This window comes from Sphaerodactylus townsendi, linkage group LG06 (assembly GCF_021028975.2).
Source record: "Sphaerodactylus townsendi isolate TG3544 linkage group LG06, MPM_Stown_v2.3, whole genome shotgun sequence".
In the NCBI taxonomy this organism is placed as follows: domain Eukaryota; kingdom Metazoa; phylum Chordata; class Lepidosauria; order Squamata; family Sphaerodactylidae; genus Sphaerodactylus; species Sphaerodactylus townsendi.
In genome coordinates, this window is record NC_059430.1 from 78541481 (window position 1) to 78612361 (window position 70881).

At 42.1% G+C, this 70881-nt stretch overlaps 1 protein-coding gene across 2 annotated transcripts; it reads right to left on the minus strand.

Annotated features, from left to right (window-relative positions):
- Nucleotides 1-204: 204 nt before the first annotated feature.
- On the minus strand, nucleotides 205-49247 carry TRABD (TraB domain containing). 2 transcript variants are annotated; one of them, XM_048499712.1, is made up of 10 exons: nucleotides 49073-49247; nucleotides 30962-31018; nucleotides 28368-28446; nucleotides 22405-22571; nucleotides 21545-21685; nucleotides 16582-16692; nucleotides 15792-15931; nucleotides 6980-7152; nucleotides 4900-5011; nucleotides 205-3525 (listed from the first exon to the last, which is right to left on the minus strand). In XM_048499712.1, the coding sequence occupies exons 2-10, from the start codon at nucleotides 30983-30985 to the stop codon at nucleotides 3348-3350; spliced, it is 1125 nt and encodes a 374-aa protein (XP_048355669.1). In that variant the 5' UTR covers nucleotides 30986-31018; nucleotides 49073-49247; the 3' UTR covers nucleotides 205-3347. The 2 variants fall into 2 exon arrangements, with proteins under 2 accessions (XP_048355669.1, XP_048355670.1); XM_048499713.1 differs by having other exon boundaries at nucleotides 3387-3525; nucleotides 4885-5011.
- Nucleotides 49248-70881: the final 21634 nt, after the last annotated feature.

Consider the following 70881-nt stretch of genomic DNA (forward strand, 5'->3'; position numbering starts at 1 on the left):
ACCCAATTGATAAATATTTTCTTAAATGAACATAGCTATCAAGAAAATTCAATATCCACACAGCACAGACAGCCTGCTTTTCTAGAGCCACATGCCTCTGTGTATTCTTTGTGATAGCCAAAAGTTATTTCAGTACATCTTTACACCAGACACTCTTGAAGAAAACACATGCACACCCCATATGGGTAAAGATGAGATGCCAACTTCCAGATAGTAATTTTATTCTTGCCTCTCTTTTTTTTTGGCATGTTGAAATACATAAAAAGCACAGAGTGCCTCAAGTGTCTCATTTAACAGGAATCCATTCAAGCTTAAGGCTCACTTGTCTGCAATTTACACTTTTTTCACAGCCTGCAAAATTTTACCTGAGAATGAATACTTAATCTATAAAATGTGGGTGGGAAGCCTGTGAAAGATTTATATTTTTTTTAAAAGATGCTATTTTATCATGAACTTTTTAATCAAAATCTTTAAAAGGTAAAGGAGAATCCATTAGAAGTCAAACTGTCTTAACTGCTAATACATTGCTTTAACATAGTACTGTCCAATTCAACGACTCCACTTTTCCCTCAAAATAATTGCCAGATCTTCTCTTGATTTGTAAATGTACAGTTCACCCTTTTGTCACAGTTTCTTTATGAGGCTCTGTTCAGTTTAGCTTCTGTACTTAACCAAAGGGTAAGGGGTATAAATAATTACTCCCAATGGGTGATAAAGGTACTGCAGTTGTCAGTTACAAGCCACTTAGCTCTAGACAGTTCCATGTGATTTGAGTGATACAATTCCAAAGAAAACAAGTTTTACAAATCAGGTCTAGTGACTGTTCCCAAACTGGTAATCCCAGCATTTTAAAAAAAAGATATAGCTGTGCTACATGATGCAAAGAAAGAAAAACATTAAATGTATGTGTAGTAATTGCAATGATGCAGCAAGTACAGCCCTTTGGGGACTGTAAGTGTTCCCATCTCCCTTAATTTTAAAAAAAGTGATCAGAATCCATTATATGCCCCATTCAAATGATTAAAGACTGCAGAGAACTCCCTAAAGCATTGTGGCTGTAGCATGATCAGTAAGTAATTAAATCTACACTTTAAGACCCACACAAAAACCTCAATACAATGTATCATAAATTTAGCTTATGTGGGTTTGATGTCAATGGGACTTATCTATGCCGGATTGCACCCAAATAACACATATCTTTAGATGGCAATAGCATTAATTCATCACAAAACAACTTGGGAAATGGGGGCTTATAACTGGGTTTTCTAAATGTATATTCAAGTTGTCAATCTCACAAATACCAGCTTTCTGTTTCCCCTCCCCATGATCTAGCATTGCCTTCCTAAAAGAGAGAAAAGGGGATTCTGCTCCAAAGTGGTCTCAGTATCCAAGGAGCAGTTCACTGAAAACCCCTTCATAGCAGCCTTTCATAGGACAGATTAGTAATCATGACAATTATACCATTATTATCTTGACATGGCAACATGTAACATACACTCAAAGGCAACATAAAGGCATATAAAATCAACAAAACATGTTAAGAGAAAGGGGCTTTTAAAAAATCTGTAGAGGAAAAAGTTGAAGGAACCCATAAACTCCCCAGGAACGAAACCCAGGAACAAAACTTTTCAAAGACACGGATTCTGGATTATTTGTTAAACAGTTAAAGTAACATTCCACTGATGTTTTAAACCAGTCTTATTACATTCTACTGGAACTTACATAGTATCCAGAAAAATGAGGGGTAAATACTACACAGATCAGTTCCAGGTTTGTTTGTTTGTTTCAAAGAAGGGATGTAAGAAAGCAACAGTATGAGACATCTACTCTCAAAATTTTTGCAGAACTGAAATACATGCCAATAGGACTTGGTGTAACCTAATTCAGAGGAACTGTATTCCTATAAACGCAAGAAATTACCCAACTGCAACTAAAATAAAGTCTGCAGAGAACATCCTTCTTGAAAAACAAAACAAAAATATTGGTCAGGAGGCCTAAAACCAAAATGCACCATCCAGCCAAAGTTAAGCACCTTAAAATCTGCTGGACAGCAGTTTTGAGCTACTTCTCCATGGCAGCTTCAAAGTTTAGCCCTGCACTTGCTTCGTCTCATACTCCACACCCCCACCCATTTTAGCATTATAGTTTTTGCATTACAGTGATCTCTCTTCGAGTCCCCCTGAATACATAGACCTCATTAGAGAAAAAGGTCTGTAGTCCTTTTTGTTGAGAGATCTGTGGGGAATGGCATATTGCAAAAAAAGGTCTAGATACTTAGTTTTGTTTTTAAAATTTAGATCAAAGATGGGAATTCAGAAGAACTAGCAGATAGTTACTGCATTATAATAGTTTAGCAAAATGCAATCTTCCCATCCACTTGGCATACCATTTGGCTTTGATGGCAATGTTTCCAAAAAAAATTGTCCAAAAGCAGGTTTGGGAAAGAGTAATACAAAAATGGAAAGTAGTTAATTATGGGATGATATTGCTTGGGGGCTCCAAATACCCCCCCGCCAAAAACCCACTCCATGTTGAATGCCAAACTGGGAACAAAATCTCTGTGGGGAAGCAGCCAAACACATGTATAATCCCCCATCTGAAATAGATGGGATTTTTAAAGGTCGGATGATACCAACTGTGTACAATTGTATTTTGTAAGGCTCCTAAAGGTATTAGAGGTTTATCAACAATGAGTTTTTGATATTTTCAAAAGCTTCTGTATTGTTTGTTGTTTTTGTTTTTTTTAAAAAACTCTACGAAGTATAAAAGTCTTCCCGTAAGAAGAGGTCTTTCCAAATAACTATATAGGTGCTTAGCACCAAGAAGGATAAATTGATATATAGGCCCCTGTAATTTCCAACAGGAACAAAACTACCATGTTCTTTCCCTCATGGTTGTGGGCCAGGAGAGATCAAAGGTCACAATCCACTAGCAAACTCACTGAAATGGACTGCTGCATTCTTGCATAGGTCTGTTTCATTTCAGTGACACTTGCATATGGGAAGTTCCCCCAGCAGATTGTGTCTAACAATATTAAAGTTGATATTATCTGCATACTGTAATCATATTTATAAATATATCATTTACACATACTGATATGTGTCTGTGTAAATATATCAGGTACCTTACAATGGCCTCTATTTCTTTTATGCTGCACATTTCATTATGGTGGTGAATGACTGCTTCTTCATTTAAGTCACAGTTTGTATCGCATTTAACCTCAGTCCATTTGGTTACACTGTAACTCGGTATCAGGTGGTACATTGGGACAGAAACCCTTCACTGTTTTTTTCCAGCCTATGTTTACGTATGCTGTTCTTTGTCCCAACTTCTTGTAGTCTTCTGATTCAATGCTGAGGGTTTATGTCCATCAGTTTGTGAAGATAGCTCTGTGCAACAGGCATGGAGAGAATAAATTGCACTGTCCTTTGTCCTATCCTGTAGCAGCCATAGCCCATCAGTCCAAAAACTGTGGTCTTTATGACAAACTTGAGGATCTTACTTGCAGTTGATGGAGGAGGCACGCTGGAAAAATGAAGGGGGAAAATAGTTGACCTACTGGCCAGCTAGAGTGGAATAATATTCCTCACTTGCATTAAAAAGCACAGAAATGGCAGAACTTATCTTTATAATTTGGTGTTAAATCCATTATGTACAATACAGCACTTCTCACCTATTGATCAATATATTGTTCCATTAATACTGGTGCTAATGAAAAGGTTCATGAAATAACACCAAAGCTATGATCATTCTGTACTATTCTGCCCAGTTACCTGCTGGACAACACTGTACAGTAGTTAACTCAAACCAATTTACTGGTAATTACCAATTTCTGAAATTACCAATTTCTGGTAATCATTTTTAACTATCATCATGTATGGATCAGAAGACCTGAACAGGTATAATATTCAGCAGTATCTAACATCATTAATTTATGCTATAATCTGAATTCCAGATTTGAAATCCTACTTGTATTACAAGCAGGTCTTGTGGTGCACAAAAGTCTCCACAGAACATGAAACATGGTTAGGATAATGGCCAGAGGGGTGGCAGGACTGCAGAATCAACTGGAGCAGTTCCTGTGCACTTTTTCAAATGGAGCTCCCTTGCAAGGCACAGAGGGGAAGCACTTGAGAATGCAGAAGCTGCAAGGGACCTGGAGGGGGAGTGGAGTAGTCTCCCAGATACCTATTCCAGACTGTGCAAGAAGAAAGCCACTGAGGAGGAAGAAAAGGCTATCCATGATGCAAGGCCGCTGAAGACACGGGATGATGGTGATGGTCAAGCCAGATGAAAGGATGTCCCCCTCCACACACAAATGTCCAGGTGAACTTCATGGTGAATTAACCATGGCTCCTCATATAAATTAGTTCTGAACTGTATTTACTCGTGACACTGTCTATATTTACATATATTATTCTATAGTACAATTACCTCTACATGACCTTTTCCACAAACTTCACTGAAATCACTGTCCAGGGATTCTTTGTTACCCATCCCACAACTCTTTTTTCTCCAATACTTTTCAGAGTGCAAATCCCTAACATCTATTTGTATCAGGTGAAAGGAAACAGTCATTTTGAACTTTAAGCAACATTGGCCAAATAAAACAATAGCCAAAAGTGCACTATTCCTTAATCTTTACTTGCAGTGATTTGTTATGCCTAGGAAATCAACATGACTTTCTTTCTCAAAGTCTTATTAAAGAAACCTTGTTCAATTAAGGTCATTTTTTTTTGCATCAGCCAAATCATTTTGGAAATTTACCCCAATAGTTACAGTAATTACAGTAATATAAACCTATTCATTGGAATTTTATTCTACTGCCCCCTCCCCATACTAAGTGCAGAAACATGAACTTACAAAGAAAATGACACAACCTACCCGAGAGAGAATTACCTCATTATTTCCTGGATGTTCAAGTGGGTATTCCAGTTCTTTTCAATCCCAGGCACGTGACCCATGCCAACTACTCCAACTACAACTGAAGGGACACTTCTTCTAGGTTCAGCTAAAACCAAGGGAGAAACAAAAAAGGATCCCATTCATTTAACTCGTTAGCATGTAAATGCTCATGGCTTGCATCCAGCCAAGGATGAATGGAACAGAGTTTGTAGAAGGAATATTTTTGCCTTGCGCTACAGCTTCCCCAAACCTTTCCTTCCCACCAAAGGCTGCTGAAGGTTGGGGGACCCGTGGAATAACATGTGATGCAGTGTGTGTGTAGGGGGGAAGTGCCAGTAGGAATCTGCAGAATTGACACTCAGTTTTGTGAATTTGTGCTCCATTTGTCCAGGACACTGTGAGGTAGTAGTAATGGGGGGATTTCTATTCATTCCTCACTGCCATTGAAGTTCCCTGTGCTACTTCTTCCCACCTCCTGGGGTTACTCAACCCATAAGGTCATCAGGTAGGTGACAAAGATGTGTTCCATAAATATGCTTGTTCATGGCAGGTTGAAACCTGTTCACCAAAGTATTCATCTCTGTCAACTTATTACTATATCCTACTTTAAATCCAGTTCATGGATATACGGGCAGCAATGGAGGACAGTGAAAGTTTTTCTTTGTAGCTCCAGATGATCATTGTTATTGATTCCTTACTCCAACCTCCTAGTCATTATTTATGTTTTAATACTTTTTACATAAAGTATCACAGTATCTATCCAGGACTGAGAGTACCAATTAGTGATACACAGAAATGGTTCCAAAAGGGCAGAAGTGTAGTGCCAACGGGGCTGAATGGGGCGCAACACCCTGGGCAAAGCCTCGGCGGAGGCACGGCCAGGCTGCAGAGGAGACGGGGGGTACCACGGCAGGGGTGCAAGGTGCACGTGTGCCCTGGGCGGAGTTTCCCCTCACTCCGTCTCTGCCAAAGGGTCGGAGAAATCAAGATGCCCAAGCAAACAGGATTTCGTGTGAAAATCACCTGATCAGAACAGAGGCTTTTCAACAATAGCCTTTTCATTATGAATCTCTGCCTCCCCAGAAAGTCATGTTTTAGGAGATGAACAAAGCCATTTTTGGAAAAAAATAATGCAGTGAGTCTTTAGGAAGCAAGGATAGCTTTAATCAAAAACTGTTTTATGTACTTTGGCTACTGCTTTTAACAAGTGCCCTTAACTGATTTATCTATTAATGCTGACAGGGGATGGATGAACATACATGCCGTTTTACATTCATGGGCAGAGTCCCCACTCCAACAACAGAACTACAAACAAGTAATGCTGGAGGTCTGAAAAATAAAATAAACGTGGCGTGATGGCAGTCCAAATGATGCCTGGTGCTGCGCCAGTGCTCAACATCATTATCAGAAAGAAGACAAGTTGATAGTGATGATGGGGCCCCATCATCAGAACTGGAGAAGTGGGATAAGATTTCCCTTTCCCGATGAATCCTCATACATCCACCTCATGCCTACATCTACCTCATGCCTACACCTATTGACCATCTACGCATTCATTCTGATATTCACAATCTATACCCTTATTATGCATTTCAAGGTGCCATGGATTCAGCCCCATGTTGGGTGAATTCTGCCAGGAGGAAAATAACTAAAATTTGTGTCCTCCCTTTAAAGCAGTACTTCTAATGTGTATTGTTTTGTACAACGCTCATCTAATTTATCTTTAAATATTTTTAATCTTTAAATTTAACTGAGAAACAGACATCTTGTTTGAGAGGTGTGGAACTGAAGCTGACTCTCCAGTGGAGCTGAATTCAGATGCAGCGCTTCATAAAGTCCTCACTGACTTCTGGACCAAATCCAAATTGCTAGCTAAAGGATTACCTTCTGTATCACTCAAATTAATCTGCTGAGGCTGTCTCCTGGAAAAAGCAGCTGAGGTCAGATTTCAGTAGAAAGTGCTGTCAAACTAGTTTCAGTACTTGCACAGGCTAGTTTGGGTTTCCTTCAAGGTAGCACAGTTTATAGGATCATCACTGGAAAATGCATCTCTCATTTGTACATGTCCACATACCTTCAGAAACACGAGGTAGTTCTGTTCGCCTAGCTGCTTGCTTCAGCATGTAAGTCAAGTAAATGTCTCTTTCTGAGACAATCGTTCGATGCAGATCAGGAAACTCCCCAATCATTTCTGCCATCATTTGCTCCAGTAAATCCTTTTGCTTACATTTTTCCACATCATCTTTACTGAAACAAAGAGTCTCAATGTCCACAGCATGTTCTCAAAGATGAAAATAAATGTAAAAACACTGGCTTGTTTCCATGGATAATAGGATTTCCACCTGCAGAGCTCAACTTTCTCGCTTCTCTTTTCCAGCTGCAGCTGAAAAATTGGCCCCTTCAATGTTATTTCTTGGCTGCTGCAGGGGAAGAAATCCTTTCAGCCATGGAAACAGGTTGGATACAACCTGATGATTCCAAAAGAGCTCCAAACTCTGAAATATCCCAACAGTCTCTGTGCTAAGAAATAGAAATATCACCTAAGTTGGATTTTGTATAAACATAGGCCTGTTACGCATGAACACCTGCTGCGCAATGGGGGAAAATGTCTGTCGCAGCAAGATTTCTTGTACGGACGTTTTCCCTCCAGCCCCACTTTCACTTTCTAGTCTCCCAGCAGCAAATGAGACCACTTCTAGCACAAATTTAATTTTGCTTCGCTGCCAGAGTGGGCAGATTTTCCAGTGAGCACAACTTTGCACCAGACCCCTTCCCTCCATCCACAGCCAGCCTGTCTAGCTCCACCCTCCCCATTCCTCACACTGCCATCCATTCCTTCACCCTTGTCCCATTCCACATTGCCTGCTCCTTCCTGATTGTCTAATGTTCATTTCGATATATAGATATAACAATGTATTTTTTGCAAAGAACAGCACAAGCAGGGTCTGTTTCTGGTTCCAGCCCACCTCCCCCACTTTGCTTCTGCCCTGATGATTGGGAGGGCTTTTTAAAACATTTTTTTCCAGACAAGCCTCTTTGGGACTACTTGGGACTACTGAGTATTATGAGATCTGTGCCTTTAAGAGGGGCAGAGTTAGGAGAAACAGAGGCTTGCTGGGATTAGCTGTGGGGTGGGGGAGAAGGGAGGACTGGGCTGCCTCCTTACATGTAAACAGAGAAATGTGAAGAGACCACACTTCAGTCCCTCCGCGCTGCTAAAAGGTAAGTGTTCCATGAGTAATAAGCCATAGTTAAGATCAATGTTCCAACACCCGGCTATAAAAGAGATCTTTATTTTCATACTTCTTTACTCCCATGGTGTGGCATTGTGTGGAAATACATTGTTACAAAAATCCAACCCAGTTAGTGCATATTCAAAATAATACAGATTAGTTATTTGTTTATATATTTAACACAGTTGTACATTTTAAAACACAATTATTATTTAGTCTGTTTCCTAAGGCAGACAGTTAAGTCTTGCTATTATGACAATGTCTCACTTTGTATAATTAATTCCTTGATCCTATGATATGGTGATGTGGAGAGATTATTTCAATTTGTAACATCTCTCTATAGAGGTTACAAAACTTCCAACTCCAGACTATATGTGAACAGATAATAAGTTATTCAGGTGAAGCAGAAAGGTACAGTCTAATATATCAGCTAAGATTCTAGAAACTTACTGACCAGTGTGTATTTGCTTCATGCACAATTCTTCCAATAGAATTTGATCAAAGGAAATGGGGAAGGGTAGGAAAAGTTAATAATTTAACTACCACCAAACAAAAATTAAAGTTAGTTTGTACTCTCAAACCCTCTCCCCCCTTTCTCTCCCTCTCTCCCTCCCTCCCTCTCTCTCTATATATGATATCTGTCAGTTGTAAGGAGAGAAAGTGTTCCTTAACCATGGAAAGGTAATTTATAAGATAATAATTTTTTTACATTTGTCAAATGCCTTTCTACATCAATTTATAATATACAAACATTAGAATAAAAAAACTCAAAAAATCTGGTTTGGAAGCACTGTGATGTGCTATGTCTGTTCCTTGTACATAGTGGTGCTGAAGTCTAGCACAGAATTTGCCCTCCAAGGAAATCAGTTTTCATTTTTTTAAAAGTCAGAAAGATAGCTAAGAGACCTATTTGGCAGTCAGTTCTGCTGAACATGCAAGATTTAAAAAAAAAAGAGTTCTCAGCCTACTAGTGGGCAGGATGTGAAGATGAGTAAAAGCACAGAAAACATGTTCCAGTTATATCACGCCAATTCTGTGGAGGGAGGTTTAGACTTGCTGCCGGTTACAGCTGTGGTGCAGCCAACATAATTCAAGTCAAGAAACAAAGAAGAAGATGCAGACTACTTTGACTAGGCGATAAAAGTTTTGTTTAACCACTGTTCTACTAAATTGGCTTATAGTGTTCTGACTCTGTTCAGTGCCAAGGCATATTGTCAAAATGTACCTTACTTGCTTATCTTCTGTACAGAACGTAAGGTGCACAGTCATTATTGAAGAATAAACTTTTTATTACTATTAAAAGAGGACACAGTCTACCTTTAGAAGAAATCTGCTAAAGCCAAAATCTTTAGCCAGAAATGAACCACACACACCAGGGGGAGAGGTGTGTGTGGTGTTAAGGCTGACCCTTAAGGCATTCATGCCATCATTTGTATGCAAACAGGCATAATCACGAGATATATCCAGCTAAATCATCAAGATGACATTCAACCCCAAGATTACTGTCTTCATAGTTAGTGCAGATTAACAGAAAAGTTGTAATATTTAGACAAACTAAGAAAAATTAGTTTAACCCCATAAGTGTAACTCTCTAGTAGATCCATGCTGATTATGGAACAGTTAGGCGGAGAAGCATGGAGAGATTGTCTGAGAGGCAATTTAGGAAAAAAATCTGATGGTGAGAGAACCATACAGAGACAACTGCAAGCAGAGACAGTGAGGGAAGGCAGCAATTAAGAAGAAGAAGAGTTGGATTTATATCCCCCCTTTCTCTCCTGTAAGGAGACTCAAAGAGGCTTACAAACTCCTTTTCCTTCCCTCCTCACAACAAACACCCTGTGAGGTAGGTGGGGCTGAGAGAGCTCTGAAGAACTATAACTAGCCCAGGGGTAGGGAACCTTTAACACTCAAAGAGCCATTTGGACCCGGGAAAAGAAAACACTTGGAGCCGCAAATAATTTTTGACATTTAAAATAAAGATAACACTGTATATATTGGGGTTTTTTACCTTTTACTTCGTTCATTCTGAGAAGCACATGGATGCGTCCGCAAGGATGGGGCCAGCGGCTCGGCCTTGCTGGCCGCCGGGAAAGCGCCCACCCTGCTTGAACGGGGCGGGCGAGAGGGGAAGCCCGCGGCGCGGTCCAGCCGACCACGGGCAGTTGGTGTGCCTGCCCTGCTGCCTGCAGGGCGGGCAAGGATGAAGCCGGTGGCTTGGCCTTGCCAGCCGCTGGGAAAGTGCCCACCCCGCTCCAACTGGGCAAGCGAGAGGGGAAGCCCGCGGTGCGGCTCAGCCGACTACGGGCAGTTGGTGCGCCTGCCCTGCTACCTGCAGGGCGGGCAAGGATGGGGTCGGGGGCTCTGCTCGTGGAGCCGCAGTGCAAGGGCAGAAGAGCCGCATGCGGCTCTCGAGCCGCAGGTTCCCTACCCCTGAACTAGCCCAAGGTCAACCAGCTGGCATGCTTTGGAATGCACAAGCTAATCTAGTTCACCAGATAAGCTTCCGCAGCTCAAGTGCCCAAGCGGGGAATCAAACCCGGTACTCCAGATTAGAGTGCACCTGGTCTTAACCACTATACAACGCTGGTGTACCTTCTGATTCATCTGCAGCCCATATGGGTTCCAAAGGTGGACCCAGAATTACACTTGGAGGTCTTACTGTCAAACTACAATATTTTGAGGGAGAAGACTCTGCATACTGTTCTTCATGTTATCTGTGGGATATGTGTATTATGCATGTGATACAGACCATGGGAGAGGGGCAGAATCAATTTTTTATTTTGAACCTTCAGGATTTTGTCTCCTTTTGTTTTATTTGTTAGAGACAAAAGTAAATTTGTATCCTCTAGATTTTTTTACACTCCTTGAGAAATAACTTTTCCTCTATTTTTGTATGGATAAATCACACCACAAACTCTGATCTGTATTTAGTGATCCAAGGTAGGACAATATTTTCAACAGTTTCCTGCCATTTTAGATTGTATGTAGCAGTGACAAGACTATTAGGCGATCCAAATTTACACTGCATAGCCACAGGATCTTGAACTGAAATGTCCATCTGAAGCTATTTGTGAAATTCTAGATTCTTTCCATGCTGTAAGATTCAGTAACTAACAAGATTTTTATAGGAATTTCTTATTTCATAGGTAAGCTGGCATCTGCATCTATACGTTACTGAAAGTACTAGAGAAGATCTCCCTAAATTATGCATTGTATTTAACATAATAAAACAAACTACAGTCACGTTAAATTTATTTCTATCTGCAGTCAGTGTTCATCGTTTAAACAACAGTGCCCATCTTGACTAACCATAACACCATATATCCCCATATCAACTGTGCAGTTCCACGCTAGATTTCCCTGCCTGGAATGAACTGCACTGACTTTTACACTTAAAACTGAGACTGTCATTGTCTCATCAACTGTTCAGAAGGCTAAAGATATCAACTTTTAGACAATGTTATTGTAGTGGTTGTTGGACTAAGATCTGGAAGATCCAGGTTTGAAGCCTTACTGTTCCAAGCAAATTTGTCAGACAACCGTGCATTCTCAGTCTAATCTACCTTTCAGTGTCTCCTCCATAAATGGGAGAAGAGAATGATGTAAGCCCTTTGGAGAGACAGGATAGAAATAAAATAATCTGTCTCTCTTTTTTATCATTCCTTTTTTTTTACATCTAATCTCAAAAAAGTTCTGAAGAACTTGAAAAGTTATATACTACTGTATGTCATTTTGGTCTTAATAAAAAGGTTTGATATGGCTTTTGTTTTGAGAGTTTTCTTTGGACTAATGTAGCTACATTATTCCCTTATATAAAGCAGTGGTGCAGCCGCACTTGGAGTACTGTGTTCAGTTCTTGTTGCCACATCTCAAAAAGGATATCAAAGAGATAGAAAAAGTGCAGAGAAGGGCAACGAGGATGATTGAAGGACTGGAGCACCTTCCTTATGAGGAGAGGCTGCAGCGTTTGGGACTCTTTAGTTTGGAGAGGAGACGTCTGAAGGGGGATATGATTGAAGTCTATAAAATTATGCATGGGATAGAAAATGTTGACAGAGAGAAAATTTTCTCTCTTTCTCACAATACTAGAACCAGGGGGCATCCATTGAAAATGCTGGGGGGGAAGAATTAGGACTAATAAAAGGAAACACTTCTCCATGCAATGTGTGATTGGTGTTTGGAATATGCTGCCACAGGAGGTGGTGATGGCCACTAACCTGGATAGCTGTAAAAGGGGCTTGGATAAATTTATGGAGGAGAAGTCGATTTATGGCTACCAATCTTGATCCTCTTTGATCTGAGATTGCAAATGCCTTAGCAGACCAGGTGCTCGGGAGCAAAAGCCGCAGAAGGCCATTGCTCTCACATCCTGCATGTGAGCTCCCAAAGGCACCTGGTGGGCCACTGCGAGTAGCAGAGAGCTGGACTAGATGGACTCTTGCCTGATCCAGCTGGCTTGTTCTTATGTTCTTATGTACACCGCCCAGAGCCCTTTGGGGGTTGGGCGGTCTATCAAGACTAATAAATAATAATAATAATAATTCTTGGAACTTTAGTTATAGCCTTCCCTTGAGAATTAAGGCAGATTACATGATCTAAAGCAAAACCTAGTCTGCTGCAATCATGTTCTCTAAAGGAAATATTTCCTTCATATATTCGTACACATTAATGCTATTAACATTGACAAATATTAGTGAGGAAAACTGTGGAAGAGGATACTTCCTTGTTAAGGTAGTTTCAGAGAGTAGCCATGTTGGTCTGTGGTAGATTAGAGGCCAGTAGCACTTTACAGACAAACAAGATGTTGTTGGTCTCTTAAGATGCTACTGCACTTGAATCTAGTTTTTTCAAGTTAAGAGATGCTCTAGAAACCTACGACCAATCTATTGTGACCACACACTATGAAACGATCATTTTCTCACACCTGAAAAGTTCTGTTGGAATGCCATTTCAGTCAAGGAATGTGTACCTCATTTGATGTGGGCCACCTGGACTGGCACTCAGCAGGCCAACTGGTGATGTTATTCTACTCTATTGTGGCCCATTCAATTGTCTAAATCTTATGTAGGGGCTTGTTGGCTCCCAGGTAAGCATATGGGTTGTGTGAAAAGAATGTGAGTTAGTCTGGGGAGATAACTGAAAACCTGCTGAAGAGATGCAATGGAGACATTTTCCATGGGGGTGGTATAAGTCAGGATGCTATCCCTTAATCCAGAAACAGCTGAGAAGGGGTGCTCATTCCAGAACAGGGCCACTGTCCTTTAGCTACACTCAACACATTTTTGCACTGCTGCAGTCTACATCTTGTTCCTTATTTCAGGTCAACAAACGTAAATTTGTTCCACAATCATTCCTGCATTAGTCTCTCCTCTGTAAGGAACTTCATTTCTTTTATACAGCTCTTCCTGTTTCATTGGCATCATGCGCATGGCTTATAAAAAATAGTTCTGCTTTCCAGATGTTCCCTCAGCCTGTTGTACAAAGTTTCTAAGGGTTACATACTATTTCCTTTTTCCTGTCAACCTGCTTCGGAAATGTTCTCCAGCCTCCCACCCCCATTTTTATTTCCTTCCCCACAATTCCATGACTCGCTTTGAGATGTTAACGCCTGCTATCTCAACTTGAATTCAAATATTTCTCCCTATTATTTCCTTCATTTACATTCTGCTCAGCCTCTTCCTCGCTCTTCACCCTCCAACTGACATTTATTACAGCCAAATATGAATGCAGAGCTTTTTAAAAAAACAAAAAGGATTGATTTTGCTGTATAATCATGTACCACATATTTCTCTCCTCTAGTTCCTAGCCTAACCATGAACAGGGAACCAATTGAACCAATGGAGGAATGATAATATCATTATTTTTGTTAAATAAATTATATTCATTTAACCCATTAGTCATGTAAGATAATTAAGAGGGGAGGGCAGCCACGGCCTGCCCAGTGCCGCCCCCTAGCGCACTGCAGGAGGCAGCGCGCCGGGCAGGGAAAACCCCTCTGCCCGATGGAGCAGACAGCCGCCTGCTCCATAGGGCAGAGGGGGGATGGTGGCTGCGGCCTGACCGGTGCCGCCACATCTTGCACTGCGGGAGGCAGCGGCGCCAGGCAGGGAAATCCCCTCTGCCCGATGGAGCAGAGATCAAGGATCCATTTTGGGACCAGTGCTCTTTAACCTATTCATAAATGACCTGGAAGCAGGGGTGGGTAGCACTGTGGCCATGGTTGCAGATGATACCAAATTATGTAGGGTGGTGAGAACTGCAAAGGATTGCGAAGAGCTCCAAGCGGACCTTGATAAATTAGGTGAGTGGGCTAAGAAATGGCAAATGCAGTTCAATACCCTCTGCCCGATGGAGTGGGGAAGAGGGGGGATGGTGGCTGCAGCCTGCCTGGTGCCGCTGCCTCTCGCGCTGCAGGAGGCAACAGTACCGGGCAGGGAAACACCCTCTGCCCGATGGAGTGGGGCAGAGGGGAGATAGCAGCTGTGGGGATGGCAGAGGGGAGATGGCAGCTGCTCTGGAGGGACATGCCCACACTGCCCTCCGACCTCCAGGGGTTGAAGGGTAGATTGGGGTTGTCCCTCCAGAGCAATGCTGGAAGAAGTGAGTGGAGGGGACGTGAAAAGCGGCACCCTCACGCACAGAGCCACCTCCAGTTCAGCCCCTCCACTCACCTTTCCTTCCAGCGCTGCTCTGGAGGGCTGGAGGGACACGCCCACGCTGCCCTCCGACCTCTAGGCCACACGGAGCCACAATATAAGGCTGAAACAGCCGCAGGTTGCAGACCCCTGTTCTAGCAGAACAAGAAATACACAGGTTGCAAGCAATTCTGTGCAGACCAAGAGTTTCCACTAAAGATCAGGGGTCTCCCTTTATGAAAAATAAGGAGCACATTTCTGGCCTTCATAGTTCCAAAGATGTTTAAAATGGGATGACAGAGAAAAAAAGAGACAGAACACGAGAAAAAAGAAAGCTGTAACTATATGACAATAAAACAGAGAGAGAGACACACAGAACTATATGATGATAAAACAAAAAGAGAGAGTGAAAGGTTAAATAGTATTGGGGGAAGTGCTTACATTCATTGGCACAAATCTGGATCTGCTGATCCTGAAGGCAGCATTTGGGGAAAGGGTCAGTAGGAGAAATGGTCAGCATTTGGGGAAAGGATCAGCAGGAGAGCTTTCTTCCTCCTACTGATTTTTACTCTTGACACTTTGGATGCAAGCTATTGTATTAATTGCAAAGACCTTAAAAATAACAATGATTTTTAAACAGTAAACACATTTTGAAACAAGACTGTCAAAAAGAAATTACAAAGCTGCATTATTCTGACCTATGTTTTTAAGAATACTGTGCAAATAATGCTAAATATGTGTGCTTTAAATAGGAAATTTTGGTCATAGTTCTCTCTCTCTGCCCTTAGCACCAGACATGCTACCATTCTGGGATGTCTGAGAGAAAGGCAGGTGTATAAATATTTCAAACCAACGTTTAAATAAAGACAGGAATCCTAGTGTGAACCAAACACCATAAGTGGCACCAAATGCAAAAGCCCTCACTCTCAGAGGAAAGAATTCATGGATGCTACAAATCTAAGCATCCAACCTTTCCAAAAAGTTGGCCATTTAGGCTGGAGAGATCTGATCTTCCTACCTGATTGGGTCTGAGAGGAAACACAGGCCCCAGGCAAGCTTGACTTTTTGCCAGAAAGAAAGCGCAGCAATGGCTCTCTTGAATGTGACTGGGATTGGTCTATCTCCAAGATGAAACTTGCAGAAAGGTACTTTGCTAGCCTGAAAGAAGCATATTACCAATTACATTAGCATTCTATATGGATGGTCACACACATGCTGTTACATAACGCGATCATATTCTAACTATATGGTAAAACAATTTAGAATTGGATCTCTTGAGCAATTTCTCTTCAAACTTACGACCTGTACAACAGTGTAAATCAGATTTTTTTCTGTTTTATGATTTCAATCTATTGAAATCTCTAATGCATCATTATATTTCTATAAGAACCCAAATTAATATCTGAAGGCTCTGATTCCCTAAAACCTCATCACCTTCTGGAATGCTCCAATGGAAGAAGAGGCATTCAGCTGAATGAAGTGTGTAGATTTAATAGTTGGGAATGGTCTACAATGAGATAGAAGCTGACCCAATTTATTTAACATTCCCTTCAGCTACAAAACCCACCACATAAAATTTAGCTCCTTTACTGTGGTCATTAACTGTTCTTGCTGAAAAAATGCAGAAAATACACATAGAAACTAGAATATTGGATTTCTGACAGCTGTTTTGATTAGATTTCAGATGTTGTTTCAGGTTTGAAGGTGTCATACCGCTTTCTTGAGTGACAGCCACTTGCCATTCAGTTAGCATTTTTATCTCATAATAAGACATAGCAACTGCCTTTTTTTTCTTTTTGAACACTCACCTCTTTGAAAGCCTCCCTGAACTCTCCTCCAGGAGCCATTCCCAGCTGCTCTGTGATGTGTGCTGACACCTTCAGCAGAAGCATTTGCATTAATCCAGACATGAGGCCATTCTAATGAAGGAGGAGGGGGAAAGAGAGAAAGCATTTCAGAAAAGAGCAGCAGTGGTGTAGTGGTTAAGAGCAGATGCATTCTAATCTCGAGGAACCGGACTTGATTTCCTGCTCTGCCGCCTGAGCTGTGGAGGCTTATCTGGGGAATTCAGATTAGCCTGTGCACTCCAACACACGCCAGTTGGTGACCTTGGTCTAATCACAGTTCTTCTGAGCTCTCTCAGCCCCACCTACCTCACAGAGTGTTTGTTGTGAGGGGGGAGGGAAAAAGAAGTTTGTAAGCCCCTTTGAGTCTCCTTACAGGAGAGAAAGGGGGGATATAAATCCAACTCTTCTTCTTCTTAATCTGTGTAGCTCACCAGAAAACAGGAGACATACACATGGTGTTATCACCAGTAGTGACGAAACAGGAAAGAGAGGGGGGGAAGTCAACAACTTGGCCCTTACAAGCCAATCTGTTGCTCAACACATTTTGCATCATTTCAACCACAACTACACAAGATGATTACTTAAGAGGTTTTTCAACAGCCTGTTGAATAAAAGTGATATAAAATGAAACTACTAAGTTAGCCCACTCAATTAAAATACTCATTTTCCCACCTTGCCCAGAGATGAAAGCATGAATAGCAAGTCCTAATTCAGTAAATATGCTTTTGGAATCAAAGTGCATTAAAACATACAAATGTTTGCCACAGAGAGAAAGACAAAGTTCATGTATTCTATTTAGAAACATATTATCTACCTGTGGCACAAGAAACTGTCCTTCTAAAAAAAATTATTTAAACTCTTAGGAAAGTTCTAAACGTGGAAATAACTAAAAGTGTGGATAGATGAGGGTCTTCACAAAGTTATATAGACAACCACTGGGAGTTTCAGATATATAAGGCTTTTGATAGAGAGGGATTCAACATGGTGCTGGATACTATGCTGGATTTCTTGGCAGGAAAATCCAGGAGATGAATAGTTTCAATGGCATAGTATTCAATGTTGTGTTGAATTGTTCCATGGGTTCTAGTAAAACAAATAGTACTGAATGTCCTTTGGTAATATCTCAGTATTCAAACTGTATCAAAAAGGTTTTCTTTTCTTCACAGCAAATAAAAAGACTGTTGGTCAGTGTATTTATTTTCCCTCCACACACAAGATTACAGGTTCAACCCCCGCATGCAAGCATGAAGGGGGAAGAAAGGATTCACTGTGAAGTGGGGTGGGAAAAGATTTGATTAACAAGTTGGCAACAATAATATGGCCTGCCCCCATTAAGGGAGATCTTACCCTGCCCCCACAACTGTTTTGTACAGTCTGACTAATTCCAGGTATCCTAAATGAACAGTGAGGAGCAGCCCTTCCTGATGCCACTTGTGGTCAACTCCTTCAAACCAACTGCCCCCTTGGACCAAACTGAGGCACACCTTCTCCTTGTAAATATGCCTTACCTTAGTTGTACTAGGAAGATGCATTCAGCAACAAGGGATACTTGCATTTTAAAGCTAAAGCCGCGACACTGATAAGACACTTTCCTTATGCAATCCACCAATCAGAAAAAGAGGACACATTTTCCAGCATAGTCAGTTTCCATATTACCAAACTATACCGGATACTTCTGTAAGTAAGGGTCAAGCTATACAGAATTTAGAAAGTAGGAGGGAACATACCCAAGTACCTCACATGTAAAAGGAAGAAAACTTTTTTACATTCTTTTGATGTGCAGAGGTAAAGCTGGAATATTAAATTAATGGAGCAAAAGCCATTGGTAATAACAACTGAACACAACTTTGATGTTTAGAGGCAGTAATTCTCTTAGGAACAATGCTAGGGAGTTAATGATATGAAAAGGCTTTGGCCTTTGAGCCTTTCTGGCATGCCTTCCAGGGGCATTTGGATTGGTTTCTATGTGGAATAGGAAGCAGGATAGATGCACCACTGGTCTATTTCAACATGACTATTCTTGTGTACTAAACTATGTTGAAAACAACAGCATATGGAGAGGCATTATTTGGGGCATTATTTGGTTCCCCTCACTAATGCATTCCATTGCAGGGGAAACAAGATTCCCCTGCTTCATTCATTAACATGTACAGAGTGGATCATTGTTAGTTTGGCCCAGAGGGAACACAGAATTCAACAGAGGACTTTTTCATGGTGAGTGATAGATGGACCTTTATCCATCCTAATATTGCTTTGCCCAGTTTTTTTTTAAACCAAACCTTTCTTCCAGGTTGTGTGTGGCTTGGCAAGCCCTTGTGGGCTAACGTCAAACAGAACTTCCAGTTCAGTCCATTAAAAAGATTAACTGAAAAATGGAGGCAACTTCAGACTCAGTCACTGGGCTGGATGTTGGTGGCCAATAAATGTGTTCCCCTAATGTGCGGGAGGCGAATTATGAAAATCATTATTTCTTTCAGCTTTGGTTCCAACTTTCATGGGTATACTGTACAAACTCTAAACAGTGCCGCTAGGATGATCATGGGCAAATCCCCTATTATGCTTCCATACACAACCATGGCACTGAAACATCATTATATTGACTAATTTTCAACCACACTTCAAAATTTGGGAATGTCTCAATATTCAGAAGGCAAATGTTCTTACAGTTCTTATCTTGAATACAGAATGTATCTTATTAATGGCAAACACAGTAAATTAGGACTCAGGTTATTTAAGTAAGAGTCTTGAAGTTTTCAGTGTTACATTATGACTATCCATCCATTGCATTCTCCACTCCTTCATCCCAAGAGCACTGGGGTAGGGCAGACACACTGCATCTGATCTTCATAACAACCCTGTGTGTGGCTGGTCCAAATATGTGTGAATGACTGGTCCAAAATAACCCAGAATGTCATAATGGAGTTCAGATTTGAGCCCAGGTTTCCCAGATCTCAGCCTGATATGGCAACAATTACATCACACTACTACACACTACTTCTATTCTTTATGGTTGGCTATGGTATAAAAAACATCTTAACTTGCCTCATCTGTTTCCCCATCTTAGCCTTTCAAAGATCCCATCTGTGTAAGAGTATTATGTCTCCCAGGACTGCCCTGTTACAAGAAAGTAACAGGGAAGTCAGGTTTGTTGAGAAATCAAGTAGAAAAGGTGAACACAGGACACAGCCACTGAATGGCAGCACTATACGAGTCAGTGTCACTCCTCTGGTGAACTGCAAAGTTGCTACCGCACTAGCAAGAGGAGGTGGTTGAAAATACTCTGCTTTATTCATTTTCAGTACAAAAAAGAGGAAGAATAAAATAAAGATACTTTGTTTCTCTAAAGATAGTCCAAAGGAGATGGCTGCTATTCAGAAACCCACAAATTCCACAGGCTTTTGATGCCCCCTGTTTTGTTCAGAAGCCTGATAAAAATGAAGCTGGGGGAGGGGGAAGAAGCAACAGCTGCCAGAATTTTAAAAAGGCACATTACAACACACAAACTACCCCATGATCCAGTAAAGCCCTGAACTAGCACAGCTGAAGGGTGTGTAGAACAGGGTGACCACTAAGATTTCAAATGGTTGAGGTAAGGACTTAGTGATTTACGTAGCTTATGAGTCCCAATAATACTAAAATACAAATAATGCAACATAATAAAACTTGTAGAATGTGTTGCACAAATGGGAAAAATGATACACATAGAATCAAGCTGCATAATTTAGTCAGGTTCTTTATAGAACAAACTCTAGATTAATGATGTACATATTTATATCCCACACTTCCATCCTATATAATTACACAGACACTGGGAAAGTCTGACATTTGCCGTTCTGAGCAGAGCTGCACCCCTTCTATAACAAATTTGACCAATTCAGAAGGATGTACTTCTGAATGGAACTGCTCCGTTTGAATGGAACTGCACAGTAGAGTGACAAACCACATGTTTTGTGAGTACTCAAGGTTCAAAATCCATGGCAATTCTAATTTAACAACCCTAGGCAGCAGGGCTTGGAAAAATCTGAGATAGATGGAATGGCTTAATTCAGCTTATGTCAGCTTCATATGGTCTCACACTGAAGTATCTTCCCATTTATTTTAATAGAACATACAGGGCTTTTTAAAGAAAAACCTAAGGTCCTTTAAAATACCTGAGGGCCAAGAGGGAGTAGGAAATCTAGATAGATTCAACACTAACATCATCACCAGCTTTCATTACACATCTTTGGAAGCTACGTACGCTCAAGGAAGGAAGTGGGCATCTGGAATATCAGGCATGCAAGTGGACTGGATAACACCATCAGGTATTTTAAAGGACCTTAGGTTTGTTTTGAATCAGACTTTGAAACAGACTTTTGTGTGTAACAGACTTCCCTCTGTGATACACCTCTGAAGATGCCAGCCACAGATACAGGTGAAACGTTAGGAACAAGATCCACCAGACCACAGCCACACAGCCCGGAAAACCCACCACAACCAAACACTAGGAAACGATTTCCCACTCATTCTGAGTGTAACAGTGTCTTATATTATTGTTCTGAAGTGTGACATGAGGCTGGTCCTGCAAATTCTCCTCCATGCCATGGTCCAGACCAGGATCAACTCCTGAAATGTTAGTAAAGTGAGGGAATTCCAGGAGTAAAATGGCAGCGGCGTCCCTAGGGACCTTCTATTGTCTAGTCTGGACCTTGGACAGCACAATACATCTCTATCCAAGCCAGTGGTGAGATTCAAATAATTAAACAACTGGTTGTTTACAAGTACCATTTCAATAACTGGTTCTGCTGAAGTGGTGCGAACCTGCTGAATCCCACCACTGATTCAAGCTCGATCAATCTGTGATCACTGACACCTTAGCTAAGTAAGGATTCTGCACTCCATTTTATCATTAGAACAAATAATTTTGCCACAAGGGATCTTGTACCTGCTTTATAGCTTGCTGAAGTTTCTCCAGATTGATTTCTTTGGCTTCCTTTAGTAGTGTCCTCTCATCCATTTTTAACATAGAAACTCTATACTGACATAGCTCGACCACGACCACATCGGGCTGGACCTCCTGTATAGTCTGAAAAGAGATCACCTTTGTCACATGCTGGCATTTATTATTAAAATGCATTTCACGCAGTACCAAATGTTTAAACAATTGGAGTAAATTTGTAAGCATATAGAAGCCAATGTCACAAATCACAAGGTATTACTTCTTCCTTCCACCACTTTAGTGCTGGCTATGACTCCTCCCTGCCTCTATTCACTATCACAACAGAGTTCAAGGACCATTTTGGACTGCTGTGGAAGCCACAATGGATGCCAAAACATCTGCCTCAATGTAGGCCAGAGGTCTCTAACCTACAGCCCTCCAGATGTTTTGGACTACAATTCCCATTAGCTCTGCCAATTGGCCATATTGGCAGGGGCTGATGGGAATCATAGTCTATGAACAACTGGAGGTTTATAGGTTGGAGCCCCCAATGGAGGCCATGGGGCTCTTGCTCTGGTATTATTACTGCCTTTAAAATGTATCTGCCACTTCTCCAGGGAGCTTGAGATTGGCTTTGGAGGGGGGGGGGGCGAGGGAGGGAGGAAAGGGTATTTTAGTCTCAATACACTCAGTGGCAATGGTGTCTATGTAGATCTGGACAACCCCAAGGCAACCATGCTCTTGGGAATTAGACACAGTGATGTATGCTTTCAACCATGGTTACTCAATTCTTTTGAATAAAAAAAAATTAAAGCACTTATGCACCTTAAATAGAAAGGGTGATAATGTTTTGTGTAACTAGTTACCTTCACTACATCTCTTTTGCTGCTGTCACTGAAGTGGGCTGTGCCAACCACATACACTTTAGAACCTTCCTCCGTGGCCAGTTCTGTCACAGTACTGGGAAGGCTGGGCTTTTTCTGTCTCTTCTTCATCTTCATATCCAAAAGTATTTTTACGGCATCTGCATCAGCTACATGTATGTTAACAAAAAGACATATGGAGCTGTGAACTAGAAGGGAATGTCATAAATATCAAAATTGGAGTGGGGGTGGGAGAGATTGGGGATAAAGTAAAAAGTTTTAGAAAACTGCTTGTGCTTACAATTTTGTGTCCTGTAAAATAGCTACTTCCTTGCCTAACTTGCAGCTTCAGTGCTGTTTAAAACTGAAATCTGGAAAGGGCATGGGGAACTGTCTCCCAAGATAATCCCAACCAATCAGAGATCATATAGATACCGTATTGGATGCAGCAGCATCATGCATCTAGATTTGGCTACATAATGATGATACAAAGCACAAAGTAAGTGCAACTTTTCCTACTCTTGCTCTAAGTAGGTAGCCATTTCTGTTCTGTTTCACAGCTTTGCACTTCACTCTTTTCCTGGGGGCAATGTTTTCCACAAGACCCAAACTCCCCCAAAAAACCATTCTGCCTTAATTTAAGAAATCACAGGAATGATGCTCTGCACAGTACTTATATCATGTTACCACATTCATATATTTCTCAAGATTTCTATACAGTAGAAATATGAACTAACATCGATATATGTTATATACCTTAGATATATGAACTAACATAGTAGTTCAATGCCATGAGTCCTAGCATGGATATAACTCAATAGGGTAGATGCAATGGTATTAAAAATAACAGAAGGACTTATAGCCTTCTAAGGAGCAGCAGTGGCGTAGGAGGTTAAGAGCTCGTGTATGTAATCTGGAGGAACTGGGTTTGATTCCCAGCTCTGCCGCCTGAGCTGTGGAGGCTTATCTGGGGAATTCAGATTAGCCTGTACACTCCCACACACGCCAGCTGGGTGACCTTGGGCTAGTCACAGCTTCTCGGAGTTCTCTCAGCCCCACCCACCTCACAGGGTGTTTGTTGTGAGGGGGGAAGGGCAAGGAGATTGTAAACCCCTTTGAGTCTCCTGCAGAAGAAAAAGGGGGGATATAAATCCAAACTCTTCTTCCTCTTCTTCTAAGTCCATTGAAGTCAATAGGCCTAAGCCTAGAAAGGTGTGGCTTGGTCTAGCATAGCACAGTTATTCAAACCCAACACATTGTGTAAAGACAGAACTCCTAGATTGTATAAAAGCCTTTCTTCTTGCACTACGGTTGTTAACACATTCGTGCGCTACTTAGTCCTGTTTTAAACAAGGCTTAAGAAAGAAAAAACCCATTGCCAGGTTAAGAGTGAACACATACTTATTTCCTGAAATGCACTGGATTTTTTAAACTATCAGAAATGCCCTACTTAATCTAATATGAACAACAAAAGTTTCACTGTTAAAAACTGAACTCTTCCTACACAAGGTATTAAAATCCAATGGATGTTGTGATAAAATGTCTAGCAAATTCAAGAAAGTACCCCAAGTCATACCTTGATTAATTTAATTGATTAAGTACTTTACTTGATTAAGTACCCCAAGTCATATCTTGATTAAACTGAACCCTCTGAATGACACTGTTTCAAAAGCACAAAGTCAGAAAGATGCAGTCCTTAGTCTGTTGATATCCTGACATGGCTGTGAACTTCACCAAGTGGTCTAAGCTTCTACAGCCTTCTGTCAACCTATCTCACAAGGTTGTTGCACGGAGAAAGATGAAGTTATTTATTTATTTCATTTATTTATACCCTGCATCCCCACTCCAAAAAAGATCTAAAGTGGTTTATATTGTTCTCCTCTCCATTTTATCTTTACAACTACCTTGTGAGACAGGCCAGGCCAAAAGTGCGTACCTGGCCCAAAGTCACCCAGCAAGCCTCAAATTGGCTCTCCCAGATCCTAGCCCACACTCTAACCACTACATCACACTGGTCAAAACATATGGAACATGGGCCATATGTAGAGTAACTCTCCCCTCTCTTTCTGTATAAGGGCTAATTTATTTAGGGAATGGAAGCTAAAAGCTGCCTCACATCCTTTGTTTTAGAATGAATGCTCATTAGCCTCAGACCTGGTCTGTGTATGGAACAAAATGAAATAGACTGGGCTAGATTACATCAAGCTTTAAGACTGGGCTATACCACAGTAAACATAATCACAGAGTTAGAAGGAACCTCTAAAATCATCTTGTCCAATTCCGGAACAATGTAGGAAATTCAGAAATATCCCCCTTCCCCCCCAGTGACCCCTACCTCATATCCAGAAGATGACAAAACACACACACACAACACAAAAACACTCTAGGCTCCCTGGCCAATCTGGCCTAGAAGAAAATTGCTTCCTGACCCCACAGTGGCAATCAGAATATCCCTGGGCATATAAGAAAGGGCCATGAGAACCAAGCACTGATGCCACCCATCCCGTCCTCTCTTCATGATTTGCCTGAGTTCAAAAAATCAGCATTGTCATCACATGGCCATCTAGTTCAGGGATAGAGCCAGAAGTGGGATGCAGCCTATTTGCACTTATTCGGTAGAACCGGTTACTAAAATTTTCTCAGTTCGGAGAACCGGTTATTAATGATTAACTCCACTAGGGACAAGGGGGTAATCTCTGTCCCTGGGTACAGCAAATCTCATCAAGTGGGGGATGCAAAATCGCCCCCCAGGGCCCCCTGCAGCCCCCCTGGCCCCATGGCACCCCCATGTGCGTATGAACTGTATGAAATAATACAATATATAGTAATTCTATTTTTTTTTTTGTTCATTGGTATAAAGGTTGGGAAAGTATTATAGGTAAAGATTTTTAATTTTCTCTTTTACCCTTGAAATTTATATTGGAAAGAGAGGAGTTTAAACTACTCTTTTAGATTAAGGATTTTGGATCTCTCCCTCTGTTAGTTTTCTTTCAAGTGGAATAGATAAAGTACTGATAGGAATCTGAAGGGGAAGTAGAAAGTAGGGAGGGAGGGAAATATGGGAAGGAGGGAGGCAATATAGGATGTTTTAGTTGGGGGGGTGAGAGAGATAGACAATTAGATATGTTTGTAATATGTTAACAATTGTAAACAGTTTGGTTTCTCTCCTTACTTATGCTATTATTTAAAATCAATCAATGTAATTATATAAAAAAGAAATAATACACTACCTTTCAGTATATTGCTTTTTTAATACTTTAAACAGTCATTATTTTAATCTAGAGGCGGGGTGAAGGGGAACTGCATTTGGGGGGCGCGCGCCCTGCGTCCTTGCCACGGCCCCGCCTAGGAATGCCCCACCCCCGTATGCCTGGCCACACCCCCGTCATGCCCCGCCCAGCCCCATTGGCGCCACGCCACTGTTTGAATCCCACCACCATGAGAACTTGTTACTAAAATTTTTGAATCCCACCACTGGATAGAGCCCTTCGGGGATAGGGCGGTATATCAAATTAAATACTAAATAAATAAATAAATAATAGTCTCTACTTAAAATTCTCCAAAGAACAAGAGCTCACCACCTCCTGAGGAACACTATTCCAATGAGAAACTGCTCCAATTGTCAGAAGGTTCTTCTTAATGTTTAGCTGAAAACTCTTTTGATTTAATTTCAACCCGCTGGTTCTGGTTTGACCTTCTGGAGCAACAGAAAACAACTCTGCACCATCCTCTATATGACAGCCCTTCGTTGCTTCATATCATCTCTCAGTCATGTCCTCTCCAGTTGAATGTCCTCCCACAGTGTGGTATAGTGATTATGTTGGACTGGGATCTGGGAGATCCAGGTTTAAAAAGCAAGACCTGCTGAGGAAGAGTCAGCATGGCTTTTGCAGAGGCAAGTCCTGCCTTACAAACTTACTAGAGTTCTTTGAGGGTGTAAACAGGCATGTGGATAAGGGGGAACCAGTGGACATTGTCTACTTGGATTTCCAAAAGGCTTCTGACAAAGTTCCGCACCAGAGACTGTTGAAAAAACTCAGCAATCAAGGAATAAGAGGGGAAGTCCTCCTATGGATTCAAAACTGGTTGAGAAACAGGAAGCAAAGGGTGGGTATAAATGGGAAGTTCTCACAATGGAGAGATGTAGGGAGTGGTGTCCCCCAAGGATCCATTTTGGGAGCAGTGCTCTTTAACTTATTCATTAAATGACCTGGAAGTAGGGGTGGGTAGCGTGGTGGCCAAGTTTGCAGATGATACCAAATTATGTAGGGTGGTGAGAACCACAAAGGATTGTGAAGAGCTCCAAGCGGACCTTGATAAATTAGGTGATTGGGCTAAGAAATGGCAAATGCAGTTCAATGTAGCTAAATGCAAAGTGATGCACATAGGGGCAAAAAATCCAAACTTCACATACACGCTACAAAGGTCAGTGCGATCAGTCACAGACCAGGAAAGGGATTTGGGTGTCTTAGTTGATAGTTCCATGGGAATGTCAACTCAATGCATGGCAGCTGTGAAAAAGGCAAACTCTATGCTGGGGATAATTAGAAAAGGAATTGATAATAAAACTGCAAGGATTGTCATGCCCTTATATAAAGCAGTGGTGCAACCGCACTTGGGAGTACTGTGTTCAGTTCTGGTTGCCACATCTCAAAAAGGATATCGAAGAGATAGAAAAAGTGCAGAGAAGGGCAACGAGGATGATTGAAGGATTGGAGCACCTTCCTTATGAGGAGAGGCTGCAGCGTATGAGGAGAGGCTGCAGCGTTTGGGACTCTTTAGTTTGGAGAGGAGGCATCTGAGGGGGGATATGATTGAAGTCTATAAAATTATGCATGGGGTAGAAAATATTGACAGAGAGAAATTTTTCTCTCTTTCTCACAATACTAGAACCAGGGGGCATACATTGTAAATGCTGGGGGTGGGGGGGGGATTAGGACTAATAAAAGGAAACACTTCTTCACACAACGTGTGATTGGTGTTTGGAATATGCTGCCACAGGAGGTGGTGATGGCTACTAACCTGGATAGCTTTAAAAAGGGCTTGGACAGATTTATGGAGGAGAAGTCGATTTATGGCTACCAATCTTGATCCTTTTTGATCTGAGATTGCAAAAGCCTTAGCAGACCAGGTGCTCAGGAGCAGCAGCAGCAGCAGGCCATTGCTTTCACATCCTGCATGTGAGCTCCCAAAGGTAGGGCACTGCGAGTAGCAGAGTGCTGGACTAGATGGACTCTGGTCTGATCCAGCAGGCTCTTTCTTATGTTCTTATGTTCTTAAATCCCCACTCTGCCATAGAAACTTGCTGGGTCTGGGAAAGTCACATGATCTTAGTTGTCAGGAAAAAATGGAAGGGTAGAGAACAATACAAGCTGCTTTGACTCTCCATTAAGGAGAAAGGCAGAACAAAAATGAACAAATGAAGCAAAAAAAGTACAGCACAGTGGGGAGAAAAGTTTTAGTCCAGCCCATGCGCCGCTCCTCAAGTTTTCTAGTAGCCAGGAGACTGGTTTTAATGCTGGGGAGCATTCAAAACATTCTCCTCACACACAGCCTTGATTTACACAAGATAAATAATGAGGCAGCATTAATGGGTAGCATTATTTCCAACTGCAGGCAGAAAATTGCATGTTGGATCCCCCCCCCCCCCCTATTTATATACCATTACAAACAGAAAACCAGCACACCAGCAAAGATGAGAGACAAAACTCTTTCCCATACTCCGTTACTCTTCTATTGTAGTGAGTTATTTATGCAAAGGAGCACTCAAAACTGGAATCCACCATTTCTAATGGTGCAGTTCATTCTTACTCCTCAGTATTCTACCACCTCATTTCTCAGTCTGTGCAGGTCAGGCCACATGCATTAGAAGCATGACCTTTTATTAAAACTAGAACTTTCAATCAAGGGACTATTATTACACTGTGTAAAAATGTAACTTTCGAACATCCAGCTTAGGGACATACAAATATTTTGTGCTATGTCTGCAGCATCTCTTGGTCCATCTCCTTGGGCATCAGCTGAAGATGCTGGTTCTACAGCAGCCTGTGTTTAAGAATAAAAATAAGAGGGGGAGGGAGAGAATTTTAATCAATTTCTTCACATAGATCAATTTCTACACAAACCAAGAGTTGGTCAATTTAATACAGACTATAAAGATGAGGAGAGCCACTGAGGCGTAGTTGTTAAGAGTTATGGACTCTAATCTGGAGAGCCAGGTTTGATTCACCATTCCTCCATATGAAGCCTGCTGGGTGACCATGGCCCATCATAGATCCCTCAGAACTCTCTCAGCCCACATGGAGACATGCAATGGCAAACCACCTCTGAACGTCTCTTGCCTTGCAAATCCTACGGGGTGGCCTAAGTCAGCTGTGACTTGACAGTACTTTCCACTGCCAAAAATATGAGCTGTATGTAGCTTTTACAGCTTTTCACTCTCTGGAAATCTATCCTACAGGAGTAAATCTACAGTCCTGTGCAGACAACTCTCCTGCATGCCCATTCACTGAGTAAGGAAGGATTTATCATAGAAGTTAACAGGCAAAAGCATGATTTAGATGCATCAATGGTATTTATCAAATTGTGTTTTTAAAAACAGTAACATTTAATCCAAATGCGGAACACACAATTTTACTGTATAAATTCACATAACTATCAAAGAGGAAGGAGGACCTTTTAACACTGGCAGAGCCCTGAGCTTTTCATTTGCAGATTCTCCTGCTGTGGATAGCTCAGTTCTCTTGTTGAATTCATGTTACTTTCCTGCACCTCTGTCTGCTGCATCATATAGTGTGGATTGCACTGCACTCACAAACATGTAGATTTGGTGAAAGGATATTGTAGAACTTGGGTTGCTTCTAGACAAGTACTTTCAACCAACAGGCATGTAAAGCTGAGCAAGAGTACCATACTTGTAGACACAGATACATTCTTTCCCTCAAATCTCATCCAACAAAGGTGTCATGGTTTTCTTGAGAGCAAGACACAACCTTAAAGGATTGTCCACCACACTTTCCAACTTATCACACTATATTGAGGTTTTCAGTGGAATTTCAAAAGGTTTAAGGGGGTGGAATCTGGGCTTGGGTAGAAACCCAAACTGAGGTATAATGAAATAAACTGGACAAGATGGAACTCCGCTTCCAACTTAGTTTTACACCAGTCCCAGCAAAACCCACTGAAATACTGTTATGTGTTTTTACATTCAGTTATCCAGAGAAGGGAACTTTAAAGATCTGATATCTCCCCAGACCTTTAATTCACCCTTCTGTTAAACTAACCCTTCTCTTTCACATCCAGCTTCCAACTGTCCCAACTTCAGAGGGGGCAATCCTCAGCTAGTCTTCTCAGAAGTAAGCCATTTTGTTCAGATGGGATTACTGCCAAGAAAGTTCTTTTAGGATTGCAATCTAAAGTGCCACCTGTCTGATCTTAACCTCTTCCTCATACCCAGCTCCTACCTGATGTTTCAGAGAGCCACTCTCACTGGCTCCTGTATCACTGGGATAAATTTTGGTCCTTTACCTGTTACTGCAGAATTCCCAAAATTAAGGCAGATGACAGGAAAGAAAATGCTTAATTGGAAAATTCTACCTTCATATTTCATGGATGAAAAGATGCCAATACATAGGAGGAGGAGTGAGTAAACTTTGCCTGAAGGCTCAGAGCCACTTCTAAACCCAGGCATAAGTAATGGCCTAGATCAGGGGTCTGCAACCCATGGCTCCAGAGTCACATGTGGCTCTTTCAGCCTTATACTGCGGCTCTGCGTGGCCTGGATGTCAGAGGGTAGCGTGGGCATGTCCCTCCAGCCCTCCAGAGCAGCGCTGGAAGGAACAATTAGTGGAAGGGCCGAACCGGAGGTGGCTCCGTGCGTGAGGGCACCACTTTTCACATCCCCTCCACTCACCTCTCCTTCCAGCGCTGCTCAGGAGGGCTGGAGGTACATGCCTACGCTGCCCTCTGACCCCTGGAGGTTGGAGGGTAGCATGGGCATGTCCACCCAGAGCAGTCGCGATCCCCCTTCTGCCATCCCGGGCTGCCTGCTCCATCAGGCAGAGGGGGTTTCTCTGCCTGGCATCACTGCCTCCCGCAGCACGAGAGGCGGCGGCACCGGGCAGGCTGTGGCTGCTGCCACCCCTCTGCCCCACGGAGCAGGCAGCTGCCTGTTCTATTTGGGCAGAGGGAGTTTCCCTGCCCGGCACCTCCACCTCCCAGCGCTGGAAGAAAAGGTGAGTGGAGGGGCTGAACCGGAGGCGGCTCCGCACCGCCTTGGTAGATCTTCGGGGCCATGGAAAACAGGTCCAAATGGCTCTTTGGGTGGTTAAGGTTGCCAACCCCTGGCCTAGATAAAGCAGGATGCCACAATCCCAGACAAATCTAACAAATCTGGTTTTCCCCATAAGAAGTGCATGTGGCAATAAACCAATTTCCCCTCTGATATGTTACAGTATGGTTTGGTTTTCAGTTTCCACAACCCTTTAGAAATGCTGCTGAATTAACATTAGGGGATTCTTCCTACCAGTTACTTTGGATGCTGCTGCTCTCAAAACCTTACCTCTTGAGGCCAATCGCCTTGCATTGCTGGAGTGTCTTTACAACAGTCCAAGATGACCTGTGAAAAAGTACAGAAGAGAAAATATGGAATATGCAACTGACAAAACTTAAAGCATTAACTTTAATATGACCAGAGAAATACTGGCTGTTCTTCTAAAGCCGTGGTGGTGAACCTATGGCACTCCAGATGTTCATGAACTACAATTCCCATCAGCCCCTGCCAGCATAGCCAATTGGCTTAAAACATACAACTTCACAAGCACTACCTCTGAAGATATTCAGTGACAGGACTGTAGCTTGTCTCATGAAAGGTTTGGATTCTCATGAAGGTTACCCATTTGTCCAAAAGAAAAAAAAGAGTCCAATAAAGTCTGAGGTTGAATGTTTTGACCAGATGCCACTTACAGGTACATTAAGGTTGGTCACACATATGAAAGCCAGGTTTTAATCATTCCCTGTCTTTCTACCTTTTGAAAGAGAATATTCCCTTGAGAAACACAGAATGCAAACAAAGCCTCTCTTTGCCCAATTATTCAGCTGCAAAGCCTATTTTCTACCAACAGGCAGCCACACTGTAACCCCGCCCTGTACACCCTGCCTTATGAAATATTGGATTTCATATTGTTTCTCATGCTATGTGCTACAAAATGCCAGTTTCCTTGTTTGTATAGGTGGATAGCAGAGTGTCCAAGCTGAAGGCAAGCCTAAGGCAAAACAATCTGTATGCAAATCTATGAATTACTCCAGGCAATATTATCTGGACTTTACGGAGTACCTCTGCATAAAGCCTTTCAGAGCTACTGATGTAATCTAGGACCAATTGGCCCCATTGTCCCGTGAAGTAGATCAATAGATAGAGCTGCTAATTAGCTCAGCCCTGCAACCAGCATAGAGGCAAGAAACGAAACCTAATGCAAAGGGTCTCTTTTCCTGCCAAACTAGTGATCCACCCTATAAAAGTCCTGCACACCTCAAGCTCATTGCTCATTTGCTAACACAGAGCTCTCCCTTGTGGGTCTTGTTGGTGTGGAGATTACCTAATTAGATCCCTTCGCCTGGATTCAGATGCTGGTCATTTGAATCCTTGCCTTCTTCAAGGATTCAAATGACCATAACAAGGACATGCATCTTTGATTATCTCACCCTGTCAGAGTACTCCGTTAGCATAATGGAGTCTGTAGAACTCCTGAGCACCACACATCGCTAAGCTGTTTCTTTGGAAGTCCCTGATACTGTACCTTTGAGAAAACATTTCTCAAACAATTGCTGCTTCCTTGCATTTCCCCCACCTTTCAGATACAATCTCCCTAACAACAAGATCCCATCCTAAATCACTCAAGCCTCAGCTAAATTTAAATACTTAAGGCAGAGACTTTAGGGAGTACCTCTGCATAAAGCCTTTCAGAGCTACTGATGTAATCTAGACCACCAATTGGCCGCATTGTCTCCAGGAAGTACATCAATAGATGAGAGCTGCTAATTAGCTCAGCCCTGCAAACCAGGCATAGAGGCAAGAAAGCGAGAAACCTAATGCAAAGGGTCTCTTTTCCTGCCAAACTAGCGATCCACCCTATAAAAAAAAAGTCCTGCACACCTCAAGCTCATTGCTCATTAAGCTAACCCTGAACCTCCCTTGGTATTGTTGGTGTGGAGACACGAATTAGATCTCTTCAGCCTGGATTCAGATGCTTGGTCATTTGAATCCTTGCCAGCTTCTCCAAGATCTTCTTCAGCTGGTTTAGGTAGCATTATGACCCCCCCTGCTTCCCCAAATCCCAATCTATCATCCCACCTATCTTTTCCTCCCTATCTATATACTTAGGAACTGTGTGTATGTGCCTTAACATCTCACTGTGTGATTGTTTGCAACCAAAACTTATATAAAAATATTTAAACTGCAATTTGATCTTTTGTGAATTCTCTGCAGATACGTTTCAAGCTGTTTCTGGTATACATAGCCTAAAAAGATCCCTACCCAGCCTGCCTCTAGCATTGCCAAGTTGAGTTATTTTCCCCATTGCTACTTTAAGATATTTGTGTGCTGTTACACTCTTAGCAGCTGGTGGAGATTCCTTAGAAATAAGTTCACAACCTGTGAAAGCTGGGTAACAATACAGTGTATATACATTTATGCCAAACATGAAACGTTCAAAGAATGAAATCAAGTAACTTAATGACCAACTATGGATGGGGTCAGCCTGTGGCATGGGCAGCAGAAGTCTGTGTCATTGCTGGATTGGACTAGAAAGGTCCCCAGGCCTGCCTCTCCCAGGCTAGTGACAAAAGAATACCAGAGGCAAAAGTACACCAAAATTATGGGGTACATGAATAGTACACTGTGTACTATGATAGCTTTTACTTATACTTTGTTCCAAAAGAATGGCCACCATCAGTCTAATCACATAGTAGCAAACACAGATTAGTGCACCATCTGGAAATAAAAAGCAAGTCAACATCATTTAAAAAATGTGAAATACTTTTTAATAGGACATTGGTATCAGGAAGACTGAAACTCGTTACCAGATTTGCTTCTAGCTAATCATATGTGGTGACATATTAAACACCACACACACGATTAAGAATATAAACTGAAAGACAAGCAAACTCCAGTGGCCACCTAAGGAACTTGTAGAAATATGATGTTTCATATGGTGGGAACAAGCCATTATAAAACAAGTGGAAACTGCTCACTTTCTTGTACTAGCCCATTTATGAGAATTTTCTTTGACTGTAGGTTTCCACCTCCACACCCTCCCCTGCCACAAGCTTAACCTACAGACTAAATCAAAATCTTTATGGTAAGCATGTTTGTGACGATCAGTGGGCAAGCACAGCAAGATCATCCAGCTACTACGGAAATGCTCTGTCTATTGCTGGTTTACACAGTTAGCAGAACAACAGAAGTGATTACACTGGGTAGACCATGTGAACTGGCCTGATCACTGCCTAAATTTGGGGACAGCGGTTGCTTCATTTAGCTGTTCAATTTTTGCAGTCAAATCTCAATGTCAGTCATCTTTTCTTTTTAAAACAAAAATGTTTCTTAAGGGGGGCTTCTCTCCCTCCAAGAGGTCAAAACCTGTTTGTACGATAACTCCAAGCCCAAGCTGGAGATAAAACATTACAAATTTATCCTGTGAAAAGGTAACAATAATCTTTCTCCAAAATGAACCACTGTACCACTCATAAATTTCTATTTTCAGAGTCACAAATTTTCAGCACTGATAATGTTTTATGACTCACATGAAGAATTCAGATCTAAAATATTTCTCTGGCAGATATCGATTAAACTATAACTTTTGATCCACTTCTACTTAAAACAGCCCACGTTGTCAAATTCTAAATTTAAAAACACAACAGAAAAAAAGGAAATTCCCCACACGGAATATTCTAGCAACTGCACATTCATCTTTTGTAGAACACATACAAGAGGCATGTCCCCTTGTGGTCTGTTCCAATTATAATTACACCATATACGGATCAAAATCCTCTTGTTGGTAAACAATCTATAATATTCTTGAGGTAAGTAGTAGTTGGGGGCAAGAACTGCTTATAATACCGTTGTAGTACAGATTGCTCAGGCATGATGATCATAGGCAGGCAGAATCCCAGCTATCTTCTCTGTTTCAATGAATCTTGATTTACAAGAGTTTTTCACAAATTAATAATAAACAATTCAAATCATTTTACACTAAATCCCTTTCTACAAAGCTTATCCCGAGAGCTGACTTTTAAAAATGGAAACAAAAAACTCCCAGCCCTCTAAAGATTGTTGCATAACACTGAGTTAAATACCTGGAGTAAAGATTCTTTAATTTTGCATATTAAATGAGCCAAGCTGTGGCAGTTTAAAGTTCTTGGTTTAAGCAGCGAGTAAAATGTTCTAGATATTTCTTGTATCGGTGATATTTTTGTGTCATTTTTATGTATTAAAAATCTCAGGCTTATTTGTACAAGTTAATTGCTTCCATCACAATTAATAGATATTTGCCACAGGCATTACCACCCAGGGTTCCCTTTTCTCTGATTGATGCCCTGGAAGATCCTCAAATTTGCAAGATGAGAGGTTTATTTCCAACTAGCTAGCCCCCTTGGTCCTATGTGTGCCTTGCAACCTGGAGAATGGATTCGGTCTTTCCCCTTGACCAGGGGTAGGGAACCTGCGGCTCTCCAGATGTTCAGGAACTACAATTCCCATCAGCCTCTGTCAGCATGGCCAATTGGCCATGCTGGTAGGGGCTGATGGGAATTGTAGTTCCTGAACATCTGGAGAGCCGCAGGTTCCCTACCCCTGCCCTTGACTCTTCACTAGGTCTCATTTTAAAGGTCTTCTTAGGGAAGGAACATTCCATGGTTCCTCCACTGCCCCTCCCCCCGCTCTGGAGGTTGATTTTCTATAGTGACAGAGCCTGAGACCAATGGGGGCACCTGTTTGGAATTCTCCTCATTTTGCACCACCCTCCTGGACTTCCCCATGAAGCTGCATTCAAAGCTCAGCCAGGTTGAAAGTGTCCGAGACTGCTTGTTTTCTTCCCTGTAGGAGGTTAAGAGCTCGTGTATCTAATCTGGAGGAACAGGTTTGATTCCCAGCTCTGCCACCTGAGCTGTGGAGGCTTATCTGGGAAATTCAGATTAGCCTGTACACTCCCACACTCGCCAGCTGGGTGACCTTGGGCTAGTCACAGCTTTTCAGAGCTCTCTCAGCTCCACCCACCTCACAGGGTGTTTGTTGTGAGGGGGGAAGGGCAAGGAGATTGTAAGCCCCTTTGAGTCTCCTGCAGGAGAGAAAGGGGGGATATAAATCCAAACTCTTCTTCTTCTTCTTGGGATATCCTGGACACTGTGATCCACAGCCAGCCCTCAGCTGCAAATCTGGCCTTGGCTGCATGTCCTCAACCATTGCCACCTCTCCTCACCTCTGGGGGCTGTCAGACCCAAAGGTACATTGGACAATAGTTCCTAGAATGAGGTATCTTGTCACAACCCTACCTGTTAAGTAAGTAACAAGCCTTTATTGGCATAAAATAAACATACAAAACAAGCATACAAAACCTGCCCACCATTGCTCACAGTCATAGACACTGGTACTAAAATATATACATGGTCCTTCTGTAACTATAAAACATTATTTCAGCTAAGTTGACTCACTTAAACGTCACTGGATACTGATAGAAGCTAGAAAAATTACTGCTGGCTATATGTGGTCATAATACATAGACATTGATTGGTATTCATCTAGACTTACGTCTATTATCGTTAGCAGAAATTTTGCTACATTCTCGCACACTGTGGGATCCATGTTGTTCAAAAGCATAGGTATCTTAAAAAAAAAAAAAAGGCATCGGGTTAGATTATTATACAGCAATGGGACAAGTGCAGATTGTGACATTCTGATTTTTACAAACCTTACACAATGAAAGAGGGTATGATCCAGTGTCTCCACCTGACCCATGTTGCATGGACATAGCCTCCTCTGTTTATCAATTTGTTGATATCTGCCATGGGGAGCAGCATAGAAGGCATTAGATTGAATCTGGCCAAGCGTTAAAGCTCTTCTTAATTTAGGGTTGCGTGATCCAATGTACATAAGTGGCTATGTGTCCTCGTTCAAGTGGAATAAGAAGGGTCAGGGGGGAAGACGTTTTCCTCGGAGCTGTTATCTTGTCCCGATACTCTTGTTCTAATAGCTTTGTTTTCAAGCAGCTATATGCTTCTGATAGGGAAAGAGGGACTAACGACTCTAATGAAAAGCCAAGAGTGTTGATTTTTCCCTCAACTAGTTTCAGCCACCTAGAATTTGCATAGTCGGAAAGCATGAGGTGTAGCAAACTGGAGCGATCCTGCAAATAGTGGATACGTAGCCAGTATCTGACAGTTCTCAGCCAGGCCATTGTGGTATATGATATTTGCCCGAGTTCTAAACATAGGGCTGCATATGAAGCACAATTTGGTAAGCCCATAATTTTATGGAAAAAACGGAACCCTACCTGTTGCTGTATTGAGCCTGGCTATGGTCCGCTGGGTGCCTGGTCTTGCTGCACTGCATCTTCCAGGTTCCTTAGGGTTCTGGGGTTCTTTGGCAGCCCAGGCTGCATTTCTTCCCATTCCAACCCTTGCTAAGGTCAGGCAGCCCAGAGATCAGATTTGCTACTGCAATGAATTGCTGCAGAAAGCCGCCCCTGGATAAACTAATTTATTAACTTTTTCTGTTATATGTGAATTTTCTATTATAATGTTGTCTTCTCCACGTTCCACTATTATTAAACTCATCACCAAATGTCAAAAGAGTCCTGCTTTCTGAAGTCGCGGAAGTGATTTCTGGCTCAATGTTTTTGAGCTATCCAAGTCTTGTCAAAGGGTTTAGGTGCAGAAGTACAGCAAATGCGTCTATGCACAAAGCTACATTGCATACTGCTGAACCAAATATTCATATAGCAAAATGTGTCTGACCTGCAGAATGACAGGAACATGCAGTCACGAGAACACACTGAAAGTAGGAATTGTTGCAAAGAGCCATGTCAGAAAGCCATCTGACAAGGATTCCATTGCAGTGGTGACTCCTGGCTGAATCAGAGGACTGTTTTCTCAGAAATAAATCAGTTGTGGCATCACTTTGCTGGAAACGGGACCAATGAGCTTGGGAACACCAGTGAAGCACCATGTCTAGACCACCACTGGCACAAGCCATTGTTGGAGTCGCTTCCCATAAATACTCTGTGCAATCCAAAAGTCACTGTGCAAAATAGCAATTCCTAATTAATAGACCAAAGTTGATTACATGCTGAAAGGATGTTTTGTGCAGTTTTTTACAAAAAGAAAAACCTTGATATTTTGTTTAAAATAAATCTCCTGTTCACTATATCGCCTACAGCCAAAACCCTACAGATGGCTACCAGCTTTGTAAACATACTTGGCCTAATTTTGAAACGCTAGTTTCGCAGGTCAGCATGAAATCAAAATTAATTTTATACAGAAAATATACAGAAAGCAGCCTTTTAGATACACTGGAGATATATATATCCAGATACCCAAATGTTTCCAACTCAAGTATTCGATGCAACTCAAACGTGAGTTTGGGACATCAAAGGCTTTATTCACACCTATTGCCCTTTGGTAAATAATTTTTCATAATGCCCCAACTTCATGATGAAGTTGTAGTACAAAAAAACTTGAACAGCCACCCCCCCCCCAAAAAAACTTTACTAAAAATCTTAGATGGGGTATACCCCAAGGTCAGACAAGTCACAATCAGCCTGCAAAAGCAGGTTGTGATCAGAGACATGGTGATAAGGCTCTGTTTGTGGAATACTCTCCACACTGAAGTTCATCTGGAACCCCATCAACAACAAAATATGTTTCTACTTTACTTTTCAGATACAGAAGGTTTTGCTACCTGATGCAATTTAGATTTCTATTGTGTATGTTGTTTACAAACTCACAACAAGCCAAAAAGCAGCAGTAGGGGAAACAGCTGGAGAGGGTTAAGCAGCCTCCCAAAACTTCTTTTAGTGAACACACACACACACACACACACACACATAAACACACAGAAAGGCACACATGACTATTTTTCAGCTGTAATTTGTCTCCAAGTTTTATCACTATAATTCCAAACAGCAATGCTGGCTACTGTCCTTACATATCACTGAACTTTCTACAAATAAAACAGTGGAAAAGCTCAACCAAAATCTGACTTTAATTTTCATTAGGCCAGTTTCTATCAGCATAACTGGGTTTTCACTTTTGGATAGTTGCTATAGGTGCATTTTTCCTTATAATAGCCAGCATATAAGAAAAGCAATTGGAAATTCTATTTATTTCTTAAATGTCATCTCATTCATGATGGGAAAGATGTCGATCATTTTGGGTGAGATTGAAAAAATTCCCTCAAAACTCAGTCATAGTGATCTGAGACATGAAGACTGGAGGAAGAGTGTTATAAAGCCTTCACTCACAGCACTGGCTTGGCTGTTTTCATTCCCTTCCCTTCCCCTCCCCTCATCTTAACTAAGCTGCAAGTACATGGTGGGTTGGCTCCAGCAGTGAAGCTCCCAGGGGGCGGGAGTGTGCTTAATGCTTAGGCTATTTGCAATTTGGAGTCCGCGAGGCTTGTGGAGTCACGTGATTCCCCTACAGTTCGGCCTAAGCTCCCACACTTCACTTTAGGAAACCAAGTCCAGGCTGCAGAACAGGAGCCTTCCTTGTTCTGGTAGAGACTACATTTCCAGGAGACCACAGGAAATGTAGTTCCCATCCAGAACAGGAAAACCTATTCTGCAACCTGCTTCATTACCTAAAAGTGAAAATGGGAAGGCATGCTGTGAGAGACCCATGAAAAGTCAGAGTGTGCACCGGGCCATCTCCTGAAGCCCAGCTAAGCCTCTGGTTGGCTCACACCCACACAAGTGTTGGCGAAAACTCTTCTTACAGGCATAATATTTTACTCTACTAGAATGATTTCTTGGTACACTAGGAAAACAGACACTAGACGAAAACATAAACAAGACTTTATGTCATTCTCTGATCAGAACCATTTAATTAATACTTCCATAAGTTAATGTTTTAAAAGATTACTAAAGCAAACCGCATAAATGGCTTGGATTGTCCTCAAGTTCTCTTGTTAAAATGCCCTTGTGTGACTATCCAAACACCAACATCAAAATCATAAGCTCTCCATGCATACTTGAAGCTGCCTCTTACTGAAACAGACCCGCCATGGTCCATCAAGGACAGTATTATCTATCAGACTGATGTTGGCTCTCCCGGGTCTCAAGCAGAGGCCTTTCACCTACTTGTATTTTTTCCACTGGAGATGCCCAGGATTGAACTTGGGATCTTCTGCATTCAAAGCAGATGTTTTACCACAGTGCCACACCCCCATTCAGATACAGGTTGCCTCTACCTTAATGATATATCTGAATAACTATCAGAATAAGCATGAAAAGTAGTTAAAAGATAATTTCCTCCAGCTGTACTTTCTGTCCACAGTTTATTGTTAAGACTGGCGGCTCAAGTACATAAACTGGACAGTGAGGAAGGAATCAGAGTAGTTTCACTCCATCAAAGACTATACTCCAATCAATCAAGTTTGGCAAAGGAAGGGGAAGTTTGGCCTTGGTTGTGAAGAGACCAAACTGTGGCATTTAGTAAATGTATAGCCAAACTATTAATTTTGTGCAAGAGTTTAGGAAGACTGACTCTCAGCTCTCTCCCTTCCCAATTATCAAGCAATACCACTGTAACCCATTTTCAAAAAAAAGGCTTTGTGTTAAAAAGCCTTGGTTATTGCATACAAAAGGAGAAATGCATGCAGAACCTATTTTTGGGCACAGTTCTTTATTTAGTTTTAGTGTTGAAGGAAATGTAGCTCCTACCTGGGCTCAGGTAAGTGGGTGGTAACACTTATTCTGGATTCAGGAACTCAAAATAGAAGAGTGTAAGTTTCTTCACATCGATGTAGTAAACACAAAAGTAGCAATTCATTTTTATCTACTACACTTGCGGGATACAACCTCACTTTTGCAAAACAAAATATTTCACTTTCTACCTATGCCTTCCACAACAGACTTGAAATGACCAGAATTTCCAGGTAGTAGGTTAGACATTTGAACACTTTCAGGAACAAACAATCAAATCACTGCTTTAACCCCAAAAAACAGATCCAATTTTTTTAAGTCTGAAAAGCTGCCCAGAATTTTTTTTAAAAATAAATAATTTTCATTTTATCAACAAAGAATTATAGGAAAGGGGAAAAACATTTTAAATGTCTGATGTTTGTTCTTATTTGTACTTTTTTGTTATTCTTTTAACTCTTCGCCTCACTTCAGAATATGGAGGATTTATGATTTTATATATCATGAGTCACATCCATTGATCTCCCAAGCTAGGCTAATTTTGTATTCCACATATAACCATCATTACATAAAAAATATTAACAACATTGTGTTAATTTAACAGAGTACCTAAAGTGGCGTCACCACCTTTTAGAGCCTTGGAATTTTGAGAGGAGGTGGAAATTAAGGGGAAGAAGAGAGAAAGAGAAGAGGGAATGAAAACATGGAAAACCTGAGGGGGGAAATATTGGGAGAATACAAAAAGGGAAGCCTGAAAAACCCAGGTGCTTACCAGTCTTCCTGATCTTCCAGTGACTGTGGCTGTACTGATCACATGGAAAAACCTCTCACTTTGATGAGTGCAACCAATAACACACCTTGCCTTACAATGGCCCTGTTCACTTTCTGAAAAATTAGACAAGTACTGGGAAAATGGGTGCCATGGCACCTATGGGTGTCATGTTGGAGAACTCTGACCTAATGGATAAACCTCAGTAATAACATTGGCCTTCAAGTCTATTTTCTGTGACAAGTCAGTGATGATATGGAAAGAGCCAATTAGTCGTCATACCAGTCACACCAGTTTTACATCAGTGAATGCCAAGAGCATGACATGCACTAACGTAAGAGCGAGAAATCAGAACAAGTTCTTGGAATGAAAGAAGCCTACTTCCTATCAGTCTAGCTAATCTTTTCAGCTCAGAACAATCACTGTGCATTCATGTACGTGATCCTGGGTTATCATGAAACCTAGTGAACTTAAAACTCTTTTCATAAATACATATATGATATAAAGAGGAGAGTGAAGACTACACATCACAGAGTGAACATGCATGCTAGTTGTGGAATATCCTATAATAGGCAAGGCAGATACTGTTTTTCCCCACTATTTACACAGTAGCAGGGAGCTTAGGTCAACAGAGGCTCCCAGCTGTGCACAGCACATGGCACTGACAACACAGAACAGAAATGTTTAGTATTACATGCTAATCAATGCAATCTGAAGATATCCTGTGAATCCTAAATAATAGTGTGAAGGGCCAAACTGTGGCTTTTGAGTAATGTATAGCCAACTATTAATTTTGTGCAAGAAAAGGAACAAAAGTAGAATTAAAAGGACATTATTATGCCTAGTTGCTTTAAATGTTTCTTTTTAGTTCTGTTAATGTCTGGTGTCAACTCACATGAACATTTTCATGCAACAGTCAGGTAGGTAAAGTCAACTTGGCCTCTGGACTAACTCACCAGACAGTTACAAGCCATCTGTGCTATAATAGCTGCTGCTGGCTCATAATTCTGTCCTTGGCCTGATCAAAACCAGAGTAGTCTCAGTTATCCCGGGAAATAATGAAGTGACAAAACACGACTTTAGAGTTGTCAGTTTATCAGTGTAATCCTAAACCCGCTCACTAAAGTACAAGCCCTAAACTCACCTAGATTTACTTCCAATAAAGATCATTCTTTCAGGATCTATTCCCACAATGTTACTGCTACATGAAAGGCTCTGTTGTCAGTCCAATGGAATATGGTACCCTGGAAATCCTCCTAATCTTTAAAAATATGTATTGCAAGTTAAAATATTTTGTAGCCTTACTTGTAGAACTATGTGTCCCATGATGTGTAATAAAGACACATAGTTCTTCTAGGGCGATTCTGCACATGAGTAAAATAGATTCAACCCAGTTCCCTGTGAAGGGTACTGACCTGGGTCGAAGCTACTGTTGTTCCCCACTGCAACCAGCTTGATCCCGAAGCACGAGGGTGCAGAAACATCCTGTGCCCTTCTTAAGCGGCTCGTTCGATTGGCTACTGTTCTACGAAGTCTATTCCCATTATCACCGCGTTATAAAAAAACTGCCACAGGAATGGAGGGACGAAGGTGGCGTTTTATTGGCACAGCTGTACGCATGCCGAAACACTCCAGCTGTGATTGGTTTGAATGGGGACTCCTGGCGCCAGAGACTCAAGACTTTACTGGAATCGAGGCTGAGTTGTGCCGTGGTTCCTGAAAAATGTAGTAGTTCCCAACTGGGTTGGAAATTTGAAGCCGCTATTACGACGGGCGAAGCCTGGTACAAAACCGCGTCGATCCCGAAGTAGTTGTGTGGAGCACTTAGGTTGAGCAGCAGGCTTGAACTTGGAGTGAATAGCGCAGAGATCGAGGTCGACCGAATTATGCTAATGCGCTTCACCTTCTCCCCAGCCCCTTAACAAGTCACTTAATTATTTTACCAAGAACAAAAGGGGTGACTTGTATTGCTGGTGACGCAGTTTTGAGTTGTGCCCTCACTAGGGAATAATATAATCAAATGCTACAATTTCTCAGAAAAGACCATAAACAACAGTTGTTAAGGCATGCTGGTATTACCAGATTATTCTTTCAACAGCTTAATGTATATCCCATTTTCAGTAGAATCCAGGCCAAGTTACCCTAAAGGAAGGTAAAGATGAGCGCCTTAGACTTTTTGCGAACCTGCCACTGCTACTAATACAAAAAAAGAGAAACTCGATTCTATGTTTTCAACAAAGGTTACCCATTAAAGTAGTCTATCTCATAAGCTGTTCGAGCACTGCCAAGTAATATGTATTGCTTATTAAAGACCTGAAATGAACCACGTGCACCTGTTCTAACCAATGATAGTGTTCAGAAATGCACTACGTCCCCAATTACTGGAACGTCACTCAGCAGCCTGAAGCCACCAACTTCTAATTAGCTTGATAAAATGATTAAATGTCTTGTTAAAGGGCTGGGGAGAGGGTGATGGTAACATAATTAGAAAAGCAATTCTGTTTTTATGACATATCGTGTGACATGTAGTTTTACGCAGCACAGTCCCAAGGTAGCCCTGAGAAAAGTTTTCTAAATTGAACTTCCCCAATACCATATGCACTGAGCTCAAAAACTGATTTCAACTTTTCTTTTGTTTTTTAAAAAAACTACCTTCACAGAGAAATAACTAAAAGCAAACAACATTGACTGTGCGTATGACAACTCGTAAAACTTTATATCACAATATATCCGTCAGTCTTTGAAGTACCACAAGGCTTTTAAAGAACATTTTCCAGGTAGGTGGAGCAGGCTAGAGTGTGCACAGGGGCGCAGAAGAAGTCGTTTCAGAGGGGGCCTCAAAATCGATCAACTGAATTGCGTATTAAACTTTTCCCATTAGCAAATTGCGTGTCAACAGGACTATGAAATCCACTACATTTCCCAGGAGACCCTGGGAAATGTAGTTCCCACCAGAACAGGAAGGCCTGTTCTGCAGCCTGCTCGGTTTTCTAAAGTAAGTGGGAGGGGCGCTGCTGTGGGTGGGGGGGGGCGGCGAAAAAGTCAGAGTGTGCACCGGGCGCACTCTGGCCCAGCTACGCCTCTGGTTGGCTCCCACCCCCACACAAGTGTTGGCAACTCTTCTTACAGGCATAATATTTTACTCACTAGGAATGATTTCTTCGAACACACTAGGAAAACACGCACTAGGAAACATAAACAAGACTTTATGTCATTCTCTGATCAGAACCATTTAATTAATACTTCCATAGTTAATGTTTTAAAAGATTACTAAAGCAAACATAAATGACTTGGATTATTCCTCAAGTTCTCTCTGTTGTACCCTTATGTGACTATCCAAACACCAACATCAAAATCATAAGCCCATGCATACTTGAAGCTGCCTCTTACTGAAACAGACCCATGGTCCATCAAGGACAGTATTATCTATCAGACTGATGTTGGCTCTCCAGGGTCTAAAGCAGAGGCCTTTCACCTACTTGTATTTTTTCCACTGGAGATGCCCAGGATTGAACTTGGGATCTTCTGCATTCAAAGCAGATGTTTTACCACAGTGCCACACCCCCATTCAGATACAGGTTGCCTCTACCTTAATGATATCTGAATAACTATCAGAATCGCATGAAAGTAGTTAAAAGATAATTTCCCCCAGCTGTACTTTCTGTCCACAGTTATTGCTACACTGCGGCTCAAGTACATAAACTGGACAGTGAGGAAGGAATCAGAGGTTTCACTCCATCTAAGCTATACTCCAATCAATCGTTTGGCAAGGAAGGGGAAGTTTGGCCCTTGGTTGTGAAGGGCCAAACTGTGGCTTTTGAGTAATGTATAGCCAACTATTAATTTTGTGCAAGAGTTTAGGAAGACTGACCTCAGCTCTCCCCTTCCCAATTATCAAGCAATACCACTGTAACCCATTTTTCAAAAAGGCTTTGTGCTCAAAAGCCTTGGTTATTGCATACAAAAGGAGAAATGCATGCAGAACCTATTTTTGGGCACAGTTCTTTATTTAGTTTTAGTGTTGAAGGAAATGTAGCTCCTACCTGGGCTCAGGTAAGTGGGTGGTAACACTTATTCTGGATTCAGGAACTCAAAATAGAAGAGTGTAAGTTTCTTCACATCAATATATGCTTCATGTAATTCCATTTTTATCTACTACACTGCAGGATACAACTCACTTTTTGCAAACAAAATATTTCACTTTCTACCTATGCCTTCCTATGACTTGAAATGACCAGAATTTGTGGTAGGTTAGACATTTGAACACTTTCAGGAACAAACAATCAAATCACTGCTTTAACCCCAAAAAACAGATCCAATTTTTTTAAGTCTGAAAAGCTGCCCAGAATTTTTTTTAAAAATAAATAATTTTCATTTTATCAACAAAGAATTATAGGAAAGGGGAAAAACATTTTAAATGTCTGATGTTTGTTCTTATTTGTACTTTTTTGTTATTCTTTTAACTCTTCCCCCGCCCCCCAGAATATGGATTTATGATTTTATATATCATGAGTCACATCCATTGATCTCCCAAGCTAGGCTAATTTTGTATTCCACATATAACCATCATTACATAAAAAATATTAACAACATTGTGTTAATTTAATAGAGTACCTAAAGTGGCGTCACCACCTTTTAGAGCCTTGGAATTTTGAGAGGAGGTGGAAATTAAGGGGAAGAAGAGAGAAAGAGAAGAGGGAATGAAAACATGGAAAACCTGAGGGGGGAAATATTGGGAGAATACAAAAAGGGAAGCCTGAAAAACCCAGGTGCTTACCAGTCTTCCTGATCTTCCAGTGACTGTGGCTGTACTGATCACATGGAAAAACCTCTCACTTTGATGAGTGCAACCAATAACACACCTTGCCTTACAATGGCCCTGTTCACTTTCTGAAAAATTAGACAAGTACTGGGAAAATGGGTGCCATGGCACCTATGGGTGTCATGTTGGAGAACTCTGACCTAATGGATAAACCTCAGTAATAACATTGGCCTTCAAGTCTATTTTCTGTGACAAGTCAGTGATGATATGGAAAGAGCCAATTAGTCGTCATACCAGTCACACCAGTTTTACATCAGTGAATGCCAAGAGCATGACATGCACTAACGTAAGAGCGAGAAATCAGAACAAGTTCTTGGAATGAAAGAAGCCTACTTCCTATCAGTCTAGCTAATCTTTTCAGCTCAGAACAATCACTGTGCATTCATGTACGTGATCCTGGGTTATCATGAAACCTAGTGAACTTAAAACTCTTTTCATAAATACATATATGATATAAAGAGGAGAGTGAAGACTACACATCACAGAGTGAACATGCATGCTAGTTGTGGAATATCCTATAATAGGCAAGGCAGATACTGTTTTTCCCCACTATTTACACAGTAGCAGGGAGCTTAGGTCAACAGAGGCTCCCAGCTGTGCACAGCACATGGCACTGACAACACAGAACAGAAATGTTTAGTATTACATGCTAATCAATGCAATCTGAAGATATCCTGTGAATCCTAAATAATAGTGTGAAGGGCCAAACTGTGGCTTTTGAGTAATGTATAGCCAACTATTAATTTTGTGCAAGAAAAGGAACAAAAGTAGAATTAAAAGGACATTATTATGCCTAGTTGCTTTAAATGTTTCTTTTTAGTTCTGTTAATGTCTGGTGTCAACTCACATGAACATTTTCATGCAACAGTCAGGTAGGTAAAGTCAACTTGGCCTCTGGACTACCTCACCAGACAGTTACAAGCCATCTGTGCTATAATAGCTGCTGCTGGCTCATAATTCTGTCCTTGGCTGATCAAAACCAGGTAGTCTCAGTTATCAGAAATAATGAAGTGACAAAACACGACTTTAGAGTTGTCAGTTTATCAGTGTAATCCTAAACCCGCTCACTAAAGTACAAGCCCTAAACTCACCTAGATTTACTTCCAATAAAGATCATTCTTTCAGGATCTATTCCCACAATGTTACTGCTACATGAAAGGCTCTGTTGTCAGTCCAATGGAATATGGTACCCTGGAAATCCTCCTAATCTTTAAAAATATGTATTGCAAGTTAAAATATTTTGTAGCCTTACTTGTAGAACTATGTGTCCCATGATGTGTAATAAAGACACATAGTTCTTCTAGGGCAGTGGTGGCGAACCTTTGGCACTCCAGATGTTATGGACTACAATTCCCATCAGCCCCTAAAATTGGCCGCTGATGGGAATTATGGTCTGCCCCCTCGGAATACCTAGAAAATTCTGCACATGAGTAAAATAGATTCAACCCAGTTCCCTGTGAAGGGTACTGACCTGGGTCGAAGCTACTGTTGTTCCCCACTGCAACCAGCTTGATCCCAGCTCGGAGGGTGGAAACATCCTGTGCCTCTTCGCCGCTCCGTTCCGATTGGCTACTGTTCTACAGTCTATTCCCACACACGTTATAAAAAAAACTGCCACAGGAATGGAGGGACGAAGGTGGCGTTTTTTTTATTGGCCAGCTGTACGCATGCCCGAAACACTCAGCTGTGATTGGTTGAATGGGGGACTCCTGGCGCCAGAGATTCCGCACTTTACTGGAATCGAGCTGAGTTCGAGCGTGGTTCCCTGAAAAAGTAGTAGTTCCCAACTGGAGTTGGAAATTTGACCGTTACACGGGGCGAAGCTGGTACAAAACCACGTCGATCCCAGTAGTTGTGTGGAGCACTTAGGTTGAACGCAGCTTGAACTTAGGTCGATAACGCAAGTGCGGAATCGACCCTAATTATGCTACCTTCACCTTCTCCCCAGCCCCTTAACAAGTCACTTAATTATTTTACCAAGAACAAAAGGGGTGACTTGTATTGCTGGTGACGCAGTTTTGAGTTGTGCCCTCACTAGGGAATAATATAATCAAATGCTACAATTTCTCAGAAAAGACCATAAACAACAGTTGTTAAGGCATGCTGGTATTACCAGATTATTCTTTCAACAGCTTAATGTATATCCCATTTTCAGTAGAATCCAGGCCAAGTTACCCTAAAGGTAAAGATGAGCGCCTTAGACTTTTTGCGAACCTGCCACTGCTACTAATACAAAAAAAGAGAAACTCTATTCTATGTTTTCAACAAAGGTTACCCATTAAAGTAGTCTATCTCATAAGCGGTTCGAGCACTGCCAATTAATATGTATTGCTTATTAAAGACCTGAACTGAACCACGTGCACTGTTCTAACCAATGATAGTGTTCAGAAATGCTACGTCCCCAATTGCTGGAACGTCACCAGCAATACAAGCCACCCTTCTAGTGCTTGATAAAATGATTAAATGTCTTGTTAAAGGGCTGGGGAGAGGGTGATGGTAACATAATTAGAAAAGCAATTCTGTTTTTATGACATATCGTGTGACATGTAGTTTTATGCAGCACAGTCCCAAGGTAGCCCTGAGAAAAGTTTTCTAAATTGAACTTCCCCAATACCATATGCACTGAGCTCAAAAACTGATTTCAACTTTTCTTTTGTTTTTTAAAAAAACTACCTTCACAGAGAAATAACTAAAAGCAAACAACATTGACTGTGCGTATGACAACTCGTAAAACTTTATATCACAATATATCCGTCAGTCTTTGAAGTACCACAAGGCTTTTAAAGAACATTTTCCAGGTAGGTGGAGCAGGCTAGAGTGTGCACAGGGGCGCAGAAGAAGTCGTTTCAGAGGGGGCCTCAAAATCGATCAACTGAATTGCGTATTAAACTTTTCCCATTAGCAAATTGCGTGTCAACAGGACTATGAAATCCCCTTATTCTCCATTTGTTTCAATTCACTTACAGACTCTTGGCCATTTTGGAGACAGGTTCTTCTCTGCCAGTCCCCTATAAACGGGACTCCACCACAGCTGAAGCCTCCCAGCCCAGGCGACTGACAATCCTCTCTATGCCACGCAATGCAATGGAAACGACCCTCCTTTGACCAACTAGGTGCTGCCCGCTCAAGGAGGAAATGAAAACCCCTCGCCTTCCCCCCGACACTTACTTTGCCAGCTCAGCCGCTCCCTAGGCAGGAGGCTGTTTCAAGCGTCACTCAAACTCTCAACGGGTACAGGAACCAGCTTTAGAGTGAAGCCCCAAAGGGAAGAGAACCCTCCGGATACTCGAAGCACGTTAGCCTGACAACATGTTGTATTAGTCATTCATATGGGGAGGGTGGAGGGAACGCCGCACCGCGACGCCTTCTGGGCATTGTAGTTCAGTCCGGCTTCCTGCTTCCCTCTCACCATTAAACTACGACTCCCGAGGAGCAGAGCGAAGCGCATGTGCAGTTTGGCACCCAAGCCTGGCTGGTCCCAATCAGGTTGAGAGTTGGGTGCGCGTTTCAGCGTCGCAGGCAGGAGGGTTGCAATTGAATCTTGAGTCGTCTGATTTTTGTAGCTTGTGGCTGGGACTGCTTCTCCTGAAATGATTCAAAGTGCGGTTAGAGGCTTCGATCTCCTGTAGTTTGTATGCTTCTGCAATCTCTGCCCTTCTCTGATGCAAAGTCTCCTAGGTGGATTTCGCACAGCAGATTTATAACAAGTTGCAGTCGTTGTAAATGAATTCGTTTTCGTTTATAAAAAGGAAAAACGAGTTCATTTATAACGATTGCAACTCGTTATAAATATGCTGTGCGGAATAAGCCCTAGAGCTGCAGCAGCTTTGCTACCTGCGCAGCCCGATCCTTTGCACCTTTGTTAGGTACGACATAGGCAGAACTGGAGGGAGACACTGGCCGAAGACTGCCGTTCTTTGTACCATGAGAATAGGACTTCCATTCGACTGAACTGTAGTCTTTATTATTTGTAGACAATACTATTTGTGGACAATACTATTGATCTTTTAACCTCCTAATCTTTTTCCTCTCCAAACTTCCTGCTTTACATCACTTGCTGATCAAAGGATTCTTTTGCCTTTGCCTCCAGAGGGAGGGATGATTGCCATGGTAACAAACACACAACTTATTGAAATAAACACAGACACTTTATTTGTGGTAATAAAATTGGCCATCGCCATAGCATTTATTGGCAGAAAGACAGAAGAGCGTGGCGCAGCATGGGGGTCTGATCTGATAGCTGGGCAGCCAGGCAGGCTGACCCAAAGCAGCTTTCCTCAAACCCGCTGTTTGAGGAAAATGAATTCACCCTTGAGTTAAAGGAGGGCAGCAATGAAAGGGGGAATTCCAGACCGGCGGACGGCCGCATTCTGAAGAATCCCCCATTTGCTGAGGGGGGCGCAAGCTGTCTCAACCCAAGCAGGGCTGCCAGACCCCAGGCTTGCTCCACCCCTACCTCATAGGGAGGTTCCCAAAGGGGGAGAGCAAGCAGCTTCCCCAGGCAAGATCAGTCCCCCATGCGCAAATCGACAATGGCTATGACAAGGATAAAGCAAGAACAATAGCCTCTGTACCCCAGAAAAGAAAGGGGAGAGGTGGGTGGGACAATCTCCCGGCGGGGCAAAAGAGGGGCCGCACGTGGCCTGTCCCCGGCTTAAATGGGGAAGGGGTGGTCTGGGCGGCTGTCGCCAGGGCTCTGCGACCTGACGTCAACCCCCCCCCCCCAGCCAATCAGCAAGCGAGGCCATGCCTGATGCCGCCCCCTTCCCCTGGTGGCAAATGGCGGCCGCGGTAAGTCGCGGGCCACCTCCTTATCAAAAGTCAAACAGTGTCATTTTCCCATTATCTGTATCCATATTCTCATTGACTTTCTCAAAGAATAGTGGGTCCAAACAGTGTCAACTACCTAAACTGGAAACTGGGAGTTAGAAAGACCAAGTATATAATCATTTCCAATTCTATAGTCTTTTATCACGCAAAGTCTTTGTTGCAGCTCCATTTTACCAGTTTTCCAGGGTTTTTTTTCTTCAGATTACAGCAAACCCAGTTTTGGCTCCTTGGCTCTATAACAGGAACCGCGTTACACACGAGGCAGTGGCTACTTGATTTAAAACCAATGTAATATAATTCAAGCAAAATTGTTATATCTTAATTTCTGTAACACCTTTTGTGATTTTATCAGCATGATCTGAGAACATATATACAAAAATATACACAAAATACTTTCTTTCTACAATCTTTTAACTGTGGCTTTCCAATCATAATTCAATAACTAAATACAGTACATTCATGAATTAGTGTCATTTGCAAACAACATAGTCTTAAGAACATAAGAACATAAGAACTAGCCTGCTGGATCAGACCAGAGTCCATCTAATCCAGCACTCTGCTACTCGCAGTGGCCCACCAGGTGCTTTGGGGAGCTCATGTGCAGGATGTGAAAGCAACGGCCTTCTGCTGCTGCTGCTCCTGAGCACCTGGTCTGCTAAGGTATTTGCAATCTGAGATCAAGGAGGATCAAGATTGGTCTTACATAACAATATTGTTGTCAAAGTAAGTACTCTGTGATATAAGCAAGTTCTTTAAAAAAAATTTTACAGTAAATATTCCAGAAGAGCAGATAAGCTGAATGTTGTGTCTGGAGGAGGTGTCCCTATAAAAGGCACAGCACAAAAGAGGATGCCCTCCAAAAGAGTCACAAACAATTCTTTAGAAACATAAACATCTACTCAGTACTAATGTGACGTTTTCAATAGGAGTGTTCTTCTTCAGAGTTATGATAAGTAGTATACACATCAATTAGGCCAATACCGAAGGTGCTCTGTAAAAAATAGTGGCAATTCACTATCTGCAGACAGTGTCTTCACAGGGGCATAACGAGGCAGCCCTGGGCAAACTGTAGCCCTGTATAAATAATAAACTGTATAAATAATAATAATAAATAATAGCCCTGGGCAAAACCTGAGTTGGATGCCCCCTGGTAGCCACTCCACCACGACCAAATTTCTTTTTGCACCAGGACATTGGCGCCTGCAGGGAGTGCATTTTTGGACATATCAGCACCAAAATTTCGGCATATCATCAGGAGACTGTCCTTATGCTACTCCTCAAGTTTGGTGAGGTTTGGTTCAAGGAGTCCAAAGTTATGGACTCCCAAAGGGGGTGCCCCATCCCCCATTGTTTCCAATGGGAGCTAATAGGAGGTGGGGGCTACAGTTTTGAGAGTTCATAACTTTGGGCCCCCTGAACCAAACTGCACCAAACTTGGGGGGTGCCATCATCTCCAGATGATACCCTGAAATTTTGGTGCTGATACATCCAAGAAAATGCACCCCTGCAGGAACATCCTAGAAATTTGCCCAGAATCTTTGTTCTGCATTGAGTTTTTTCTGCATTGCTGTCAATGGGGGTTGCAGGCTGTGGGGGGGCACATTTCTGAAGGCACAGTCTCAAAACTTTCAGGGTCTCATCAGGAGGCTGCCCTAATGATACCCCCCAAGTTTGGTGCAGTTTGGTTCAGGGGGGCCAAAGTTATGGACCCTGCAAAATCTGTTGCTCCCATCTCCTAATTAGCTCCCATTAGGAAACAATGAGGATGGGAGACACCACAGGGAGTGTCCATAACTTTAGACTCCCTAAACCAAACCTCACCAAACTTGGGGGGTATCATAAGGACAGTCTCCTGATGATACGCTGAAAATTTGGTGCTGCTAGCAGCTAGCCTAAAAACTGCACCCCCTGCAGGCCAAAAATGGAAAACCACTAAAATACCCAGAAAGGAACCCAGCATTTTGATGCCCCCCATAAGGTGATGCCCTGGGCAGCTGCCCACCTTGCCCAATGGGCATTACGCCAGTGTGTCTTCATAATAATTTCAATTCATTAAACAAACAATAAATAATATATTAAAGTATATATCATAAAAGGTGTTACAGAAATTAAGATGTAACAATGTTGCTTGAATTATATTACATTGGTTTGAAATCAAATAGCCACTGCCTTGTGTGTAACGCGGTTCCTGTGGTTGCTTAGTCTTTACACACGTTTCCCTTGCTGTTCGTCCTTGGCTTTATAACCTTAATGTGCCTTCCATGTTTTCTTGAAGGGCCACTTTTGTTGCATCCTTAGCTCTATAACCTTAATATGCCTTCCATGTTTCCTTATGTTGCTGGTTAAAAGAAGACATAAGAACATAAGAACATAAGAACAAGCCAGCTGGATCAGACCAGAGTCCATCTAGTCCAGCTCTCTGCTACTCGCAGTGGCCCACCAGGTGCCTTTGGGAGTTCACATGTAGGATGTGAAAGCAATGGCCTTCTGTGGCTGTTGCTCCCGAGCACCTGGACTGTTAAGGCATTTGCAATCTCAGATCAAAGAGGATCAAGATTGGTAGCCATAAATCGACTTCTCCTCCATAAATCTGTCAAGCCCTTTTAAAGCCAGGTTAGTAGCCATCACACCACCTCCTGTGGCAGCATATTCCAAACACCAATCACCGCGTTTGGTGAAAGTGTTTCCTTTTATTAGTTCTAATTCTTCCCCAGCATTTTTCAATGAATGCCCCTGGTTCTAGTGTTGAAGAGAAAATTTCTCTCTGTCAGCATTTTCTACCCATGCATGGTATAGACTTCAGTACTTATCCCCTCAAGGGCGTCTCCTCTCCAAACTAAAGAGTCCCAAACGCTGCAGCCTTTCCTCATAAGGAAGGTGCTGCAGTCCCTCAATCATCCTCATTAAGCCCTTCTCTGCACTTTTTTCTATCTCTTCAATATCCTTTTTTGAGATGTGGCGACCAGAACTGAACACAATTACTCCAAGTGCGATTGGCACCACAGCTTTATATAAAGGGCATGACAATCTTTGCAGTTTATTCTCAATTCCTTTCTAATTATCCCCAGCATAGAGTTTGCCTTTTCACAGCTGCCATACATTGAGTTGAAAGCATTCCCATGGAACTATCAGCTAGGCGCTAAATCCCTTTCCTGGTCTGTGACTGATAGCACTGACCCTGTAGCATGTATGTGAAGTTTGGATTTTTGCCCTATATTGCATCACTTTGCATTTTGCTACATTGAACTACATTTACCATTTCTGAGCCTCACCTAATTTATCAAGATCCGCTTGGAGCTCTACTTAATCCTTGTGGTTCTCACCACCCTACATAATTTGGTATCATCTGCAAAACTTGGCCATATGCTACCCACCCTACTTCCGGGTCATTTATGAATAGGTTAAAGAGCACTGGTCCCAATGGATCCTTGGGGGACACCACTCCCTACATCTCTCCAGTGAGAATTTCCCCATTTACACCCACTCTTTTGCTTCCTGTTTCTCAACCAGTTTTGAATCCATGGGGAGGGACTTCCCCTCCTTATTCCCCTTCATTTGCTGGAGTTTTCTCAATAGTCTCTGGTGAGGAACTTTGTCAAAAGCCTTTTGGAAATCCAAGTAGACAATGTCCACTGGTTCCTTATCCACATACCCTGTTTACATCCCTCAAAGGAACTCTGAAGTAAGTTTGTAAGACAGGATTTGCCTCTGCAAAAGCCATGCTGACTCTTTCTCAGCGGGTCTTGCTTTTCTACATGTTTTATAATTTTTATCTTTAATGACAGATTCTACTAATTTACCAGGAACAGATGTCAAACTGACTGGCCTGTAATTTCCCGGGTCCCCCCTAGATCCTTTCTTAAAGATTGGTGTGACATTGGCCATCTTCAGTCTTCAGGGATGGAGCCTGATTTCAGGGATAAGTTGCATATTAAATTAGAGATCAGCAATTTCATGCTTGAGCTCTTTAAAGAACTCTTGGGTGAATGCAATCTGGGCCAGGGGATTTGGTAACATTTAGTTATCAATGGCTGCCAGAACTTCTTCCTTGTCTACCACTATCTTTTGTTAGTTCACCAGTTAAGCCTCCTAAGAAGCTTGGTTCAGGTGGAATTTTCCTGCCTCCTCTTGGGTGAAGACAGATGCAAGGAATTCATTCAGCTTTTCTGCAATCTCCCTGTCATCTTTTAGCACCCTTTGTTCCTTTGTCATCCTAGCATTTCTAGCTTCCTTGCTGGCTTCCCTTAGCTTTTGATGTACTTGAAGAACTGTTTTGTTGCTGGTTTGTTCAAATTTCACAGCCATGTGTTCCCTCGCCAATCCTTTTGCCTCCTTACAGCTAACTTGCTTCTCTTTTGCCACCATTTTATTGTTCTCTCTGGTATTCTTTTTTATCAGTTAAGTTGGACTTCCATTTTTTCTAAAGACATCTTTTTTCCTAATAATTTCCTCAAGCGTCCCTTGTTAACCATGGTGGCTTTCTTTTTTTGGACTGGGCTGCCTTTCTAACCCTGCGGAACACATTCCAGCTGAGCTTTTGTGACTGTGTTTTAAAATAACCTCAAACATCTTGGACATTTTTTGACTCTCATGCCAGTTTTCCTTTCAGCTTCCCTGCACTATCCCCTCATCTTTGAAATTTCCCTTTCTGAAGGCAAATGTAACTACATTAGTAGTTGTCACTTGTTAGCATGCAGAGATACTGAATCCCAACAGCATTGGTCGCTGTTCTATCGGCTCAACAACACTGACTTCCCAGCACCAGGTCCTGGGTCCCCACATGGAATTAGATCTAGGATCACATCTCCCTGGTTGTTCTACAACCATACATCTGCTCTATTTTACAGTCATTTAGCATATCCAGGAATGTTCTCTCCTTACTATGGCCTGAACGTACATTTTCCAGTTTATATAGGGATAGTTAAAATGCAGCCCATTACTGCGACATTTTGCTTTGTTGGCCTCTCTGTTTCTTTTCCATCTCCAAGTCCTCTTATGCTTTTGGTCAGGGACGATAATATACTTCCCCTAATGTTAAACTATGCTTCACCCTGGTATTGATTATCCACGATTAGCTACTGTAGGGAATCAGCTCCCCTGCATTGTCTATTTTATGTGACATATGCTCACTTTGATGTAGGAGACCCTCCACCCCAATAAGCCCTGTCCTATCCTTCCTGTAGGGAGCCTGTAACCTGGGATGGCATCACTGGTTCTCTCATTTCACCATGTCTCTGTGATGCCCACACTATATCAATGTCCTCCTTAAGGCGCTCTGGCCTCCAGCTCCCCATTTTAGGTCAGATGCTTCTACAATAGCATAGAGACACTTGTATGCCTCTGTCTCTGTCCCTAACCCAGGTTTATGTGTTGCCCTCCTAGCCTTTTGTAGATACTATCACTTATCACATTGCTGTACTCTTCACTTGTATGTGGTTGTTTGAAACCTCCTTCTCTGTCTGTCCCCATGGACTCTGTATTCCAGACGAAGTCACCTCAGCTCCTGTTCGACTTTCCCCGGGATCAGTTTAAAAGCTGTTCTGCCACCTTTTTTTAATGTTGGCGCCAGCAGCCTGGTTCCCTCTTTGGTTAAGATGAAGCCGTCCCTTTTGTACAGGCCTGCACTTATCCCAAAAGGTTCCCCAGTTCCTGACAAATCTGAAACCCTCTCTGCCTTACCACTTGCCTTCTCATCCGCGTGAGACCCACAGCATCTCAGCACTTCTTCGCCCTGCTGATGGAAGGAACGGAGTAGCATTTTGGAGAATGCCACCTTGGGTGTAATGGATTGTAACCTTTTTTCTAGCAGCCTAAATTTAGCTTCCAGAACCTCCCGGCTACATTTCCCAATGTCATTGGTACCAATCTGGACCACAACTGCGCAGCTCCACCCCAGCACTGTCTAACAGCCTATCTAGGCGGTAAGCGTGACATCCATAACCGCACCAGGCAGGCAAGTCACCATGCGGTCATCCGCCTGTCCACAAACCAACTCCTATATTCCTGATGGTCCGAATCACCCACTACAAGGAGCCCCACCTCCCAGGGGAGACATCCCCTCAGTCGCGAGGATATCTGACCACCAACTAAGGAGGGGTCCCATCTAAGGGAACATCTTCCCCCACATGAACTGGCACCCTCTATCGCAGACTCTCATTCTCCATGACATCTGAAGAGATGTCGCAAGTGGGACCCGGCTGCTGGGTCCCTGAAAGCCTTGTTTGTTGCCCTCTCTGCCTCTCTCCAGCTTCTCCAGGTCTGCCACCTTGGCTGAGAGAGCGGACCGTTCCTTGTATGCCAGGAGCTCATTACGGCGAGGGCACCACTGACTCTGGCCTAGTGGCAGATAGTCATACATGTGACACTCAGTGCAAAACACTGGGAAGCCCCCATCCCCCTGCTGGCTTCCTGCCTTCATATCTGCTTTTGTTTATATATTTAGATATTAAACTTTTAGTCCAGTGCCCACTTTGAGCCTCTGTACCTACTATCCCTCAAAAAATGTCCCTTTATTAATTAATTAATTAATTTTATTTTTTTAAAAAGAAGAAGAAGTGCAGCCGCTGGTTCCAGAGACTGAACTAAAGACTGAATGACTCACCTCAGGGCCCCACCTTTAGCAGCCAGGACAAAGGAAGTAACCTCCTGTTAACCCTGTTAAGCCCCACCTCCAGCAGTCTCAGCTCTTAGCCCAACCTTACAAGGGAGAAAAAGAGAAAACCCCTGCAAACCCCTGTTAAAAATACACTGTTTTAAAAGATGTGGCTTTGAGAAAAGCCCTCCAAAATGAACACCAGCAGGTCACTCTGCTCTTCCTGGCCAGTTGCCTTGTCCACTGCTGCTCCTTTCTGCTGGTTCCAGAGACTGAACTAAAGACTGAATGACTCACCTCAGGGGCCCACCTTTAGCAGCCCAGGACCAAAGGCAACCTCCTGCCGACCGCCCCTGTTAAGCCCCACCTCCAGCGGTCTCAGCTCTGCTTAGCCACCTTACAAGGAGAAGAAAAAAAACCCACCTGCAAACCCCTGTTAAAAATACACTGTTTTTTTAAAGATGTGAGGCACCGGGAAAAAATACATACAAAATGAACACCAGCAGGTCACTCTGCTCTTCCTGGCCAGTTGCCTTGTCCACTGCTGCTCCTTTCTGCTGGTTCCAGAGACTCCTGAAATTCAGAGTATTTAAGATTTCAGAAAGGCCTTGTTTGGAAAGGTGAAGCCTTATTCCAAGTTAGAACATTACAGTCTGACAGAACATGGCTACTTTTCACTCTTACATAGAGTGTAATTGGAAGTTTCTGGTTTTTCTAGAATCTAATATGGGGGTCAGAATGCTATCAAAAATAATGGCTGTATTTTCTTGGTATCGATAGTGTGAGAGATAGTGTGAGAGATAGTGTTATGTTGAGATCTAGGGCGCAGTCCAATATTATCACGATGGTCAGTTTTAGGTTTCGGGTTTTTGTTACAAATTTGGGAACAATTTATGACTGAATAAATTAAATAAAAATAAAAAGTTAGGATTAGGATTAACGCAAAGGTGGGGACTGAGGCTAGCCTTAGTGTTATGTTGAGTTCTAGGGCACAGTCCAATAATATTGTGATGGTCAGTTTTAGGTTTCAGGTTTTTGTTACCATTTTGGGAACAATTTATGACTCAATAAATTAAATAAAAATAATTGATTAGGGTTAGGCAGGAGCTCTGGCTTGTATTAGTGTTATGTTGAGTTCTAGGGCGCAGTCCGAGAATAGGGCTACGGTCAGTTTTAGGTTTTGGGTTTTTGTTACGATCTTGGGAACAATTTATGACTGAATAAATTAAATAAAAATAAAAAGTTAGGGTTAGGGTTAACACAAAGGCCAGGGCTGAGGTTTGCCTGAGTGTCATGTTGAGTTCTAGGGCACAGTCCAATAATATCGCGATGGTCAGTTTTAGGTTTCATGTTTTTGTTACAATTTTGGGAACAATTTTTGACTCAATAAATTAAGTAAGAAAAATAGTTAGGGTTAGGGTAAAGGCAAGAGCAAGGGCTCAGATTTGCCTTAGTGTTACGTTGAGTATTAGGGTGCAGTCTTTCAATAGGGCTATGGTCAATTTCATTTTTCAGGGTTTTGCCTTAACCCTTGCCCTTGCTTGAACCCCAACTTTAACTTTTTGTTTTTATTCAATTTATTCAGTCATAAATTGTTCTTAAAATTGTAACAAAAACCCCAAACCTAAAACTGACCATAACCCTATTCTCGGACTGCGCCCTAGAACTCAATGCAGGGGCGTAATGAGGCACACTGTAGCCCTGGGCAAAACCTGAGTTGGATGCCCCCCCCCCCCCATGGGCGGCCACTCCACCACAACCAAATTTTTTTTGCACCAGGACATTGGTACATGCAGGGGGTGCATTTTTAGACATATCAGCACTAAAATTTCAGCGTATCATCAGGTGACTGTCCTTATGCTACCCCCCAAGTTTGGTGAGGTTTGGTTCAAGGAGTCCAAAGTTATGGACTCCCAAAGGGGGTGCCCCATCCCCCATTGTTTCCAATGGGAGCTAATCCCCAAATTGCGTGCCCTATGCAGCCCTTTGTCTGGAGTTAGGTCAAAACTCCTTGGAATCAGCCGCTTGGCTGAGGGCTTTTAGATTCTGGCTGCGAATTCATTTTCTCTTGGACTGTAATTCACTGGTCCACCGTCTGCTCTCTGACACCCATTCCAACCCCTGGTTTTCCATAATTGAAGAAAAAATGGCCTCTATTGGACTGTCAGTGGATTCACTTTGCCCTTTGTCCGATTCAGAAGCTTATGGAAAATTAAAAGGTCAACTATTGGATAGAGAGTTCTCTACCCTAATCACCGCAGCCAAGAAAACGTGCCCCCCCCCCCCCTGTATTTTTCTCTCCCATTTGAACGCGGCCACTTGGCACACTACCTGTATTGCTTAATAAACCCTGCTCAAAGGAGAGCCATAATGCTTGACAGGTTTAATGTTATGCCTTCTGCCTTGTTACATGGCAGATTTAATAAGCAAGAAAAGGCTAAAAGATTGTGCCCACGTAATGATGGCTCTGTTGAATCTCTGGCCCACCAATTACTACACTGTTTCAGATTCAAGGAAATCAGATCCAAGTATGTGAATCTTACTCCTTTACATTTACCAAATCTCCCCGATTTAATTAGATTACACTACTTGTTGGACAATCCTGATCCTTCTCTCTGTATGATAGTGGCAGACTTTCTCCTGGAAATTACTAAACGCCAGTAGATTTCCTTCGACCTAACATTTATTTCCTGCATTGTATATGCTTTTTAATCCATTTTTATTATTGTTGTACTGTTGTCTATGCCAATAAAGGCTTGCAATGGGAGCTAATAGGAGATGGGGGCTACAGTTTTGAGGGTCCATAACTTTGGCCCCCCTGAACCAAACTGCACCAAACCTGGGGGGGGGTATCATCAGGGCAGTCTCCTGATGAGACCCTGAAAGTTTTGAGACTGTGCCTTCAGAAATGTCCCCCCCCCAGCCTGCAACCCCCATTGCCGGCAATACAGAAAACTCAATGCAGAACAAAGATTCTTGGGCAAATTTCTGGGATGTTCCTGAAGGGGGCGCATTTTTGAATGTATCAGCACCAAAATTTCAGGGTATCATCTGGAAACTGTTCTGATGGGACCCCCACAAGTTTGGTGCAGTTTGGTTTAGGGGGAGATGGGGGCTACCCTTTGCTAAGGAGATGGGGGCTACCCTTTTGAGGGTCCATAACTTTGGACCCCCTGAACCAAACTGCACCAAACCTTGGGGGTGCCATCATGACAGTCTCCAGAGATGAGTAGGGGTAGTTTTGCCAGTATCTTTCTCTACATAGCAGCCCCAACCTTCCTTGATGATCTCCCATCGAAGTACCAATCCTGCTTAGCTTCTAAGCTCTGAAGAAATCGGGCAAGCATCGTCAGTTAGGTGTACTTTATAAGAAAGATGTCCACAATTCATAAAAGACGCACACTTAAAAAGGAAAGAACAACTTTTATATCTATTGCAGTAGCCTGTATTCTCTATGAGGTCAGATTTGTGTTTTCACAACCACTCAACGTTTATTTTACAATAAAATGATGGTGTGACCTTAAGCAGTACCATCATTTTGTACATATTCTGTGGGTTTGCAAAGATCCTTGACCAAAAGGACTTAAGAACCACTAGTATCCACTGGATTGTCCATGTGCTGAGTGCCAATGTGGTCTGTTGGCCTTCCGTCTGAGGCTACCGTGTTGCACAGATCATTCTGAGGAGAAGAAACATCTCCATCTGTTGGAGAACAAACATAAAAACATTCAGCTCAGTCAGTCTTTTTTTGGCCTTTGGGAATAGATTAATTTTCTTTATGCAGCTGTTCTGGAAATCAATACATGTATGTAACTAGCTAACATCAATGTACATGTTTTGACAGCTGTCACTGTGATATCTCAAACACAGTAATTCAGATGTGATGTCTCAAACACAACATTTCCATATGGATGCAGCTGAAACTGTGTAGAAAGGCAGAAAGGAACTGATTATTTATTTGGCCATAAGTGCAGTGGAAGGATTTGAGAAAGCTGCAGTTCAAGGAGATGAAAGATGAGCTCTTATTTAATCACAGAAATCAATACAGAAATGAGCACATACAATTTTGATTTGTAGCACACTGTACCAAAACTGCTCACAGCAGAAAGAAAACAGGGTTACCTCTAGCTATAGGTTACTAACTGATACGGTAACAGAACTGTTGAAGTGTCTATTAAAACATTAAATGCTGAAATTGGATACATTCAGTGGTGGGATTAAGCAGGTTCGCACCACTTCTGCAGAACCGGTAGTTAAGCTAGTGCTTGTAAACAACCAGTTGTTAAATTATTTTAATCCCACCACTGAATACATTCCTTTGGCACATGTTGCCCTTGGAGGGGAGCAGAAGTAGGATCTATTAGTTTTGTATCCAGCCCAACAACTTCAAAAGAACACAGGGGTGATACACATGATTCTCCTGCTCCCTTTTTAAATCCTAACAACACCCCCATAAAATAGGCTAGGCTGAGAAGCAACATGATTATCCAAGGTCACCCAGCAAGCTTAATGGAGGAAAGGGGATGTATTTATTTACAGTTATTATTCATTTATTTATTATTTGAATGATGTTCCCCAGATCATTGTTTGACAATCTAATTACTATAACAAAGTATTATCAATGTTTCATTTCCTGTGTAATGGGTGCCCAGAAGCTGTATGCAAGGCCCTATCTTTCTCACTTCCAAGAAGGCAAATGACAGTGCAGTCCTAAAATCAGTGCAATCTTGGCCTATCAATTCCAGTAGACCTAGGGAGCATGAGTCTGTTCAGGATTATTGCACTGTAATACTATTATTTGAAAAAGATATTTGGTTAAATGCATGGGTGTTTGTTTTTCACAATGTATTTGACTTGTATTCAATGAAATCCAACTGTTCAGATGTCAAGGGAATTTCCCATCTCTTGCAGCAGCCCCTCAAATGCTATCCCTAGAGCCAGGGGGACCCTCACAAACAGGATAACGGACAAAGCATAGATCTGCAGTAAAAGAAGGAAATTGAAGAAAACGACACACTTCACCAGGGCTATTCAGAACCACCAGAGGCCCCAGACAAAGATTTCCCATGAACATCACCCAGGTGTGACCCAAACAACATGAGAACAAATCACATGATTTGCTGGACTCCATGGGCCTTCAGGCTGACTGGGCTCCCCTGAAATGTTATAGTCTTAATGCCATCCCCAGAAGACATCAGAGGAAAATGATAATAGTGTACAAGATCCTTTATCTTAATTGTTTTGATTGTGGGGGATGTGGGGGGGGGGTGGGTCAGCCAAAAGTTCACACTGGTTTGCCACTCATACTTCCACATGTATATACACATATATGTGTGTGTGTGTGTATATGTATATGTATACACACACATACACACACAGAGAGTCTATTACTATAATACAGGAAAAAAGGAACATTAGCCCACAGCCAAAGTGTATTGATAATGGAAGGCCGTTCAAACCTGGATGACTTGCTTATACCAGAGCTCATGTCCAACTACATAAACAACTTTAAGAGTTAACTTTCAGTTACTGTTTGCCAGTGATTGAACAGTGCAAAATAGAATGTTCTATAAATCACATTGCTTTCTGATCAAATGGAAGTGATACATTAGTTACTAATTATGCTGAGACTGTTATGTGGCAGTATCCTTAAGAACATGATGCCCATCTATGTAGTTACAAGCTTTATATCATCAAACTGTACTGATGGGTAGGCATGTATCTGTGGAAGTGAGCTCCTCCCTTTGAAAGCTTATGCAGGAATAAATTGTGGTCATCTTTAAGGTACCACTGGACTCTGGGTTTATATCACCAGTGCTTTTCAAATATTTGGATGGTGAAGGAGTTGCTGTCTCAAAAATACAGCAAACACCAACCATTTGAGGGGATTGTGCAATTGATTATTAAGCTTTCCTCTCACACATGAATTAAACAAAGATTTGGTTTTGTTTTTTACAATAAGCTTCCGTACAGGGTTTTAAAAAGTTGGGTCACAGCATCATCCTCATCAAACAATGTGCTTTTCAAAGAGATTAGCCCATGCTGTGGATTCCTTTGTTTGGCAGGAGGCGGAAAGCTTTACCTAGTCAGGAAGTACTGCAGTGCCTAGTCTGAAAAATGCCGACGGTTGTGCTAGTGGCTTTTGGAACTCAGAATTATTAAAAGCGCATAAGCAATATCCTTTGGAGGCTGAAGAACATCACTATTCTAATTATCCAACACTAACAATAAGCTGTACAAGTTGCAATGGGCAAAGACAATACAACATTTGATGTTGGTCTGCATATTTATGAAGCATCAAAGCAGGCATCCAGCTATGTTGGCAGACTGAAGCACAGTTCATACACTCAAACAAAGTGGTTGATATAACATAGGAAGCCAGTGTGGTGCAGAAGTTAGACCGTTAGAAGCTTAAACTAGGGTCTGGAAAACCCTAGTTTAAATCCCCATTCAGCCATGGAAACTTGCTGGATGACTTGGGCTAGTCATATAGACTAACCTATTTCACTGCACTGTTGTGAGAATAAAATGGAGGAGAAGAAAATGATGTAAGCCATTTTGGGTCTGCATTGGGGGACAAGATGGAGTATAAATGAAGTAAATAAACAAAACATGTGAAGGAACTTCCCACACAATTAATATTTATCATGTTTACAACACTTTTTGAAATAAATTCTTTTATGAACATCATTTCAGGAATCCTTTTCAAAAAGCCATGAGGGGAAGGTATTGTTAATCCTGTATTGCAGTGTAGAGGGGGGATAATGGTATTTTCCACATGGCTTATTTGGTTTTGCCCCCTCTTCACCAATCCAAAATTGTTGTGGTACACTTGCACACCCAACTTTTTTCCCCTGATCTTTTCAAAATCTGCTTTGCTGTGAAGTTTGAAGCTGAGATGGCTGCCAAATGGGCACAAAAGTATGTATCTTTCTGGTCCCAGCCATACATTTGCCCTTCCCTTCCCCAATCCCTATGGCAACCATCCACCCTAATGCCACTTGTGGCTTGATGGTTTTTTAAAAAAACAATTGGTAGTTGATATAGTTATACTGATATCTCAATTACAAGTAAAAACAAAACCCTTGAGAAAAGACATCATGGTCATTACAGTGGGAGAGATACAATAGGAACTGGAGCAGGAATATATGCAGGAAACACATTCTCTGGAAGCCCAGTAGCAGAGCAGAACATCCACAGGAAAGTATCACCTTGTGGAAAAGCTTTTCCTAAGATAGCCTAATGACTTTATGGCTGAGGTGAGCCAGGCTAGATAAAGACTCTAGTAAGTTATCACAGTTTTGGCACTCCAACTCTTTGGTGATTTCCTCACTGGTAATTAATCCTGGGATAGTCACCCGAAATATCCAGGTTCCCTCGAGATCTCCTCACAGCTGAACCATGGAACACAGATCAATCCTGTTTCTGGCGCTCCTTCCCCCCTTATCACAGGATTTTCCTGGACCTGCTTGTATATGCACCTTTTTGAAAAAAACACTCCAATGGGAGCTAATAGAAGATGGGCTACACATTTGAGGGTCCATAACTTTGGTCCCCATGAACCAAACTTTACCAAACCTAGGTGGTATCATCAGGAGAGTCTCCTACTAATACCACCTAGGTTTTGTGAATTTTGGTCCAGGGAGTCCAAAGCTATGGACTTCCAAAGGGGCTGCTCCATCCCCCATTGTTTCCAATGGGAGTTAATAGGAGATGGGGGCTACACATTTGAGGGTCCGTAACTTTGGCCCCCATAAACCAAACTTCACCAAACCTGGGTGGTATCATCAGGATGGTCTCTTCAAGATACTCTGAAATTTTGGTGCTGCTAGCTTAACAATTGAACTCCTGACAGCAGACACCCCCTCCCCCCAAGGGGTGGGTCTAGATGTCTTCACTAGAAACATGCTGCAGTGAGGATGTTGAAGCCTGGATGAAAAGGTGCCGATTCTTTTGAAACTTGGTTGTATCTAGATTAAATTTTCAGTGGGAATTTGGCCTTTGTAACAGGAGTCAGTGCTGCCTATGATCCTCCCAGTATGTGCAGTCACAATTTTATATGACAAGCCAGCACATGTGTCCTCCAGTAAGCACAGATAGGATTGTCCACTTCCAGGTGAGCATTGCTCCATTCACACAAAATGTCGATGGCATGTATAGACAGCGGTCGTGTCTTACACATGGTAGGAGCACCATGATCATGACTGAACTGGATTAACTATTCACTCTGCCCCTCAGTACATACCATCCAGACTATACCAGCTCCTTTCAAATCAAGGGATATCAACAGCATCAGTATAATCTCTCTTTTTTTCATCACTTGTAGCAGCATGAATGTCCATATGCAGAGCAGCTTTTCATTAGTAGATTATCACACAGAACTGCCTCTACCAAATGGTTCAGATGATATTCTTCTTGAATCCTTTCTGCATTTATGATCTAAACTTCAGAACTAAACTATTGTCTTAAGGAGGTTTGAAATGAAATGAAATCATTGAAAGAGAGGCTTCATATGATAAAGCAACAAGCGTGCATCCTAGGAGAAGAACACTCTAGTGAGTGGCCTGTGTAGAAAGGCTACCTTTTTAGGCTCAAGCCATACACAGGGAATTCCAGACTGTCTCTCCCTTGTAAGATAGAGCTGGGAGATAAAATCCTTGATGTAATTCTTTTTAATGGAGAAGTTCTGGTTCAGAGAAACAGATCATACACTTTGCACAAAAAAGGTTCCAGATTCAGTCCTGGCATATCTTTTAAAAATCAAATCAAGATGCAAGTACTGCGGAAACCTGTCTCCCACACATCCAAGAGAACTTTTACTGGTCAAAGCTGAGATAAGAGGAATCAATAGTATGTTTCAATACCAGAAGTTCACATAAGCCTAGCTGGGAAAAATGAAGCCTGGGGCAAAATCTGAGCCCCCCCCCCCCGCCCCCGAATCCACACAGTGGAAATAATTTTTTTTGACATTTTCAAAATGTTTTCAAAATGTTTAACAACTGCTATAACACTTTAAAATGTTTTAAGTGTTATATGACTTAAAATGCTTTCAAAATGTTTTATTACTGCTGTGAAAACATTTTATGGTGTTATATCCAGCACCCCCAATTGCCACCCAGCATTGGAAACACAGCACAGAGCCAGGAAGGAAAGGAGGGAGGGAGGAAAAGGACAGGGACAAATTTCAAGTCATGTTTTACACAGTAGCTGCACACATTGAATTTTAATACTGACAATATAAGGCACTTACTTAAAATTTTGTCCTGTTTTATATGCCAATAAAGGCTTGTGTGTGTGTAATATAAGGCACTTACTAACATGAACTCACAGGCTCAAAAATGTTGGAGACCTCTGTTTTGAACACCAATGCCAATACTGAGTTCTAGATACACAGATTTGCTACAATCCGATTCATTGGGGGAAAGGGCAGGGTCACCAAGCAGAGAATGCTTGGGAGTGCTGCCAGGGTTCTCTGGGCTCCTGGGGCAGGAGGGATTAGGACTTGCAAGGCTCCTCTTCACATCCACATCTCTAAGGTTGGGCTGAAGTACAAAAGGGGCCAAGTCACTTCTGAATCATGGTGACCCTATGAATCAATGCTCTCCCAAACATCCTATTGTTAACAGCCTTACTCTTAAAAACAAAGTGTTGCAGTTTCCTTTATAGAGTCAATCCACCTCATGTTGGATCATCCTCTTTTCCTGCTGGCTATGACTTTTCCTGGAATTATTGTTTTTTTCCAGTGACCCTTGTCTTCTCACAATTTGGCCACACTACGATAACCTCAGTTTAGTAATTTTAACTTCTAGAGACAGTTCAAGATTGATTTGATCTAGAACCCACTTGTTTGTCTTTTGAGCTATCCATGGTATCTGTAAAACTCTCCTGCAAAACCACATTTCAAAGGAAACTACTTGTCAGCTTTCTTCCTTGTCCAGCTTTCACATCCATACACAGTAATAGAGAATACTATTAATTTGAATTAATTTGATCTTGGTTCTGGGGGTTGCTGGGGGGGAGTGTGGGAGGGCTCATTTGCCCAGGGATCTTTGGATCCCTGGGCCAGGGAGGGTTGCTGGGGGGGAAGGCCTCTACCAGGCCCCAATGGGTCCGGCTGGCCTTTTGGGTGGCGGGGGTGGTGTTGGTAAGGCCTCTGCCAGGCCCCGGCAGGCCCGGGCTATGCACCCCCATGCTCCACTTACCTTAGGGGGCAGCGGTCCCAGACAGCTTGACGGGACTGGGCCTGGCGGAGCTGAGGGGCGCCAGGTGGCAGCCCTGCCAAACTCTTCCTTCAGCTGACAGAGGCTCTGCCAGCTGAAGGTGCAGTCTGGTGGGGCTGGGCCAGGATGAGGGGGGAAGGAGGAGGGGTATGGGGGGGCAATTTTCCGCCCCCCTACGACCAAATGGCAACCTGCCTGGGGCATATGTCCCCATATGTCCCCGTGGATGCTCCGTCTCTGGTGGTGTCTTTCTTTTCTTGGTGTCTTTCTTTTCTTGGAAACTCTCTTAGACTAAGAGTTCCCTGGAAAGAACCTTTTTAACTAACTGCCACCACTTAGGAAACTATTGAGGTCATACAGAGTGACCCACAGAGAAGGTATCCTTCTAGTGCAGTACTAGAGCAATAGTGAAGTGATAGCATAGAAATCCTAGATAATGCCTTATAATCAACCATGTAACTTTGTGAGGCCTAGCACATAGGCAACAGGTGCAGAGAAATATTCCAGAGAAATAGATTTTTTTTAAAAAAGGCTCATTATAAGAGGGGGGGGGGAGGAGCTTTGGATTCAAAAGGGGATGGAAAGGGCCAGAACAAAATACAGGAGAAAAACCCACACAAGAATATGACATGCAAAAACAATGCAGTTGAACTAACTTAACTGAATAAACTTTACCTTTGCTGCAGCAGATTTTTCAGAACATGTACAGAGTTTCTTGCAACACAAGATGTTGGAGGAGTTCTTAGCCCCAATGTCCCGAGGACCCCAATTTCTACTGAAGACAAGGGGAAATCTCAAATGCCCAGATTTTTATGGTCAATGGCACTTGATCTAAGCCAGCCTCCTCTCTAACTGTCAAGCTGATCTCACCAATTACATGCAAGCCCTGTCTGATGCCAGAGGCTACTATTACCAATCAGACACTTATGAATTATAGTGCCATTCTCATCAAACATTTTGTAACGACTCTGAACTTCTGTGGCAAATAAATATGGCTCCAACTAGATTGTTCCACATGTAAAAAAGATGAAGTCTGGCAGGACGGTCCAATGTGATATGGAAATGAATGGGTTATCCTAATGTAAACCTCAAGAGTTTAAGATTCCAGACACTCCAGATGGCACTCTTGAGCCCTAGTAAGTTTTTGGGTTTCTATCACAGTATGCCTTGAGGAAATCACAGCCCATGTCAAAAGGAATGGTAATGTGTCAGAACACATGTGGATAACTTCTGTATGGTCCTTGAGTGCTAGAAAAGGTTACTGTTTAAGCACTGATCCAGGTCAGCTTCCCACATAGCTAGAGGAAGGGAGCTGATGAATATCTGTGTAAGTAGCAAGCACAGTTTTAGATTCTAGTAGAAACAGAGAGACTGAAACTCGGTAAAAGCACCTGAAGGTCTTATGTGGGCTATCTGCCATCTTCTAGGAGTGCATCTTTGCTTCCACCTGTTTCACCTAAAGAAAGCAAATACTACAAAAATATCCAAAGTCTCAAGTACTCTCTGCTTAGAATGGAACCAACCATGGTAGGAGCTTCTTACCTTGCAGACAAGTGGGTCATTAACGATACAATCACTACTTTTGGACAATTTTTTTTTAAGAGCAGTGTATATAACTAGTAAAAGATGAAAGCGAAGACCTCACATTTTTGTGGGTAGAGCTGTATGCAGAGGCATGATGCCTCTTCCCTCTGATGGCCTTGGGAGCAGTGGATGGCACTGTCACTAGCCACCCATGCAAATTGTCTGAGTGTTCACTTTCCACATAGTTCCAACAAGCATCTAATTTGGAAGGGGGAGGTTTGAGCAACTGGGATACACATCTATGCATGAAAAATGCAAACTGAATTCTCTGAGTGGGTGTGCTTTAATTACTAGTACATTTTACTAGCTGACTTCAACATTTTTTTCTAGCAACTACCATCTTTGCACACAGAGATTGCTTAATTAACATTTTATCATACATAGGCACTAATGATGTAGACTCTCTCATTTGCATTTGATTAAAGCTACTCCTGTGTTGTAAAATGATTATATCCCAGTCATCCATACTAAATTTGTCTTTATCAATCTGCCCCTAGTGCTAAATGTCTCATGCTTTATTTTATAGCTCTATAAATCCACGAGCAGAGCTCATGAAAGGTAACTATTTGTGGAATCTCTCACTAAACAAAGGCTGTTGAATGCAACTGCTGTTTATTCAGACACATCTGGTGCTCTTTGTCAATTGCTTCCTGCTGGTCTACAGAGGAGTTCAACAATTCAAAATTTAAGATGAAGGACCTAACATTAATAAACTTACAACAGTGCAAAGTACAACATAAAATAACTGCCTTTGAAGGAAAACCACAGATTTTCTGTTGTATGCTGGTTTGACATCAATAAGTAGGTGTGTTTGTGAGTGAAGTGTCATCAAGTCATATCCTACATGGTGACCTTGTTTAAGTTTCAAGGTAAGAAAGGGTTTGTCATTGCCTGCCTTCGTGCAGCAATCCTGGACTTCCTTGGTGGTCTCCCATTCAAGTACTACCCACGGACAATACTGTTTAGTTTCTGAAATCTGATGAGATTGGGCTAGCCTAGACCAAGGTGCATATGAATGACAGCCAGCCTGGTGTAGTGGTTAAAAACAGGTCGACTCCAATCTGGAGAACCATGTTTGGTTCCCTACTCCTCCACATGAGTGGCAGAGTGTTGTCTGAGGAACTGGATTTGTTTCCCTGCTTCTACACATGAGGCCTGCTGGGTGACCTTGGGCTAATCACAGTTCTTTGGAATTCTCTCAGCTCCACTTACCTCACAAGGTGTCTGTTGTGGGGAGAGGAAGGGAAAGGAGTTTGTAAGCCACCTTGAGTCTCCTTACAGGAAAGAAAGGCAGGATATAAATCCAAACTCTTCTAGACTCTTCTTATTCCCTTGCTAAGAATAAAAACACTTTTAAAATCACACTGCAGTAGAAAATCACATCCTGAATGATGTGTGCCTCCCTAATGAAGCTCCTACATAAACAGGCTTCCCTATTCACTTACCTCGAAAGTGTTATCCACATATGTACCCTATTTGCACATATTTAGCTTCCCAATTCACTGAAACAAAGCACAAGCATTGAAACATAGCTCAAGCAATTGCTACTTGATACTCCCCCCCCCCAAGTCATTCTAATTTGTTTCTGTCCCATTGCTGTTATTTGTTCCCCATGTTCCAATTCAATTCGTCATTCTTTTCCAGTTCCTTGCAATGGAATTTGAGATGCATTCCAAAAAGCATAAAATCCCACCATCACGAATGCCAGTAAACACTGCAAGACTGTAAATTAGGTAAATCACACACATTAA

Bases quoted from the DNA above. Each gene is read 5' to 3' on its own strand.
- TRABD (XM_048499712.1), bottom strand. From the start codon at position 30,985: ATGCAAGGCGATTGGCCTCAAGAG. The intron at 22,572-28,367 runs GTATGTCCCTAA...ACATACATGTAG, and splicing joins AGACATAGCACAAAATATTT to CTGATGCAGATGCCGTAAAA. The intron at 21,686-22,404 runs GTAACTAGTTAC...ATCTCTTTTCAG, and splicing joins GCAAAAGAGATGTAGTGAAG to ACTATACAGGAGGTCCAGCC.